The sequence below is a fragment of the Erigeron canadensis genome, chromosome 3 (assembly GCF_010389155.1).
Source record: "Erigeron canadensis isolate Cc75 chromosome 3, C_canadensis_v1, whole genome shotgun sequence".
Classification (NCBI taxonomy): domain Eukaryota; kingdom Viridiplantae; phylum Streptophyta; class Magnoliopsida; order Asterales; family Asteraceae; genus Erigeron; species Erigeron canadensis.
In genome coordinates, this window is record NC_057763.1 from 20,095,950 (window position 1) to 20,168,038 (window position 72,089).

General features: G+C 34.3%; 3 protein-coding genes across 4 annotated transcripts; 2 read left to right on the forward strand and 1 right to left on the reverse strand.

Moving 5' to 3' along the window:
- The first annotated feature begins 13,747 nt into the window (after nt 1–13,747).
- On the forward strand, nt 13,748–22,575 carry LOC122594233 (poly(A)-specific ribonuclease PARN-like). Of its 2 annotated transcripts, none has more exons than XM_043766703.1 (8): nt 13,748–14,165; nt 15,396–15,526; nt 15,594–15,782; nt 16,228–16,340; nt 16,477–16,593; nt 16,774–16,888; nt 16,975–17,190; nt 21,771–22,575. In XM_043766703.1, the coding sequence occupies exons 1-8, from the start codon at nt 13,774–13,776 to the stop codon at nt 22,397–22,399; spliced, it is 1,902 nt and encodes a 633-aa protein (XP_043622638.1). In that variant the 5' UTR covers nt 13,748–13,773; the 3' UTR covers nt 22,400–22,575. The 2 variants fall into 2 exon arrangements, with proteins under 2 accessions (XP_043622638.1, XP_043622637.1); XM_043766702.1 differs by having other exon boundaries at nt 13,759–14,165; nt 16,963–17,190.
- Nucleotides 22,576–24,457: 1,882 nt separating this feature from the next.
- Nucleotides 24,458–30,363, reverse strand: LOC122592466 (putative receptor-like protein kinase At4g00960). Its single transcript, XM_043764703.1, has 7 exons — nt 29,544–30,363; nt 29,099–29,242; nt 26,455–26,579; nt 25,969–26,179; nt 25,644–25,881; nt 25,388–25,541; nt 24,458–24,971 (listed from the first exon to the last, which is right to left on the reverse strand). Exons 1-7 carry the CDS (start codon nt 30,349–30,351, stop codon nt 24,621–24,623), a joined length of 2,031 nt encoding a protein of 676 aa, XP_043620638.1. The 5' UTR covers nt 30,352–30,363; the 3' UTR covers nt 24,458–24,620.
- A 37,578-nt stretch (nt 30,364–67,941) lies between these two features.
- LOC122591642 lies at nt 67,942–69,828 on the forward strand. Its single transcript, XM_043763901.1, has one exon. The coding sequence runs from the start codon at nt 67,942–67,944 to the stop codon at nt 69,826–69,828; it is 1,887 nt and encodes a 628-aa protein (XP_043619836.1).
- Nucleotides 69,829–72,089: the final 2,261 nt, after the last annotated feature.

Below are 72,089 nucleotides of genomic sequence, written 5' to 3' on the forward strand. Positions count from 1 at the left end.
TTGTTGGTGTGGAAGAAAAGCCAATGTACGAACTTCATGGACTGATGCTAACCCGGGACGACGTTTTGACTGTTGCCCACAAAAGGTGTAGTACTTTACTTGATTTTTTCCGTATTTAAATGTTCATTTTTTTTTGGGTTACAGGGTTCAAATTGTAGATTTATAGGTTAGGTTGATCCAGCCATGTGTCCTCGTTCAATTGATATTATACCTGAGTTATTGAGGTCCAACAATGTGGTTGATTCGAAATTGAAAGCAAGTGAGAGTCAAGTCAGAACACTGAAGTTGTATTTGGTGAAAAGTTAGATATTCTTCTTGCTAGTCATCTTCATTGTAACAAGTTGAATGTAAACTGGAGATGCTTGGACTTTTTTGCTAATTAACTTGTAATATTCTATCAGATGGTATGAATATTCATATGATGTAGAAATCTTTTGTATGAATATTCAAGTCTGTACACTAGTTTGACTAATACTGAAAAGTTGGTATATTTGCTTTTCATGAAATTGGTTGTGTAATAGTTTTGTGACATGTATATATAATTTTTTTGCATATCTGTTCATGGAATTCTAGCAGTTTTGTGACATTATATCATCATAGCATTCAACAAAAATAGGTTAAGCATAAAGTCTAGACATACCATTCAAGTTTTGGCCATAGAAAGCCAACACAAAAGACTACATAGTTTTGACCATACCATCCAAAGTTACATCAAAAGACAAGTAATACAGACATTGCTTAATAAAAGTCTTAACATTATTACATAGTCCTAATCAAACACCATTGCATCATTTTCGGTTAGGCCTGGTCCATGAAGAACTTTGGCAAGTCTTTGCCTGAGAATCCTTTGACTTTTGCCTCTAACCTTCTTAACAAGTTTTTTAACTTGACTGTTTCCTGCTAGTTGACTGCTTCCTACTAGTTGACTGCTTCCTGCAACTTGACTGGTTCCACCAACTTGACTGCCTCCACCACCTTCAGTATGGATGTTGCCACCAGCTTGAGTTCGTTCACCTCCCTGTCTGCCTAAACCAGTTTGTGTTTGCTTGGTTTTACCAGTTTGACTCTGCCTATTGACACCACCTTCACTTGGCACACCTTGTTGACTGCCAATACTTTGCTTACTTTAAGTTTGTGTTTGCTTGCTTTTACCAGTTTGTGTTTGCTTTGTTTGAGCAGGCTGACTTTTCCTTATTTTACCAGTTTGACTTTACCTGTTGACACCACCTTGACTTGCCACACCTAATTGACTGCCTAAACCTTGACTGCTTTCACCACCTTGACCTTTACATGTCCTTGAATTGTGCCCCCACATGTCTTGCATTCTCCAAATTTAATTTTCCTAGAAAATTTTCCATCTCTAACCAAGGGTTCATCCTCATATAATCCTCTTGTTCTCTTCTTTTTGAGTCTGCCCACTGGATTATGATGAACTGGAGGTATTAGCTTGATTGGACAAGTGAATCTAGTCCATGTGGATGTCCCATTAACTGGATTAACTTTGTGTGTATAAGCCTCCTTTCAAGTATCCAACCAGTAACTTCTATGTGCCCTCTATTCAAGTATACCCCCCTTCTTTGTCAGTTTGAAGATGCACCAATTGGTTGCCACAACATGTTTGCAGGGAAAGCCAGTTAATTCCCATTTTCTAAAACTGCACACCATATGCTCTACATCTACAACACATTGGTCTCCCCAAGGTACACTCACCTGGTATTTAACACCATCATTCCATAAAACTTGCACTCATTTGCTTCCTGCTTTGTTACATTCATTGTATTGTTGTTGGTGTTAATGGACCCTTTGACTTATCAATAACCTTTTGTACAAGCACAATTCTTTTCATGAGGTAACCCCTAATGAAATCTACACAAGCTATTATGGGCTTCTCTCTAGCACCTACCAGTTCCTTATTTAAACACTCGCACAGATTATTAAGCAACATATCAGACTTACATTTACCAGAAAAGTGTGACCTGGCCCAGTGTTATGGATCAATTTTAGACAACCAGTTGTATGCATCCACGTCCATCAACTTGAACTGTTCCATTGCTGTTGCAAATTGAGGTTTTGTAGTTGCAGTTGCACATCTCCACAAATGGTATTTATATGCCCTTCCTCTACAATGCAATTTCATGTTTTCATGAATATGTTTCAAGCAATACCGTGTTCAGCAGAAGGGAACACATTGTTTATTGCTTGAGTTAAACCCTACAATACAAACAGAATGAAGTCAATTGTTTTTTAATTAAAGCTTTAAATTAAAAAAACTTGAAATAAGATAAGAATTTACCTTTTGTCTGTCTATAATGAAAGTGAAGTTTGAATTACCTTGCAAATCAAGATCATCCCCTAGATAATCCATAAACCATGTCCAGGATTCCCTATTTTCTGCTTCAACAACTGCATATCCCATTGGATAGATGCCATTATTTGAATCCACCACTACAGTTGTCAAAACCTGACCTGGGTAAGGACCCTTCATGAAAGCGCCATCCAACCCAATCAACTCCCCGCCACAAGCTTTGAACCATGCTTTTAGAGATCCCAGACAAATGTATATCCTCTTGAACTGCCTTGTTTTGTCATTTAGGTTATGTGTACGCTCTACTTCTATTTTGCAGTGGTACCAGGATTTTGTAGCTTCAACTCCTCACAATAATCTCTAAGCAATGCATACTGACTATGATAATCACCCTTGTAGTCTATGTTTGCCTGTTGTTTAGCCCTAAAAGCCTTCATCCAAGAGACACTGACTTGTAAATTCTGTTCAAGTTCTTCTTAAAGTGCCCTTGTAGGAATACCTGGATTCCTGTTGATCTATTGTCTGATTTTTCTTGACATGTACTTAGATGTACAATGCTTTATCTCCCTGGATTGCAAAGAAGAGTGTGTACCCTTAAAGGTCTTTATCATCCATGTTTTTTGGTCAGGCAGTTTACTACAATGCAAAACTCAATTAAGGACATATATTATTGGAATCCTTGCAAGTGGATAAGCATTTTGTAATGGATCAGCTGGTTGTTTCCCTTTATTTGTAGGCCCAATTGGTTGTTTGGATGGGCCATTATAATGCCCAACAGCTGTTGGGACCATACCATGACATACTGCCCTCACTCTCCTTTTATACACCATCACATACTGCCCTCACTCTCCTTTTATCATTAAACACTAATTTAATGCATCTCCTATTCTCAACTGAATATACCTTAATAAGTTCCTTCAATTCTAATGAATCACCAAACACTTGAGAAAGATAGAATGGAGCATTATCACTAGCAACTAATTGTTGTTCATTTCTCAACTTTCTCAACAACCTATCATTATTCCTATCAATGTCATTAGCATCAATATCACTTCCACTATCAAAGTATTCATTGTTTATTACTTCAAGTTCATTATCACCATTAGGAGGATGAATCTGGTTATTCAATACATTTTCACCAATACCTTATTGAGACAAATTTAACATGTAACCTGACATGTCCACATTCACATCAGTCAGCACATTATCATCCTCTACAAGCACTTCATCATCACGCTCTTTATCTTGCCCTCCATGATCATCCTCATTCTCATATTCATTCTACTCACCTTCATTCTCCTCACTTTCACTATCCACACCTTCACTATCCACACCTTCAGTATCTTGTTTTTCCCTCTCAGTCTCACTTTCTAGTACTAACCTCCTAGCTAGTTCTTTGTTTGTTAACTCTCTAACAGTTTTTCTAGCAGTTTGTTTGCTTATTCTAGGAGAAGCAGGCGTAGTCTGTTTGGTAAGGCTAGGAGAGGCAACTGCTAGTTGTTTGGTAAGTCTAGGAGAAACAACAAGCAACTTGTCCATGTGATGTTCAACAATCACATTTATGCATTTACACACACCAGAAATATATTGAATCATGCTTTCTAAATCATCATCAGAGTAAATTGGAAGACCTCCCAAGGTAAAGGAACAACAAGGTTTAATGAACTCATAAGACTTAATCATACTTTAAGTATAACCCAGATTTCTCATTATAACATTCAGTTCAACCTAAGAAAAAGTTTTCAAGTCCACATAATCGACATAAGTGGTCATACTATTATATGTGCATATGAAATTTTCCTCTACAACCCTACCTCCATGATGAACGTTTAGTGTACACATGGTAGGTTGTCCATCTACAAATAATTATATAAATACATCTATTAAATACATAATATATAAAAAAAATTTAACAAAAAGGAAGATCGTATCAAAAGTTGCGTTTTTACCATAAATTTCCGCAAGATCGTATTCTAGTGCTTTCCTTGGACGAATTTTCCAACCAGGCATTTTTTTTATTTAGGGTTTATTTTAGGTATGAAATTAGGAAATGAAGATATAATCGGGTATATATTGGGAACAAGCATGGAGGTGGGGGCTGCTTTTGGTGTAATATACAAGTTTACCCCTTCACGTGAGCGGCACGTGACCTGACTTAACGATCCGTCCACGCCCGTTAAACGTAGGTATGTCTATTGTGCAAAATTGCAAACCATGGATATGACTCAGGTAATTTTTTTGCAATTATGTATGAATTGTTAAATAATTATGTTGTAAATTATTTCATTAAAGGTATTATAAGTATATTAGGTAGAGATGTAAATTATTTCATTAAAGCTATTATAGGTATTTTATGAATACTTTTATGAATAGAGTCCGGTTCGAATCATAAGTCCTGGTTAAGTTACTTATGTGTATCCTATTGAAAATGCTAATGATTTTGAAGCTAACTTTAAAATTAAACCTATTTTTTCATTCAAAAGATAAAAATAGAAAGAGGTTTATATTCATTTTCTTTAGGGTAATGCTAATGGAAGCCCTTTAGGCTCTAAATAACAATCCTAATTATGTTAAATTTTATTAAATATAAATCAAGGATATCGTTCATTAATTGCTTATGACTCATCAACAATTAACTCCTATTTTAATTTACTCTCATATTTTATTCCATTATTATTTATTAATTAACAAGTCAAACAATTAAAAATCTTAAAACAATATATTACATTATTATTTCTCTAACATTTCATTTCATTATAAATATATTATGTGTGTATTGCTATATCTGCAACTCAATGTAATATATCCATTATTTTTGTTATACTCAATGTACATATCCATTTGACTTTTGTGTCATAAATAAATGTTACTTTGCATCTCTTATTTATTTTGTGTCATAAAAAATTGTTACATATCCATACCATGTTGCTCTTATTTCGTCTTTTCATTTATTTTGTATTACGGTTTATACTTTGCTTTATACACTTTTTTTTATTTACATGTTAAAACTTTGTTTCATTTTTTTATGCAGTAGTGTACACAAATACCGCTAATCATATCACAGATTATGTTTTTAATCTATTCTAGTTATGATAGTTTATAAATGATATGATTTTGCTAGTTTGTAAAAGAAGTAGTCGACAACATGTACTATATGATTAAAAACTAAAAGTTGGAAGGAAAAAAAAAAAAACCATTCAGGAGGGTTAATTTGAAGTCTACGGCTAAACATGATTCAAAAATGAAAACAAATAATTTATTAGTTATAAGCAATTATTGAATGAAATTCTTGATCAATATTTAACTAAAGTTAACATAAAAAAAATTGTTATCTAGAACCTAAAGGGCTTTCATTAGCATTACCCTTTTCTTTATATATATATTATTTATGGAAAATGCTAAATACAGCCCTTAGGGCTGTATTAAACGTGCATAAAAAAACTTGTACCTTCCATATTAAAAGCTCGTCCCCTGATTTTCATAGTAAATATACAAACAATTTATGCACCTTAAACACAGCCCTAAGGGCTGTATTTAGCAAACCTCATTATTTATTTAGGTTTCATTTATACAACTAGTTCGGAATTGATATTTTCACCCCATTTTTATTATCAGCGACACATATTTTTAAGAAAATTATCAAAACATGACCCTACAAATAATAAATTTAATAAATGTCATCATGAATTTAGTAAAATTCATCTACACGAGGGTTTTAAAACCTGTGCTATGCACGTCGTGTTTTAAATATATTGTTTGCATGTATTTTATTGCCAAATTTTAAATAGCTAATGAAATTCATTTCACGAAATCATGTTATTCATCAACTTATAAATAAAAAAACAACATAACATCAATAAGTAGAAAAGAAATATAAAAGTTTCAAGCAAAATAACTTGGTTGTTTCATAGAGATTCGAAAGTCCTTAAAATTAAGCAAATCAAGTGTTTTAATTATTCTAAATCTATTAGCATTCAAAACAATTCATTAGACAAGATATAAGAGAATGATACGGGGGTAATACATGTATAATTCATGTTATCGCGTCCACTTAGTTACATAGACACATACATACATACATACATACATACATACATACATACATACATACATACATATTAAATTTGTATATGATGCGATAATAAACATAAGAGTGCATAACTCTTTTCAGTCTAGACATTAGATATCTGCCCAAAGCTGCTGCAGCATGTCATTGGCTTGAAGCATCCCAAATTCAACATCTTTTTTCCCATTTCCTTGATTAGCAAAACAAAAGAAAATATATTAGAGTACAATGAGCATACCTCGTAAAAAAAATGTGATATTAACCACATACGTGTAATTGAACATCAATAAAGTTTCACAAAGCTCAAAATTTGAGTTAAAACCACATATTTCTTATACGGTTGATTTCAAGAATATGAGTTTTTATGATAGTGCAGCCTATGACAAATGCGGGTAGATTAGTCATGCCTTTGTAGCACTCATGTGTCAATTCATGTCTCTTTTGTATGCTAGAGTTAAACTAAAAATTAGTCGGATAAAAGAAACGTACCAGGTGGGTCTAGGGGGTCGAAAGTAAGTCAAACTGTTCAGCAAGTAATCAATGACCCAATATTTTCAAAGAATGGAAAACCAGATAAGGCACAAGTAAAGATGTCAAAACTGGATGGTGAATAGTTGCGACTATATCAACGGCCAAAAGCTCAACTTGTGAAAGTTTTCCATGGTCACGAAGTTGTATGTACTGATAGAACAACTATGATGGGTCTAAAACAAATTATGGTAAATAGGGCACATAAATAAGTAATTGTAGCTTTGTTGTAAATAAATAACATACGACCAAGAAATTAAGATTAACTAATATTGACCATACAGAAAATAAGCAGGGAATACATAAGAAAAAACTAAAAATATATTCTATTAGGAGAGAAGTCTATCTGGAAACCAAAGATTGATATCCAAAATACAAACCTGAACTGAAAATATCTTTGCAAATTCAAACAAATTTTCACATTAATGCTACCATTAATGTCTTTATTCCTTTATGTATTTACTTATTCAGTTATTTGAAAGACAACCAAACACCATCACCTATAATACGACTTTGTTTCGGCTGGGACTTGAACCCTCGACTACTTAGTTGAGGAGGACCTTAAATACACCTAATACTGCTTGGCCAAAGGCCAGTTGGTAATTTCATGTTCCAAAATAAATGGTGAATAAACAGTTTATAATGGAATATATGTACCTGAAGGTCCATGACACTTTCAAGCGTTGTAATTTGTGCTTCGCAATCTTCGATTAGAGAGACAGCTACTGTAAGCGGTAATTTATGCACATTTACAGCTAATTCATACCTCGAAAAGTGTCATTAACCCAAAGGAGGAAACTTTATGTACAGATCGTTAGGGTCTTACTTGTATATGCATCACCTTGTGAAATTACCAGCAAGATTTGCAAAACGCATTTGATAGAGTCAAGGCAGATTAAACACTTTTCCCTCCACCTGACATGACTTCTCCCAATAGCAACTTAGAAAAACTTTCTTTCATCTGTTCCAAATCAACAAAACTCAAAATCTATCTTTAATAAGATGATTTCTATATATATTTGAACAACGGTGAACTAAGTTGTAACCTACTGAATCAATTTCATGGAATATCTATCCATACTTGGAGTTCAATTCATCAAGCATATCTTACACAAATCAGTTAACATCTGAAAGCCTCCCATTGCAATTACATTTGGCAAAGATTTATTAGAACCTTTCGACTTCCTTACAAATAAAAGATGAGGAAAGTCAGCAGCAAACTCCCTTTCCAGCATGTATGCCGATCAAACTTTTGTATTCAGAAGCTACAGTGTGAGTATCAAGTTCTAAATCATTTGGTAGTCATCTGAACAATCATCCTGCAAGGACAAAGTTAGTTGTCAAGGAACCCACATGACCTTCACATTAACTGAAGTTGATATAAGAAGGTGATATTAGAGTTAGAAACTTACAGGTCAAATAGATAATATAAGCTAAAAATGAAATGGCAGAAGCAGGTCAATATAACAACATTGTGCTAAACTTACAGTAATAGTGAAAAATCTTACCCATTTGGACCAAGAAATAGGCATATCCAAAAGTTCCCATCACTATGGTAGAGGACACATGAGTTTCTACTTTAGAACTCGAAAGTAATCTTAGCAAGCCCAAAACTAGCAACCTAAGAACTCAATTCAACCAAATAAATGCATCGTGGACACCAAAAAGGGACATATATATATATATATAAACTTTCCTTATATATACACTATTCAATAAACCTCCCCATTCTCAAAAAAACCTCTAGGTTTTCCTATTTCGCCACTCAACTTCATACACTCCATTTAACATTTCCACTTATACCTTAATAACCCTTAATGTAATAATTTACAACATAGATCTCTCATCCCTTTAAATAAATACACTACCCCCTTTTACAACGGTTACTTTTACATTAATTACCACACGACGACTGACGCCCCCACCACCACTCGTCATCACCGCCACATCGTGCAAGCATGAGTCTACATTGCTTCAAAAGTGTAATTTAACTACTAATATTTCGTATCGAAATACTGGAACCATGATACACCTCGTCAATTTTACATGAGTGCTATCATTGAAAAATACCTGAACAGAATATCCTAAGACGTGTTTTGGGTCAAACTGGCCTGCAAGCAACCTACCCCACCCATCCGCTATGCCACCTCTAGTAGTGTAGTTCAAATCATCACACTTATGTGTTATGCCAAAAGAGATGGGCAAAAAGATACCCTTACCATCATTTAACATGTCGTTCCTTGAAGCAAGTCACTATAAGCAAACACCACTGGAGATCAAACTCACCTGTCAATTCATCTCTCATAAACACAAAACAATTCTACACGAAAAAACCTCTTGTTATTTAATTACTTTGAGAAGCTTAAAGTTTAAAAATTTGTACAAACTTATCTCAAACTAAAAAGACTAAGATATATACATGTTTTGTGGTTCTTTCATCATTATTTAACATGCCGTTTCTTGAAGCAAGTCACTATAAGCAAACACCACTGGAGCATCAAGCTTACCTGTCAATTCCTCTCTCATAATTACAAAACATATCTAAACTTTGGTTCCTTTATTACTTAAAGATAAACTTAAAAAAATGTATGCCCAAATCCAATGAACTAAATTATAACGTATAGACATATATGAGGGATCTTGTGAAACTAATAAAGTAAAAAAAAAAAAGCCTACCTGGAACTTGCTTCATTATTCGACCTGACCATTTCATAAATATTTGACTTGCCTGTTTTGCCAAAATCAACAAATAAAAGATGAAAACCGTAGTATAATCAACCTAATGCAACTAACCAAAAATACACTAATGTAATCAAAATTTATAAAGACAATAAAGAAACAACCAAGATCCAAACATTACAACAAATTATTGTAGTAAGTACCCACCATTATCTATACGTGTAATTGGAGGTGGCGGGCTCAAATAAATTTTAAAAAAATTCTTTTTAAAAGAATAATTACCCAAATTTGATTTTGAGAGTTCTAAACAACGAAAATCATAGATTTTAACCCACTCATTATAGGATGAAACACCTCTATGCTCATATGGTTTAACTGTTTTCCACTACTTATTATATAATGAAACACCTCTATGCTAATGAGGTTTACATACAATCTACCATTTTGGTTGTTTGGAAATCTGACCTTTAGATTGAAGCACGAATGAGTAACTAACCAAGTTTAGAGAGCTCCAAACAACAAAAACGGTAGATTTCAACCTACTCATTATATAATGAAGCACCTCTATGCTCATGTGGTTTAAGCGTTTGATTATACACCACTCATCATGTAATGAAGCACCTCTATGCTAATGTAAACTATAATATATCATTTTAGTTATTTGGAAGTTTCAAAATAAAGAAAATACATAAGTTCTAATCCCATTTAGACCCTTTAGCCAACCTGCCAGTTTGCCACAACGACCAGCTTTAAATAATGTGTTATACTTGAAAAACACACGAAGTGTGACTCGAGAACCTAAGGGCTACATAAGAATAAGATAATCATGTTGACTATGTGTTGTTGACCATCATAATTCTTACCATTTCTCAAGACCATTACCCATAAATGCCCAACTCAGTTGATAAATGTGTCTTCAGTAAAATGAGTTTTTGCCTTCTCCAAGTATTCTTTCACCTCAACCTTTCCATTTTCATAGACTTTGATAATGCTAGACACGTCATGCAGCAACATTGTGTTATCTCGTGAAATTTTGTTATGAAAATATTGTGATGCCTCAAAAACCTAATCATAAAAATGAAGTCAAAGTATGTTGTATAGATTAGCTTGCCCATAATATATGAAAGAAAAAATTAAAGAGACCTGTCAATGGATGGATCATGACCCGATCCATGATCCAACATAATGAATCAATACTTTTCTGAAGGTGAGATTCAAACGACCTGAGCACATATTTGTTGCTTCTTGCAACAATGAGAGAGCAGTACAGGATGAATAGAAGAGACACCATGAAATACATGTCTTGACTTCCCACTGAATATCAAGACATATCTAGATTCTAAAATCACTTTATTTGCTTATAGATTTCCCTAGTATCCCCGTATAACTCTCCAGAGTCACCTATAGAGAATGAGACCACAGGTAATCCTTTCTTCATGATTGTTCATTGTTCTCACTTTCATCTTTGTCCTGAAGCAGCAAAGAACCAAGTAATTATATTCCACACAAATACATATAATACTATTTATGTATTCATTCAATTTACTTTAATAATAGAAGTTAGCAGTTAGTCCAAAAACCGCAAACCTATAACTTACAATTTAACGAATGAAATATAATTCCCTTTACAGAGTGCTTAACATTGCTTTAGATAGATAAAAATAAAAAACTAAACACGGTCAAAACGAACTGCACAAGATTGGGTTTGTGTTAATTTATATGTAGAATGACCTGACATAGTCACAGAATCAAATTTGTTGCATCTACTCTAACCGAATGCCTTAAATAATCATAGTCGGTTTCACTATACCCAAACAACAAAGCAATGCCAAATACTCTTTTTATTACTATAAACCCAAATATTGTTAAGATCACATGCGAAATAGATAAACTGAATAATATTCATAAGAAGCTACTTACAAAAAACTTAGATTGGTATACAAATATAACTTGATGAAGACCAGGCTAGCCACTTTTTAAATTAAAGATTGACGATGCAGAGATCTAGTGACATTAAGGGTATGATTTTTCTAGCATAGGCTGTAGGATTACGTTCTTAATATGGGCATTTGAATCTTGTATTGCTTTTATCACCATATCATTAAACATCGAGAGGTTTAGCATTATCAAATGGTCTCGTATCACTCTACAGTTACTCTAAAAATCCCAATTCTTGCCAAGACACATCATCTTCAAATATAATTCATTCCTCTATGGAAATCAGGTTGATAAAAACCTTCATCACCAACACCAAAATCACTCCTAGTTTTTAAGATACTGGTCTGAAAAGAATACAACAAAATACCATTAATCAAAACTGCCTTCTATAAACCATCAAAAGTAATTGTGTAACGCCAATATTTTTTATTTTCAATACAAATATATATAATTCTTTAAGAGTACCAACCCATATCTCAACAAACTATTCTTTTTTGCAGTTCTTTTGGTTTTGCTTTTCTTTGTTAATGACATGTAATGGTTTTTGAAGGTTTACACCAACATGAACCTTCTATGAAAAGTGTCAAATCGTTTTATAGACAAACCATGATCTTAATTAACATCATCCACTGGAGATTTGTCACAGACATGCTTAAGCGTATTAGAAATACAATCATTATTATGGTCTAATGATTTCCGTATCATCTTAAGATCTGTCACACCTAATTATGAGTTGCTCAGTAATATATAATACTTCCATTCTAAACCTGATCATGATAAATTAGGAGAACTCTTAACCATCTGGTCATCCCACGTTTTGGAAGTTTCCTGCCTTAGGATGACTATCTTACCAAAACGATGACAATAGTTCTTTAACAATATCTATAATATGCATCTGCCACACGAAGTTCACAACTTTATGATCAACTACCCAGCCCGGTTTAACCCATTCACCGAACAATCTGATCTACCCTTCAAACACACATGAACAATTGATCAAATAAATAAGGATTTCAAAATATTCACAGAGGCATAAACACAAATACTTGATGTGCATAAGAGACAGTATGGTTAAACTTTTCAAATAATAATTTGAGCCTAAAATCATAAGTTAAACATACCTCAGCCTTGTGAATGATAGTTCAGCGACCAGAGCCCTAGTTGCAACCTGCTAAAAGAATTGAGAAGATAACATAAAGAATACCAGATAAAAATGAAGGAAAAAAAAGTCTAATATGTGAATGTGAACAAAAACCGCATCAGAATCGAAAATGGGGTGGTATACAATGAAATCATTAGGTGGAGAGTTGAATCGATTGATGAACAATTCTTGAGTAATGCATTGAATGGAACTCTTTATTGAACCAAAAACTCAAACACAATTGAATAAAATCAGATATATAATTTACTAATCTGATTTATTTATGAAGATTACAGGCATTTAACACACAATCAATTAAAGAATACATATCACTTTGAAACCTTTGGTTTTTGCATTTAAAAACATCCGTCCATCATTAGTAAATATCAATAACCATCAAATAATAATTGCATCATTATCCTTAAATTAACTGCCGGTTAACCCAAACAGAGACACTCCAAGCAGTAAATTCATAAAAGCCTAGTAAAATCATAAACACCCTAATCAATTCTTAAATCTTTAGCATTGATTTCAATCTTACAATTTTAAATATATTTAAGATAAGATACATATATACAAAATAAATGACTTTTTGTGTTTTATATATTTCACTTTGTGTATATGAATAAATGACTACTAATTAATACGTATATGATGGTAATTTTATGTGTTATAAATGTTTTTTTTTCCCTTAAATTATAGTTACAACTACTATATCACTTATGCTAAAAGTAAAATAAATAAAAGCTACTTCTAGTGGTTAAGGTTAAAGCTGTAGCTAGTTATAAACTATAGTTTTCGCCAAAACATTAAATCGAGAAAAATTAGTGTGCGGTTATCATATACTTAAACAAAATAAAACTATTATTATATAATAAAGAAATAATTAAACTTCACAAATTTATGAATTAAAAAATTATCACGTGAGTTTTTTTAAATGTAAACTAAAATATATAACAACCATATATTCTCATATGAGAAATAATTTATCCTCTTACCTAATTAGCCTTAAAACCAATGGAAGGTTAGAGAATAGAATTAATAGATAATGAAATTAGTCTTTGGTAATTGGTATAAACAAACTGGAAAAACACTCGCAATAACTAACAAAATGCAATGTATAAGCAAAAAAATGTGGTTCTGAACCATTGGCTGCCGCCATTTCCAATGGTGCGAAGAGGGCGCTTCTTGTGCAGTGAAACATCCAAGTTTTTCAACCAAAAACAAACGCCTACCCACCGGCCAATAAAACAAGTTACAAAATCCAATTTCTCCGATTCACTATCCCAACTTAAAACCCAAATATCCGGTTCCGATTTCGTGGCGGTTTCGTTGCAGAAAACGGGTAGTTATTCGTCGCCGTGGCATCGTATTCTGCCCTTTGACACGGCTGAAATCGCATACTTGAAAGCTAAATATGCTGCTGAAAGATTTCAGATTTTGCAGTTTGCTGTTTGCCCTTTTTCAATTAGGGCTGATGCTAATCATTATAAGCTTATTGCTCACCCGTAAGTCATGCATAGTCTATATATATATTATATATTATACACATTACTCATTTGGATAATATACATATTTAGTTATTTTAGAAATAAACTATAACGGTTCCTGCTCGATGGGGCGGTGTAATGGCGGCGGTGACGGGTAGTGGTGGCGTGTGGCGGTAGCGTGTGGATTTGGCGGTGAGTAGTGTAGGTTATTGATGTAATGTGGTTTTGATGAATTGTTGAAACATAATGGTTGAAAGTTTGAAACTTAAAATTCAACAAAAACTCAATTTGCTCTATAATATAGAATAGATATAGAAGTATAGATAGAATTATAGATATAGATATAGAATTTAGTAAAATAACTAATTTCTGAGTCGCCCTGCTGGTTAAACCATATACTTGGCCACCCTTAAATTTGCCATGGGTAGCATTTGAATCCGAGTCGTCCTGTTGAAGAAACAGAACGCCATGCCACCAGACCAACTTGAACTTGGTGATGGTTTATAATTTGATTTAGATAGTGAAAGTACAAATTTTTCGGCGACCTTATTAGAGAACAATAAGCTCGCCTCCCAGTTGGGTTTCTGTATATGTGTTTATATGTGTTACTTAAGGCTGTAAAACAAGCATAAACAAGGGTTGTTCCTGTTCATGTTCGTTCGTTTAGGTTCAAATGAACCAAAACAAACACTTCAAAGAACTGATTTTGTTTTTAAACAGATTGTTTGTGTTACTTCATTTAGGGAGGTAAACAAAAATAACAGCAGTAACGATAAAGGATTTAGATGTATGATGTGTGGATCAGCAGAGTAGGAGAACATAAGTTACATTTTATTTTCTGCTGAATGGCTAGGTTAGTATGCTTATATTGTGAAGTTTAATGTATTAACAGGAGTAACTATAAATGCTAGAAGTGTACACATTAAGTCAGTTTGGGTTTGACTCCTGATAATTTGAAAGATTGATGCATATCAAAAGTAATGATTACTTTGAGTTTAAGTTATGACAAGTGATAGTGTTTAGTCTAGCTAGGATTGCTTGTGATTATTAGCATTGTTAAAAAATGGGTAGATCACTATTGAATAACCAGACTTAAAACAATGTTTGGCTGTTTGATCCTAGACAAATAACGTAAAGGTCATAGTAATCTGTTTGAAGGTTGAATAGACGATAGATTTGGCATTTATCCGTAAGCAATGGATCGTTTTGAATGTTGAAAAAAGATGTATTCTCTTACTTGTTTTGCAGGTTCAACTTCCATTTGTTCCCACGGGATGAGCTAAAACTAGGGATGCCATGTTATAGCTTTTCATGCCAACCATCGTATATAGCTTCAATGGCTAAAGAAGATTTTGATTTCAATGTTTGCATATATGATGGTAAGACAACACACTTGTAGTTGGTAAATATGGTCCAATTTTCTGATTTTACTCTCCCCTTTTTAAGGTATATCATACTTGTCCAGAGCACAAGAAACAGCGGCAAAACATTTGACAGGAAATCCAGTTTCAAGTAATTATGCGGTCCAACCTTCAACCACTCGCTCAGTTGCAGATAATGTGTTTGTTGAAAGGATTAAATCCAGGGTTCGGAACTGGATCAGTGCTTGTAAACGTTCAGACATGAGATCTGAAGGTGAAATGCTATCTTATTTCACTTCTTTTACACCAGAGGCGGCCAGATGAGTGTGTCGTGGGTAATGGGTCAAAATGAGTTGGTATTGAAAAATCTTGTTTATGTTAGTAGAATTGCGCCGGGCCGTGGCCGTGCTGTGTTGACCCAGCAGCATTTTCATCCTTTAACAACTCATAGATAGTCAGTGTGTTACCTGTTATTACGAAAGCATTTCAGAAATAAAATATATATTTAGTAAGACAATTACGGAGATTTTATGCTTAAAAAACAGTCTTTGGGTGACTATCAATCATTTTGCCTGTTAGGTATACCGTTTTATTTGACCCACTCACTAGAAAGTTAACACAAGTCAATCAATATATAAGTAACTGCCTAACTGGTGGCATTTTTTTTTTTTCTAGTTTTAACTTTACTTTACATTTGAATTTTTTCTTCTTGTCCGCAGATGCTTTAGTTAGTTCTCTTAGGAGACTTATATTAGGAGGTGAAGAGTATGGATCAAGACCATCTTTAAATATAGATGTTTGCAGCGAACGTCAAGTACAGCTCGTATTTGAGGTCAACTCTTAGTAACATAACTTACGAAGTTTTTCGAGATATGGGATTACCTGTTTACTCTTTTGAAGTTAACTTATACTGAGCATGTGTACCTTCAACTTAACTTATACTGAGATATGGGATTACCTGTTTACAGATGGTGAAGTCTCATTATTCAAATGTTGTACCTTTGGCAATCACCTCAAAAGGAGGAGGAACTCAATTTGTTCGGGTTGTTTTGACAAGTTCACAAGAAGATAGGGAACTTTTAAAGGTATCATAACATTGGTGATTATTATTGAAGGGTGACAATTCCTACCCATATACTTGTGATTGGGTCAATATTGGTTATGTGTTATTGCAGCTGTGAGACCCCTTTGACCCAGCAATTTTCTACGTCTATATTTTTATGCTCAGTTGTTGATGGAATAAAATTTTGACTTATAAATTGTAGAAAGAGCTTAGAAACATGGAAGAGGAACAAAGCAGACGTCTGTGTGGCTTTCGAGAAGTGATTGATTTTATTTCTGCTTCTCAGAAACCTATAGTTGCCCACAACTTACTCAATGGTATATCATCATATAAAAGTTCTTATGTTTTTTTACCCAGTTATTAAGAATTCTGATCCCTTCATAAGCTTCAGTGTTTCATGCAGATTTTACATTTATACATTCCAAATTTCTATATCCACTCCCACCCACGATGGATGAGTTCACAAGCTCGCTGCATTCAGCCTTCCCTGACATACTTGACGTCAATCATCTAATGAAGGAAATCAGCCCTCTAACTAAATATAGCAGCTTACCTGCAGCTACGTCTTACTTGAAAAGAAATTTCTTTGCACCTATTAAAATGGTGATTCCTCAAAAAGGTTAGTCAATCTTGTGGTCCTGCACTCTCATGTATTCCTGTCATAATCTTTGGCTAGTAACTTCACATACTTGGTCATTGGTTATACAAGTTATGCTTTAAGACACTTTAAATGTCCCCCTTCCTATATTTATCTGTTTAAGCATCATAGATGTCTTATCTAGATTAAAGCATATGCTAAGTTAGTCAAAAGGATGCCGTTTCCATAAAATGAGGTCAGGCGTTCAACCCGCCACTTTATCACCTTGCCGCTTTGCCATCTTGATTTACCTTTTATGTGTTGGGCCTGGGGCCGTCAGGTGTGGGTCGGTCTCCGGAAAATAAATCTTTTTGTCCTTTCCATTACTTTAAAGCATATATGAAGTATCTCCTTTTCCCGTAAAACGTATATGAAGTATCACATTAGATGCAAAAATGTTTTTGTAAGAAATGTTTATGTATGTCTACCATTTTGTTGTTGACATTTCCTCGTATCCAAAGGCCGTGCATTTAACTAGAATTGGCAATATGCATGTAGTATTAGGTATGGTTCAAAACGGGTGGGTTGACTCGAAACACTTTATGTTCAAAACATTTAGTTTTGATAGGCTACAAAGTATTTTTATTCATTAATAATTAATTTACGGGATAATGACCTATGAATGTAATGAATTATGTCAAAATGTTTATGTTATGTATCGATTTAATCGGGTGTCTATGCAATGTAATTAACTTATCATTTTGTCCACTTTATGTAAGTTACCTGGTTACGGCTTACGTGTCACATGTTGATGCCATGTAGGATGTCACGTATCTTACATGCAATAGACATTAAGACATAGTTCATTACATTATATAGACTTCTGGTGGCTTTCAAATTCCGGTCATATTCTCCGACGAACTTCTTCCGACAACTCTAATTTTTTCCCGTGAACATCTTTGATCCCCAAATTTGCCGGCAAAGAAACACATCGAAACCAAATCTATATGGACACAAAAAGAACCAAAGCTCCAAATATCATTATCAAACACATATATAACATGAAGTATAGATCTAAACGCAAATACCAAACCTGAATATATAATATATAATGAACAACACTTTGGCCTCCCCAGTCCCCCCTAAGCTTCAATTTTTCAAGTATTATGGGCTCTCGGAGTAAATATAGAAAGTATGAACATAATCCACATCATTGCCTTCCAAACTTAGAGTTGATATATAATTCTTTACCTTTATGATTAATTTGAATATCAACCTGAAAAATATATAATTCTTTTCCTAATTTAATTCATGATGAGTTCTTTTATTCCTAGATTTCTATTGTCTATTTTTACGAGATTAAAGATGAAATTGCCTACCAAAAGTTCCTAAAGATTGAAATTTTAAACCCAATTGTCCTTCGAAAAATACATATCCAGGAAACTAAAAACAAACTTCCCGTTGCCGCCGTCGTTACCGCCACTTTTGTCGTCTTTGTCAATACACCTTCTGGATAGCATATCACTTAGAAGATTCATCATATTTTCGAATTGCACCAACAGAAAATGAAAACCCAATTAACTTAAACTTTTCACATCCCCGACGTGCTTCCATCGTTCGCCGTCGCCGGAGTTACTAGCCACGCACCACCTGTTTCGGAAAGAAGAAACAAAGTACCACCACCATAGATCCGTTTGTCATGTGGGTGTCACTGTGGGAGTTTTATGTTGTTAAGATCAGTGTCGTAAATAACGGCCTTAAGGGCCGTTATAAAGGTAACGGAGGTCCGGCATTACGTTAAGGGGGTTGGAGGGTAAATTTGAAGGTCTGAGTCAATAAAGGTCAAATAACGGATTTAACGACGTTAATGACCGTTATAACGGAATTTAACGGTCAAATAACAGGATTTCACTGTCATATGACGGATTTAGCGGAGTTTAACAAAGCTTAACGGTCGAATAACGGTCAAAAGACATCTTTTTTGACTAAATTTGTCAGAATATAGTATATATATATTTTTTTTATATAAATTCCTTTATATTTTAGTCTCCGTTATAATGTTGTTATTACTCAGTGAAATGAGATTTAATCTTAAAGGTGGTTGACCGCCGAATGTTATTTACAACCTTGGTTAAGATGGTGCGGCAATTTATAAGAAGATTAAGAAGAACGGAGCTGCAACAAAAACATCTCAGCCATTACAGGAGAAGAATGAGATTTGATTAATAGAAAAAGTCATGTGAATTGATGATGACCAAGAAATATATATGTTAAATTCTTAGTTTATGTAGCCATGTCATCAACCACCTAAGCACAGATAAGTGAGTCACCAGCCACATCAGACTCCAAAGGAGGATGGTAAGCGGTTACCTATTTAGCCGGTCAACTGTTACATAAAGTGGACAAAATAATGAGTTCATTACATTGCATAGATACCCAATTAGATCGGTACACAAGATAAACATTTTGACATAGTTCATTACATCCACAGGTCATTATCTCATTAATTTACCCAAAAAGTATTTAAATGGGCATTATGCATTAAAGGTATGCATAGGGGATTAGGAGTACCTTGTTTAATCTTACCCATTTTGGTCTGATCTAGTCATCTAGACAAAGTGATGCAGTTTCTTATGCAATCAAATGGCTCAAGAACAAATGATTAAATCAAAGACTAACAAAACCTTCATGGTTTATTATTTCATTCAAACTCCAAAAACTAATTAAACTAGAATACTTGAAACCATATATAAATAGGAGCTCCTTACCACAAGTTAAGCATGAAACTTGGATAATAATTCAAAGACTTAAATTAGCAACTGTGATATAAGATAGACACAAACCAAATCATTCCTAAATATAATTAATAGATAAAATAATTTCTATCTTGCCATTCAAGTTGGGTCTTGACTGCATTATTCTCCTCCTCTTAGAAAAAAACTCGTCCTCGAGTTTTGTCTTCGAACCAAAGCCACCACCCGGATCAAATGGAACATCGTGTCGTTTCTCTTTCCATTTTGGTTTCTTTTGAATCGACGCATGTTTCATGTTGGCCACCCTAACAATTAGATTATTCCAAATCGACCCACTTGTATTAATTTCCACATGCCTCTTAAAATTCATATCATCAAGACATCAAATGAACTAACTGTTGTACACTCATTCTCATCCATGCTTAAGTGACTTTTATTAATTGTGATATCTTTTAGATGTGTATGTCCATAAATTTTGGAATCGGCAACAACTTTTGATGGAAGTATATCCGTATGTTGTGTGGCTGACCATTCATATAAAATATCCAAATTTAATAACTTATAATTACCAGAAAGATTATCGTCGTCTTTGCTCTACATGATTATCGACTCAAATATTGTGACGTCCAAAACTGTTTCACCACATCCAACAAACTCATCGCCTCCAAATAATTTCTCATCCCGAACTGAAACCAAATCACCGTCCATGGCTATTGTATGGCCATCCTTCAAACTTTTAACACACATGCCTCAAGGAACTGATGAAAATTCAAGCTCGTTTCTGGCCTTCTTTTCTTTATCTTCTGGATTGGTACCACCATTAATAGCCTGTTGCACCCACAAATAATCATCTTCATCATGGTTCATCTCATCTTTATCAAACTTGGGTCCATCTTTCGATACACTCTCTGGATAGGTAGGTTCATAGAACCAGGGTGGGTGACGGCTGAACGGATGCTCCTCTTCGTCATCACCTTCGTCCTAGACGATAGCTATTGACTTGGTTTCCGCTTGGTGCATCACACTTTTCAACTCGAGATCCCGGACTTGCTGGTGGAGCCATTTGATCTCTTGTTGTATTTCAAGATCTCGGACTCTTTCTCGGAGTCGTTTGATCTCAAGGATATCTCGTGGGTCACGGTCCACCATTTCGTTGCCTCTGTCGGCGGATCTACGGTTACCGTAGAAGCAATCTCCACAAGCACGTGTGTCGTGACCATCTTTTTCGTTGCCTCGTTCGGCGACTCTACGAATACGATAATCAGATGATCAATCACAATAAACGTTCACGGTTTTCTTGACAAAAGTCAATTTTCTTATAAATTCAAAATATTCAGCTGACTTTACAATAACCAAAGATCCCTATTTATACTAATCCTAACACCATTAAACTAGGAAACAAATCAATCTATAATTATCTACAAATAAAAAGATAACCTATAAAAATAAAAGATAACCAATAAAAAGATAACGTATTAAAATAAAAGATAACTTATACTAAACCCGTTAAGGGGTCGGGTTGGGTTATGGGTCTCCTGCATCACAAAGCATAACCCAAATTGACATATTTTAAAAGAACTTTGAAGTTGGCAGTTTATTTCAAGATATATATGGAGGACAATTCACTTATTTTCTGCAGGCTAAATTATTAATGAAAGTACACACCTAAAACATCTAGAATTTGATTTTGATTCTAAAAATTATATGGTGGATTAGCTCTAACCAAAAGAACTCAATAATGGGGTTTAAGACTGAAAACTAAAAAGAACATTCTTAAAATATCATAGGCTAGTTAGAGTAGTATGACTCTGATGTAGTTTCTTAGGCTGCTATATGTCTTATTATCAAACTACTGGTATGTCTGAACAGGTAGCATGGAGGAAAGCAAGAATCATGGTCATGGTGTGGTGAGAATAAGCGAGTTATTTGCTAAACTCTGCTTCATCCTAAGGATCCTGCCACAAGCCGAATACCACAACCCTGACGGGCCTTCTCTTAAACGCTACACAAATGTTTTCAGTCCGGATTCCAACAATTTCCAAGACTCTGATGAGGCCGATGACATCAGCATATGGACTAATAATCCAATGAAAATCAGCATCAACAATCTGGTTTTCCTTTGGGGTTTCAGAAGTGGCACATCTGCTGGTAAATTGAAGAATTTGCTCTCTAAGTCTCACAATCTGTTGTCTGAAGATCATGCTTTTGATGTTCGGCTAGTGGACAATAGTTGTGCTGTTATTGTGTTCTGGAAAGATGGACTGTCAGAATGGTTTCTTGATGCTATTGATTCTGGAGATGGGCTTAGGGAACTGGCGGCAGAAGGGATGATGGCTGCAGGCTATGACACATATAAGCGAATTTGTGAATCCGAGATATTAGGTGTAGATTTGGCTGATTCGTTAGCGGAGTTTGATAGGATATCGGAGGCTCATACAAAGGAGCCTCAAGAAGTATACTGGAATAGTGACCTGATGATTAACTTTGATGATCTCTGATGTTAAACAATGTAACTTAGTCTAGGTAGATGTTAGATCTGGATCCACAGTTGTTTTTTTTTTTTTTTTTAATGGTATTTGTTGTTCTCACTTGTTATAAAGCTCATACAATATACTATATCCTTTTTCGGATTAACATTTAAACAAATTCAACAAAGCAGCCTTATTAGATGCAAGGATGACTATTACCATATATTTTTACTGTGAACACCATGAAAGGGGATGGTAAACAATGACAATGATCCCAAAACAAGAAGAGGAAACATACAACGGATGAATTTCATTCTATATCGGTGTCAGTTGTCTAGGTTAGACTTCACTGAAGGACTTCAACTAGGAAATCCTAGTGATTTTATAATCACTAAACCCGGCATCGAGCAGAAGTTTTTCTCAATCGTTTTTGCTCCTCTCTTCCCTTAGTCTTTGGGTAATGGGATTTTTTTAATATCCCGGTGAGTCAAATTCATCATAAGCATATTGAGTAAAAGCTTGAGTCTCAATTGATATTGGGTCACCCTCTTCTTCATTCTGCTACACCATGTCTATGATTTAACTTTCCCTCCATGTTCTTTGCTCAGAATTGCATGCTTCTTTAAATCTTTTTAATAGCTCTTCGCAATCTCATTATTCCAATCATGCATCATCCACTCTTTAAAATTTCAGACATCAAAATTGGTATGCAAAGTGCGCATACACTATATATATCTAACTAGTGCTCAGGTCCGTCCATTGGACGGGTAGTCTAAAGATATATAAATCTAACAATAATAGTAAGGAATAAAGGCATGAGAGTGTAACCAATTATGACTAAAAGGCTATCTAATATACCCATCTACTCGACTTGCTATTTAATGTAACTAACTTTGTTTTTTGGGTTATGCAATGTAAGCAACCTGCTACAATAGGTTTCCATCCGGTTATACACACATGTGGTCATAGTTGTTTCGCCTGAAAAAATGGTGATTCGCCGGAAAAATTAAAATCGCGATAACTTTGTTGTTTCTTCGAATTAAGACTTGAAACTACCACCAATCGACTCAAAAATTGATCCCGCACAAACCCTGACCAAAAGTTTTCAAATCCAACACTCGCCGGAAAGAATGGTGATTCGCTGGAAAAAAATGTTGTTTTGTTCTATGACATTTTGCTTGGTTATGAGGCCAGAATATCCTTGATCTTTTCGCATTTGCTTCCTGTAGCGAGAATCTGATCAAGGTTATCAAATCCCAGGTTGCAAGGATGTGAGGATGGATCTAATTCCAATTGATAAAGCCGGCAAAAGTCAGTTGTTGATTTGATAAATTCTGGTTTCGAACACCAGAAGCTCCAAACAAGTTTTAAAACAAGAAAATTGCTAAGGGTGGCATTTTTTTTAATTAAAAAGAAATAAAAATTAAACTGGTAACCGGTAAGTTGATAACTAACCGGTTGCTTGCATTGCATAACCCAAAAAACATAGTTGGTTACACTAGATAATAAGTCGAGTAGATGGGTACATTACATAGCCTTTTGGTCACGATTGGTTAGACTCTCATGCCTTTATCCTTAATAATAATTGTGAAACAAAAAGTGTATGACTAATATCACAACTTAATGAATACGAAAGCTAAAGAAAAAACATATGAAAATTAACTCCATATAAATATTGATTCCAGTTTACCCTTTTTTTTCAACTTTAGTTAAATATAATGAGAAACAAAAAGTGTATGACCAATATCACAACTTAATCAATACGAAAGCTAAAGAAAGAAACATATGAAAATTAACTTCATATAAATATTGATTCCAGTTTACTTTTTTTTTTCAAATTTAGTTAAATAAAAAGAGTAACAAAAAGTTTATGACCAATATTACAACTTAATCAATATAAAAGCTAAAGAAAAAACATATGAAAATTGACTCCATATAAATATTGATTCCAGTTTACGTTTTTTTCCCCAACTTTAGTTAAATAAAAAGAGAAACAAAAAGTGTATGATCAATATCACAACTTAATCAATACGAAAGCTAAAGAAAAAATATATGAAAATTAACTTCATATAATAATAATAATAATAATAATAATAATAATATAGGTTAGTCATTTTTTTATTAAATAAATATTTAAAAAATAGAGGATGAATAAAAAGAGAGTATAAGGCTAAAGGAGAGGGATTATAGGTGAAGTGTACCCCAATCCTCTTTTTAGTTATATTATTATAGAAGATTACATCTTTGACAACTACCGAGGATTCATCTCTGAGATAGTAGCCTCATTTACTGAAAACTGGGATGATCCAGATCTTCTATTACCCTTCTCTACTGAAGCATCGTATTCATTAATGGGTGTTGCTATGTTCTCAACATTATCGTGAATAAAAAACGCCGGCTCTGATGGTACTTGGAGAGTGAGGGAGACACTACTGAGCATAAGAACAACCAAAGACATGGTTGGTCTGTCTGCAACATTTTTCTGAATGCATAATAATGCAATGTGAATGCTTCTAAGGATGTCTGTAAATGAGTTCGGTCCTTTCAGCAATATGGGATCTATTATATCCGATGCAGTTCCATCTCGCCAACATCTCCACGCCTAAAAGAGTGCAAGTAATTTTTCATATTATTAATGTTAGGGATAAGTATCTTGTAATGTAACAAACTTTGAACGAATGTCTATAGTAGGAAATAACTAAAGTTGTGTGTATTGTATGTAAACAACTCGAAAATAATGTTTATTGTATGTAAGAAAATGTATCCAACCAATTAAAATCAGACAAGTGACACCTCTATATGGTTTCCAAGTATGTTTTCTTACATACAATAAACATTTTTTAAAGTTGTTTACATACAATACACAAAACTTTAGTTATTTCCTACTATAGACATTCGTTCAAAGTTTGTTAAATTCCAGGATACTTATAAAATAGCAAACGTGTGTTGGTTTAGATATCAAAATGAATAGCTACATATATAGGGAAAAAGTTCAAAATGAATCTCAGGTATACTCACATAGCTAAGAAGGTAGTTACTATTACCATCCTTGTCTTTGAAACTTTGGATTCGTTGACCTGTTATTATCTCTAATATCAACACTCCAAAGCTGAAAACGTCCGACTTCACTGAGTATTCACCGTACAACACATATTCCGGAGACATATAACCACTAAAAAATTCCATTGATGAACAAATAACATAAAGTTATGACTGGATGGTAAACTTGTACTAAGTGAATGAAACTAAGTAGGCTAAAAGATCGAATACATACTAGGTTCCGACTATCCTGCTTGTCTTGAATTGAGTTACATCCGGGTCGAACAATCTTGCCATACCAAAATCTGTGATTTTGGCATTCATTTCACCATCCAACAAAATGTTACTAGCTTTCAGATCACGATGGATGATTCTTAGACGCGAGTCTTCGTGAAGGTAAAGTAGTCCTCTAGCAATGCCTTCTATAACTTTGTAGCTATTATCCCATTCAAGAAATGTTCGCTTGTTTGGATCTACATGAAGTTTCTGATGTTAAAAAAATGCACATACTATGTAATCAAGGAGATTAACTAGTGCCTTTAGAAGAATGTTTTCATTACCGAATATATATTTATCTAGACTTTCATTCGGAAAATACTCGTAAATGAGGACTCTTTCCGTGTCTTCTATGCTGAAACCAAGCAATCCAACTAAGTTGCGATGGTGAAGCTTAGCGACTAACAACACCTCATTCTTGAATTCTTGTTCACCTTGTCCAGATTCCCTTGACAGCCTCTTCACAGCTATTAATTTTCCATCATCAAGCTTTCCCTTTATAAAATCATATCAGATATATATGTATTAATATAAAACAAATAAGATAAGATCTTGACAATTGAATCGTAATAAAATTGATGCTCGAAGATTCATAAACACAAGTATATACACTGCTTTCACACAAAATTTCATGATGCACAACGATATTCCGCTAAAAGAAAAAATTTAATTTATTTGTTCCATTTTAATACTTTAATTCAATTTCTCAATATGTGTTGAAATATATTGAAGCCATATTTCCGTGTCACTTAAAATATGTATATATGTACCTTGTAAACCAATCCAAATCCACCTTGTCCGATCTTATTGTCTTCGGAAAAATCATTTGTTGCTGCCCTCACCGTACAAAAATCATATTCAAAAGGTTTGATGATGCTCATATCTGCATTTAGATCTAAAGAAGAAAAAAAAAGCAACAATGTCAAGGTCATATGGATAATACAGGGGATGGTTTTTTATTCGGTTGCATTCCTTGCTATAGACTTAGAAGTTAGAACGGGTGTAACTCAACGAGTCGAGTCAACACATTCCTAAGCTCAAGCTCGAATTGATTACCAAAGTTGAAGCTCCTCAACTCGAGCTTGATCGTGTCTTTGTTTTTTAGCTCGACCCTACTGGCTCGGCTCGACTCAACTCAACTAAGATATCAAGTTAATTAAATACTGTATTAATCAAAAGCAGTAGATAAATACATGTTCGACTCGTGTGAAATATACAGTTTGGTTGATTTTGTATCAAGTTGTAACTTAAGGGACCAATATTGTAAATATTTATATATTCTGTTAGAAAAACGGTTATAAATATATGTATATAGAAATATAGGAATTGTAATTTTCAATAAATAAAGAACAACAACTTAATTCTCTATTTTCTCTCGGATTTTCTTCCTTAAATTCCGCAATAATCATGGATTTCATAACTCGCTACTATAGAGCTCAACTCGACTAGGTATTACATTAATTATATATATACTCTGTATAAAATTAAAGTGTAGAATGATAATATGATACCCGTGCTTTTTTATTTGAACATATATTATTTTTAACTGAATTTAATTGTTTGTCGCTTAATCGTCACTTCCATTTGTTGGTTTCATTATTTGATTCATTGATTGGTGGTGTTGTCAAAGATCCATGGTGAGAGCACAAATGTTATCAATTTTAGCCCATTAATTGATTGTTTGTTTGGATATTTTATCTTCAATTGTTTGTTTGGCATATTATATCACACATAATTTAGCAAAAAGGATGTCACAAATAGTTTCTACATACTATTAAGGCCTGTGCCAATAGAGCCGCTAACGGCTCAAACTTTCACGTTCTCAGCTATCTTATTGCCACCATCCGTTCCCGGCCGTTCTGGACCCGTGTTCTCAAAACGCTATTGTTACCGCCATGTTATCAGTAGCATTCTCGCTTTACGGCTTGAAGAAGACATGAGAATAGTGAGTGAGATTGTGGATCTCATTTGCATACAACGGCTATATATCCGTTTTAACATTTTTTTAAAAAAACTTTTGTTTTCTTTTCCATCCTTTTCCATTCTTCTATAGATACATACATAAATTTCAAACACTACACACTACAAAGTCTTTACCCTCAAAACACATGATATATTTATAGGATTAATACTTCAAAATGTAAACAACTTTACACGAATGTGTATCGAACTTTAATCTTATGCATTTTATGTAATGAACTTTCAAATCCTGTGCATTGTATGTATTAGACCAATCAAAAACTTACAAGTGACAATGTGTGTGATTGCCACATATAATCGGATACATACGATGCGCATGATTTAAAAGTTTGTTACATACAATGCACACAATCGAAGTTCGATATATACTACGACAATTCATGTAAAGTTGTTTACATTTCGAAATGCTAATCCCTATATTTATTACAATGTTTGTTTCCGATTACCAAAAGTTAGTCGATATGTATAATAGAGTCCAATCATTTTTCAATCGGAATATCATTACCACGTACGTTTGTTGATGTTATAGAAGACAAAGAACAAGCCATTGGAAGTTCATCCGTATGCCACCAGTCATTTGTGGAACGATTACTTCAGTCCGACACCAGATTTCCCAACAATTACTCTCAATGTCGATTTCGGATAAGAAAACAAATGCTCTTCCGTATATGTCAAGGTATTATTTGTTTCACGAGTAACTTAGTGGTAATACTCCCAAGTGTACGTTGCAAAAATTTACAAAGGGGTATTATTTGGCTAACGGTATTTATCCGGAGTAGTGGTGGACACTTGTTAAGTCGTTTAAGTGTACGTACCAAAGAACATGAACTTTCCAAAATACCCGGAAACTGTAAGAAAAGACGTGGAACAAGTAGTCGGGGTACTTCAAGGCCGTTAGGGAATCATTAATTAGACAACATGTTTGACCATACAACGTCAACAAAATTAAACGAATCATGTACACTTGTGTCATTTACACAACATGGTTATCAAAAACAACGGTCACGCAAGCAGTGAAACTGAAGAAGAAGAAGAGTACTTGGTGAGTCCTGAAGACCTCCCTAATGGGATGAAATTTCACAGAAGGATCCACGCACAATGAATAAAAACACGATCTAATTGGACACATTCGAAACCTTCCCGAAAACCACTGAAATGTTTAATGTTTAATGTTTAATATTTATATATTTGTGTAATGTTTAATTTTAATTTATGTAATGGAATCTTAATTAATGTAATTATTTTGTATTTTAATTAAATGAAAATGATGCGATGAGAATGTGATAATGGTAAGTTAGAAAATTTGAGAATCAGAGTTTTTTATTGTTTAATAATTTTAATTTATGTAATGTTTAATTTTAATTTATGTAATGGTATTTATTGCTGGAAAATTATGTCGCATAAACATGTTGAAACGTAATTAGGAAAACTTACTTATATAAGTTTCTTCTATAATTTCTTCTAGTCTTTTTTTCTTCTTCCACATGGCAAAGGTGCAAACAGAGGCGATTATTACCACCAAAGCAGCCGTGGCAATGACGATAGATGTTACTATCCGAGTTGAGTGTGCCTTTTTTCCTACAAGACCAGTGTCATAGAAGACCAATAATGGTTACACATAAATTGGTAGCTAGGTGGATTTAGTGCATAAATATGACAAGATGATATATTACGTACAAACACCGGTGATGATTCAATGAATATTTTGGTTGGAAGAAACTAACAATAATAATACTCAATCCCGTCAGATTTAATAAGTAAATAATTAGATGATATATTTGTGTACACATGAAAAACATCTTAGTGTAAACACCGCTGATCGATGGAACGACAATAGATCTGCAAAAATAACGTGTGCAATATTTAGTTTTTATCATACCGGTTGGAGATGGTTGCCACGGTGGTGGTGGAGACGGAGGTGAAGGAATATTGGGCGCGTCATTATAAAACCGATAATTTTCATACCTTAAATAGCACATAGGGAAATATACCCTCACCCCAATTTTCCCAAAACAGCAAGGGCCAGCTATTACACTAGCAGCATCTTTCAAGCAATTACTACATTGTTGGCTGGTTAGATCCGGGGTACACTGCACAAGCCCGTAAATCTTGGTTTTATCAGACCGTGTCATTGTGTCTGCAGCGTATTTCAACAACGGACCACCCCTAGCCGCAACAACAGTCAAGTTGTCCATCAATTTTAACATATCCTCATGGAATCCGGCAGGATCCGTAGCATTATCCTTGCTCGGATCCCATATAGGAAAATCTACTTCGGTAGTTCTCAAAATATTATTACCGGAGTACCTAAGCAAGCAATTTTCATAATATACACGTGCTGTTTTCTGATTGGGGCAAGCCGTAGTCAAGTTCGCAATAGAGTAATTTACACAATTAGTACATGAAATAGAGTCAGTGTCGCCCCGACAAAGGGCTATGGCATGGGCTGTATTGGGATTTTGGCCCGACGAGCTATTAAAAAACCCATAACCCGAGTTGGTGGTGGGAAGAACGGCAAGGGCACGATCAAGATTCGTTTTGAAACTACTGTTTGTTGTGAAATGGTTGACATCGTCACAGATTGGTTCGACAACCATAGCTGGTTGAGCTAGGATGAGAATTTTCACCGAGTAAATAAGATAAAATGGGACCACCAAAAAAAATTGTTTGCTAAAGAATTTTGACATGATTTCGCTACTATAAAATGTGGTGTGTGGAGGCATTTGTTATATAAGGTGTATGCTTATAAGGAGCGTGTTTTTGAAACTTTTTCAGTGCCACATCAGCATCATATAATCCAGGACTCTACTTAGGATACTTATTGTTTATAAGGACAACTTCTTCGGAACTTCTTCGTCACATCATCAATTCCTTTATCATTTATTTATTTAACAAAAAACCATTCAAATATAATAAAAAATCACATTTTATTAATAACACACAAATTACATTACTTAAAAATAAAATACAACACAAAAAATAAAAAAAACATAGTACTTGATTAAAAAAGATCTTCGGATTCAGAAACTTGTATCCAACACTTGCATAACAAAAGATCTTCGGATTCAGTCCACACTTGTTTCGCCATCTTGAAATTGAATGGTTTGAGGAGGATAAAAAAGAGTTGAAAGAAATTATTTAGTGATTTGAATTTGTTGTGAAGTTGTGAAAATGTTAGAGTTTAAATAAGGAAAATTAAATTTGAACGTTGAGAAAGAAAAAAATATATCAAACGGCACAAAATGGACCCACACGTAGCGTCCGCGAACTTCTTGGCCAAGAACATGTGAGAGGACGCAGACTTCCAGACGATCAAGGCCTATAGTCGTCCGCGTCTTGGGCTTGCGAGGACGCTCGGTAGAAGGTGCACCGGCCTAATACAATGAATCTTAAAATGTGACAAGACTCCACCAAAAATGGATGACAATTAAGTCTCCACGAGACGTAGTGGATGATGTTACACCTTTCTTACATTTACGTACGGTAACCCGACTATTGATGGTGGATACGATGTCTAACTGGTGTTGATAATTGATGTAAAAGTAATTGATCTAATGAGTTAATAGAGATATTTTAAAAATTAAAAGAAATAATGTATGTAAAAATATTTTAAGGTTAATATATATTACATAATATAAATAATGGATGACATTTCAAATATTTTTCTCACACCACAAACTCAAACTTTTACCATCATGTATTAATGACCGATATACATTGCAATCACGCATTGTGGTATAATAATTATTAGAAAATGTGGTATCTTTATCGACTCCATATATATATATATATATATATATGAAAGATAATTTGAGACCAACTAAAAAAAGTCAAAAAATGACCATTGATTTTCGTAACTTATATATTACTATCATCATCTACTACGATATACAAGATTTTTTTGTAAAAACACTAAGACTTTCCAGCAACGGACTCATAGAAAAATCATGTGTAAGTTAACTTACACATGATTTTCTGGTGGGCCCGTCGCCGGAAAGTCTTAGTGTTTTTTTACAAAAAAGTCTTGTATATCGTAGTAGATGATGATGGTGTACAAAAATCAATGGTCCTAGTTGGTCCTAAAATAAGAGGTGGTCTCAAAATATCTCACCCCTATATATATATATATACTAGGTATTTTACCCCGCGCGATGCGCGTATTATTATAAGTTATTGTTCAATTAGTGTTGATTTAAATGTTTTGATGTAGACATACACAATAACAAATATTTTGTTTAATTAGTTCAATGTGATTGTTCTTATTAATTTCATAAGCATGTGAATATAAATAAAACAATGTTAAATATGAGTATAATATATCACTATCAAAATGCTATTAAAGATAAATATGAAAACAATTGATGTTTACACTTGAATATTTTCAAAATGTTCATTGGGCATTATGGAGGTTTTTACCAACTAAGTTGTTGAACATTTCCTTCAACCTTAATCATAATAATAAGAACATATATAAAAATTAAAGAGAAAAGTCCTCCATGTTTATAAAAAAAATTAAAAAAAAAAACTTATATTAAATAAAAAAAGAAAATTGTTTTTACATGATCCCCAAGAAAAAAATAATAAAAAAGAAAACTAAATTAATATATCAAATGATAAATGTGATATAGTTAGAGTTTATAATACGTAGGATTGAATATAACTATTTTGAAAACTAAATATTTTTCCAGTTTTAAAAGTATATTTTAAGTTTATATAGATTATGATTTTTTTTTTCTTTGCTTTTGAATTTTGTAAAAGACATATATAAAATAGAGATAAATATTGTCAAAAATTATAGAAATGCCACGTAGGATAAAAATCTATGTGTCAAATTTTAAAAATAGCTTTAAATTTGAAGAGGCCTTTAAAAGGCTAAGTTAACTATTGTTTTAATAATTATATATATATATATATATAATTCAAAGACCCCATACATTAGTTATACCTACATTAGTAATAAACGTTAAAACGTACATAGACATTTTCTTTGCTGGTGATTAAGGGATAGACTGATAGTAGGCATGATTTTTTATTTCATATCTATAATTCTATACTACTATATAAAAATGATAACCCTTATGTTGAAAATTTACGTAAATGGGACACGTGAATTGACCAAAATACTCTTAATTAATTAAATCACCATCAACCCTTAATATTAAATTACACAATTAGTCCATTATATTTGAAAATATCTCTACTAACCCCTTTAAGTCAAATACTTTTACCTACACCAATAGTTGTCACCACCATCGTAATCACCGACTCGCCGCCGCATTGCGCGGGTACCATGCTCATAATATAATGAAAAAAAGATTACAATACAAAGGACAAGAGTTATACATATTTCTATTATCATATACTTTCTTGCTTAGCTTTGATTTGTATTTACATTGGATCATGTTGTGAGGTAATTTGTCCATACTATCTTCCTTTCGTTGTCAAGATTTCTTTGGTACCTAACTACTGTTTATAGTGAAAGTTGCGTTATCATTATGTCATCGCAAGGTGGGGATATACGTAATTGGGAAGTGATATTTCTACAACAGAATTTTGCTATTACAATGAATGTATAGATTTTTATGCACAGAATACAACTGCATAATACAAGTATTGTGTTGTAGATGACAAAAATGTATTATAATAATAACATGGTTGATGTAAAATGGAATTTTCAGGAATTTCAAAAATTTCTTCGAGATGATACGCATACGAGCTTTATGACTAGCTTTTCATTAAATCTTTAATTAAATTGATATATCAATTTTGGAAATATTTTTTAATTAATCGTGTACTTGACGGTCAATATATAACTATATATTTTTATTTTCACACTAATCAATATTGGTGGCTTGAAGTTGACTGCAAAATATTGAATATTCTTAAGAATAATATACTAACACTAATTATTATATAAAATCTCAAGCTAAAAACTAAACAAAAACTCCATATAACATTATGTAAACAAAATATCGAACACACAAATACACAATTTTATTAAAAGCATAACTATTATTGATTTTTTAGAAAAACAATATGCTGTAAAGTTTCTATAAATTAATAATGTTGAGATCAAAATATTTTATTAAGTTAATTAGTCATTACTTATTAATTTATTGATTATTAATTTACAATAATTCTCTTAAATTTAGACTTGACAAATTAATAATTTGATTACAATAATTGTCTTAAATTTAGACTTGACAAATTAATAATTTTATCAAAGTATAATTTATCTAGTATTAATTTATAGAGTTCTACTCTATTTAACACAAATTGCACTTTGGCCTAGTGATGTCACACATTTAGCAAGACTAGTCCAACTTATTGTAACACCCGTCGTTTGGGCTGATCAACTTTACAGGTTTAATATAATGAAACGTGAGTCAAGCTTGGGCTAAATGAATATATAGTCATGTAAATAGTCATTGAAATGGTAATTTAAGAATATGTGATGGTGTGTCAATGAAATATTTGAAAGAGACTCGAGTTAAAAGTCTTAACTAACGAATAATTTTTCAGGAGAAGCCAGAAGTGGGCGCGCGAGTGGTGAAAGGAAACAAACACATCCCACCCTCCTTTTCCCACTCATTTTTCACACACTCCTTTTCTCACTTATCTCTTTTTCTATCTTTTCTTTCTAGCAAAAACCAAAACATTTTCTCTATCATCTTCTTGAGATTTTCAAATTTGGGGCTTGGTGGTATAATCAAAATTGTTAGTAAATCGTTCCATAATAATAATCATCTTTAAAAGTTCAAAATTTTTAGGTTATTCTAGTGTTCTTCATCTCTTAATCTTCAAATCCAAATTTGGTTGTTCAAGTAACTTTGGCAAGTGTTTTTCATCTTCAAGTTACTTGTTTATGTTGTTATAAGTCTTGGATTACTACCTATTTACAAGGTTTTGGTCAAAATTGGTGTTCTTGAACAAAAAGGTCAAAATCTAGGTTTTCAAATAGGGGTTTGTGATTTTGGAGGCGAGTTTGTGAAAAGAATGAATGTTTATGCTTGATTATATTTGTATTTGGTTATGTTAAAGTTTGGTAGCTGGATTTGGCTTCTAAGTTGATCAATTTTGAAGTCAAAACCCGTTTGTTGTTCTTCAAATTCTACGGATGATGTTTAGAATTTGACGGATGATGTTTAGAAATGAAAACCATTGAAACACAAGTTTAACTTCACTCCAAGTCCCTATAATATACTCTTTAAAAAACTCCAAACAAAAGTCTAATCATAATCAATGGTGTTCCGATCGAGGTGTCTCACTATAACAAAGTATAATAGACATATATTAGTTGTAAAGGGGTTCATTACAATTTAATTCGATCTCTACATACTTTTAATAAAATATTTTACTAATTTAAAAATGTAATAGTAAATATAGAGATCGGAATAAGATGAAACAATCCACATGTAAACAAAAAGAAACTTCAACATATATTGTAAATGTAACTTTTTATTAAAAATGAATTAATACAAAAAATTATAGGGTTGTAAAAGAACAAAAATAAACTAAAAATATAATAAATTCCAAACAATGAGTTTCCATTCAAAAAAATTAGCCAAATAATTTAATTAGTTTTTTTATGAAAACAATCTAAAAAACTGCAAATTAAATCAAATCGCCCTCTACTTCACATTATTTAAGGCTAAGCGGAGTGGACCAAAAAAGAGGGCGATGACTACTTTTGCGAAGGCGATTGGTTTTTAGTTTTTTAATTTTGAATATTGTATGAAATAATTATAATTTTTGTGTGTTGGATTTTACTTTGTATTTTTATTTATTTTAATTTTATGTTTAATATTTTAATTTTTATGTTTAGTATTTGAACTTTTATGTTTTGTATATTCATTTTTCAATTTATAGAAAGTTACTCTTTTTTAAAATAACATGGAGGTTAAAAAAAAATCAACCATTGGAAGTGCCACATGGCGCAAGTCGCCCTCCTTCCAAAACCTCCCCTAGGCTTTTAATTATAAACCTCTTATAAAGTTATTTGGATATACATTTGAGATCAAAAGCCCCAACCCAAAATGCTTTTAATAGTCGAAAGGTTTTTGAAATAAAAGCTTGTTTGGCAAGGGGCTTTTGGAGGTTTTGTAGGAGCTTAAAAGCCTCAAGCTTTTATTCAAACTATAGCCCTGTTTGGATATTCATTTAAAATCACAATCTCCAGCCTCAAAAAGTTTCTAAAAGCCCCGAAAGGTCTTTAAAATAAAAACTTGTGTAAAAAGAGTTAAAATAGAAGCCCCAGCTCCTAGCACCATTTTCAAGCTCTAGCTCTGTAACACCCCACCAGTGGTGGAAACGTGAGATGCAACTGAAACAAGCTTGCAAATGGATATTATACAGAGAAACTACATGATGTTCACATAAGGCTACAAATTGACAAACTCAAGTCAAGATACATCAATAAGAATCCCATACAAGGTAAAACAAACCGAGGCATTGTGCCCGATTCTAAAGGTCTATAATGCAACCAGATATCCAATAAGCCAACTATAGGCCTCAACTCCTAGCTTGCAAGCGATTTCTTGTATACCTGAAAAGATACTCAAACATGTCAACACTAGGTTGGTGAGTTCGTAGGATCACATAGTTTCAAGTTGAGTCATAGATTCGATACTAGTGTATATACAGCTATATACATAATTACATCCATAGATAAATGAGTATCGAATAGCTGAGCAACAGAAGTCCCGCAACGGGAGGTACTCCACCACATTGGAATATCACAAGTTTCTCATCCAAAAGCTACAACAAAATCACAAGAGTCACACAACATATAATACATCAAATGTGTAACATCCCAAAGTTTTTAAGGTAAAAAAATTAATTTTTTTTATAGTTTTGACATTAAAATAATTTCCTAGTATTTTATTTTTTTGATATGAGATTAATTTAGTTAGAACTTTAATGGATAGCGGGTATTTTTCTCACCAAAATTAGATAAGGGGCATGGCATCTCATTAGGATGCCAACCATGTCTTCCCTCCTTAGTCACCATTCCATTATCACCTAAGATTTCTTCTCCAAGCTTCTTATCATTCTAATCCAATACAAACCTTAATCTTCCATGCAATTCAAGTCATATATTCAAGTTTAATAATAACAATAATCTCATAACATTTAAGAAATTGAAAAATTGAGATTTGTGTGGTGGTGGTGGTGGCCAAATTTAGGAGGAAGAAAATGGGAAGATTTGTGATTGGAAACCCTAATCTTTTCTCTTTCATTCTTGAGGTATTGATTCCTTAACCTAGTTTCAATCTTTTTTTTTTTTTTTTTATGAATTAGGGTTCTTGAGACATCAATTTGGGGATTTTGCTAGAAGTTGGAGTTTTGTATAGTTTTTCCTCAAATACTTATCCATTTTAGTTGTTATTGAGTTGCTTAATGTATTTAACTATAAATATACGTTGACATGAAATTATTGATTTTTGAGAAAGTGATGATTATCACTAGTCAAATTATTTGGTGATGGGGGAAGAATGATGTTGATGATGAATGGAACTTAATAAACAAATTTTTGAATAAAAATTAACTCAATGACAAAGTAAGATGATTTTGGGTTAAGAATGCTAGTGAAAGGTTAGAATGACTAGGTTGAGTTAGCCAAGATTGTGAATGTTAGCTTATATGCATATTATGATATAATGATAGGTTGAAAGCTTGTATTTGTGCATTGCGATTTATAGAGTTGTTGTTCGAGTCGCGAAGGAGGTGAGTATATTTTCCTACATTTATGTATACGTTGGGTTGATTTTCCATATAATGATTGATTTCATGTATGGAAATCGATTTGGCGTTAAAGCCTATGTGGGGAAATGTGATAAATGAGGCCTAAAAACCTCTTATTATGTGATTAATGGGGCCTAAGAATCCGTTGTGTATGAGGCCTAAGAACCTTTTGTGTATGGGGCCTAAGGATCCCAAGTATGTGATATTGATTGTGTTGATTTGCTTATATGGATCCATGTATAGCGTTAAAGTGCAAAGGTGAACATGTAGGTATGGCACGACGGTGCCATAGGCTACAATTTAGTCCTTTGTACGTTGCCTCCTTTGTGTATATAAATGTATGCAAGTATATTCACTAAGCATTCGCTTACGTTTTAGATGTTTACCTTTTTATAGGCGGTTCCGGAAGAAGGAACTAAGACTTTTGGAATTGAAGTTTGAAGTTTTAGAAGTGCTTTTTAAAGATTGAAGGTATTGCCATTCTTGAAGGAATGGTATTTTATAGACACCTAGTTATCCCACCTCATTATGGCTCTTGACACTCTTGATGTTTTGGTAATTTTGGTTATGGCAAATTTCTGAAATTATGGGTAAGGTTTGGTCTCTTGACATCAAAAACAAGTATGGTGTTTTGTATAAACGTTAACTTGGAATGTGTTAATGAGTGTATGGTAAGATGGATCTTTGAACTATTTTGGTATGGTGTTAAAAACTTATTTGAATCCATAAATGTTGTGGTTTGAGGTTATGTTTGAGTTTGGGAATTTTGTAAGTCAAGAAAAGTGTCAAAATGATGATTTTCCTGTCAGGTAAAAAGTTGCCCCGCAACTATTTATAGGTTCAACGCAACTTTGGTCTTGTCATTTTTCTGACCTCTTAGGTTCGCCGCAACTTTGATGGGTTCACTGCAACTTTTTCCAGTTCAGCACAAAACCCGATTTTTCAAGCGACTATAACTTTTAAAACGTAACTCCGTTTTTAACATTGAAGTTATCCACAGAAACGTGTTAGAGTCTACTTTCCAATGGTAATGTCTTTCAAAGATGAAATAACAGTTTAAAGGCCTAAAGTGTTTGTTAGTGTTTTCAGGATATTAACAGGTGTTATGGCATATTACCGAAGAAAACGCCATATAAAGGCCTAAAGTGTGCTTACGGATGGGCTGAGTTGATCCTTGGAAGCAGAAATGAAGACTATAGTGAATGTTTGCTGATGGTGCGCCGCACCTCATTAACAGGTGCGTCGCACTCAAGGAAGCCGAAAGGAAGTGCTATGTTTGAGTGCGCCACACTCAAAGTTAAAGGAGCAGGAAGATCTGGTGGTGTGCTGCACCTACTGCACGAGAAATAATTGATTTTTGCTTAGAGTATAAATAACTCAAACCAAAACCCTAACTTTCGACTTTCCAGACATTTTGAGGGTTCTCGAAGGCTATTTTCATCAGATCAAACACCTCTAAAGATCATAGAAACATTTGGATTCATTGCATCTATTCATTAACGATTCAAGCACTCTTTTGGATTTATTTCTACATTCGGTACAACATGTTTTCATATCCTATTGATTGTTTTTATCTTTTCATCATGAGAGGCTAAATCTCTTTGCACCTAATTGGGTACAGAACATGTCATAGGATTGTTTGATGTTATTTGCAATTGTTGAACAAGATTTCTATGTTTAATCGGAGATCCGCATTTGTTTGAGTTTATAAATTGTATTTATCTTTTATATAGATTGATTAATAATTGTTATTAGAGGTTCGAGAAAATCTATGTGATTGTCATTTGGTTTATGAAATGACTAATTGGTCTTAAATTAATCAAAAGTCGCTGGAGTTCAAGAGAAACTAGATATAGAGATTTAAAAAATTAAATTCATGTTGAGTGTGTAAACGTCTATGATAGAGAGATCTGATTAGGCGAATAAAGCAGTTTGAGAGAAAGCCTTTCAAGATTAAATCATAAAATCAACTTAAGTTCTTAATGCTAAATTGTTTTGAGTAGAAATTATTCACGAGACTGATAGCTATACTTTTGCAATTAAATATTTGAGTGTAACGAGAGTTCGTCTTGATTACCTTGTAAGTTCTTCAACATTGCAAGTGATATTTAGACTTTCGGATTGATATGTAAGCTGATCCAAGTAGGTGCGCCTTTTTATATTCTTGTTTACAACAAAACTCTTTTCGATTAATCCTGAGGGATTATTAATTGATTTTACTAACTTTTGCAACGTGACAATTCGGTCACAAAACCCCCCCTCATTTCATTTGAACTATTTTATTTTAACAATTGCTTTACTTAGTCCTTGTGATCGACCTTGGATTTACCAAGCTAACTATACTGCATACGAACGGGTTCACTGCCTGTGAGTGTGTTGTAGTTAGTCGCTAGGTGATTCATGTTTATAAATATTAAGACTCCATTTCACACATCAATGTCAAAAGAATAACCACATGGAATCCTTTTACACATTTCTAGTAAATTGAACCCTTGAGGGCACATAACCAGCACTTATAATATCTCAATGAGAAATACAAGCCAATAACCAAGCATCACTATGGGAACTTACGCCTAAGAATCACAATAATCACCATGGGAACTACGCCCAAGAATCACAATAATCACCATGGGAACTACGCCCAAGAGTTACAATAATCACCATGGTAACTACACCCAAGAATCACAACAATCATTTGTCAAGTACATACACTTCATACGATTCTACTTTTGAGGGGTCATAGATGCTTATGTATAGGGTCACCCGCAACCTTCCCACAACATCTATAACCCTTCAATTATCGTCTTCCATGTATGCACGTCCATCCCAACTCACAATATAATATATTCCATATATGAAGTTACAATCAAATGATCAAGTATCACATGCCACATCGAAAGATCATCCTAGCATAGGCTACAACAATCTTATATGTTCAACTATTCACATTGTTACCATGAAGTTACATGTCTACCTATAAACATGTAAAAACACAAAAACATATGCATGTAGATACTACAAGCGTAATCTACGACATAGCACATTAGCACATAGCACATTAACACATAGCGAGTATCTTTCCACCCCAAAAGCATGTAAATAGTAAGGGCTACGAACTCACCTGTGACGAGCAACCATAATATCCAAGGATTGATGAGCACAATACCAACCTTAACTACGATCACAACCTATTACATAACTTCAATTCATCACACGCTATCCCAAACGGTAAGGTCTAACCTTCTTTACTACGCCACATTCCCAAAGATACTTTAGAAGCGATTTCGAAATGTTTGGATACCAAAGGAAGAGTTTTGGTTAAACATGTTTCAATGACTTAACACCAAAATTTGACATGAAAATCAAAGTAAATGTGTGTGTTAACAACTTATTTGACTTTCCCTTGTTGATAAAAGACATCCCCGAAAGTTACAAGTCGCTTGAAGTTTGAACGAAGTGGGAACCTAAAAGTAGTAGACAAGGTCAGGAGAGCATGACTCTTGTACAGGGCAAAGGCCATGCTAAGCCTCTTAGAGGCCATGCTCCAACTATCAGGCTTAAACCATTTTTGCTTAAAATCAACCGAGCTAGACACAAAATTGAAGCTTTCCACTCCACCACAACTCAATACAAGTATAACCACAACAAGAATCATATCAATTCACAAACCCACTTCCGATTTCTCTACCTTTAGTTTCAAACACGTTTTAAAGCTAAAACACCCATTTTACACACGAATCGACCCCAAAACGTTTAGATCCAATACAAGGAAGTTATCTACTAGTTAAAAGGAACATTTTGAGCTAAAGATCACTTACCAGTTCGTCCCGAAGCTCGAAATCTGGTTTTGGAGCTCTTGAGGATGAAGAACACTTTCACAAACCAAAAATCTTGAAGTTTCTAAGATGATAATTGTTATACAATGATTTACTAACACTTTTGGTATTTCAAAACCCTTAAATCCAAATTCTTGAAGTAAAGTGATGAAGAGGGTGTTTGTTCTTGCAATATAGAGAGTAAGAAAGAAAAAAATAAAGGTAGAGATAATATATATATATAGAGGGTGATGTGACCAATTTATACCTATCGCCTACATCGTTATTGGCCATTTTATTAAGTGTTTTAAGTTGATTATATGTGCATTTGGCGCATTTATGGTGTTTGTTAGTGTTTTCAGGCGCTAAACAGGTTACTTGATCATTTGACACATTTTTGGATGATTTTTGAGGCCAAGAAGTTGATTTGTGAGTTCGAGAGTTGTTTAAGGTTGAGAAGATAGAAAGTTGGAGCAAGTTCATAAGTAAAAATGTTATTTTTGATCAGCAGGTCTAGACTACACCGTAGTGTGGGAAGCATGAGCCCACTGTGCCGCAGTCATATGATGGACAAACGAGACCGTGGATTTGGACTGCGCCGCAGTCACCTAAAGGAGAAATCAGGCTGAGGATCCTTACTGCGCCGCAGTGGGTGCACGGGAGCTGAAGCCTTGGACGATTTTGCATCAGATTTTTGAAGAGGTATAAATAGAAAACAAAGCCCTAATTCCCAACTTATCAAAACTCTCTCTAGGAGTTGTTCTATAAGGGATTTTTCAAGGATCAAGAGCAAGATATTCTTCCATCGATTCATTGAAGATTCATGAGCACCCATCTAGATCGTATCTACTTTTATTGTCTTGCAATTTCAAATTTTCAAACGATTGGTACATCATGTTTTTCTTTTATTTTAATTATTATTTCGAATTGATCATGAGTGGTTAAATGTTTAATCATCCACCTTGATGAAACTAGACGAATGATGTGATGCTATATTTTTAATTCAAAGAGTTGATTTTAATTATCATTGTGTCGAGATCTTGATGATTTAATTCCTTTATATATATATATATATATATATTATTTTGATATTGGTGGCATGTGTGCTCTTCGTTAGTGGTACTAGTTGAATGCATGTGTGATTTTCAAATGGTTGTTCGTCTATAAGCAATTATCACTAGTTCATGGTATGATAGTGAATATCATTTTAATGAAAGGAATATGTTGTCAACGTGTTTTATAACGGTTGGTGGTACCACGTTATCCTCACATAGATACAATTGTTATTTCGATAATCAAACAAACTAAATGTCGGTAAGGTTGTATAGGCATTCGTGGTACCGACTTGAGTAATTTAACTAGCAATTTAGGTGATCGGGTAATTTGTTCACGGTTGGTGGTACCACGTGAGCACCTTAATTCTTTCACGATTATCTTTTCAACTTAAATGAATTTGTCCTAATTGAATGCAATCATGTTTGAAGTCTAGTGAATTCAAGGTGGATGATATTTATTATTATTGTCTGAAGTTTTTCCTTACTTTTATGCAAATAGTCTTTTAAATTTGTTTTAATTTATTTGTCAAGAGAGAATTGAAGCAACACCCCTTTTTCCAAATCATTTTACCAAACAACTAGTCTAAATCAATCCCCGAGAACGAACACGGTCTTACCTCTTAACTGTATTACAAACGGTCGGGTCCACTGCCCGATAGTGTGTAGTAGTGAGTATTTAGGTGATTCTAATTTATAATTTTTGAACTCGATTTAGCACATCAGGGGGGGAGAGAGAGAGAGAGAGGAAATGGGAGAAATGAGAGGAGGGGAAGGGGTTAGGCTCCATCACATACACACACAAGACTCTTAAACTCCATACTACTAGCTAATTACCAAACGGTACCGCAACTAAACATATAAATGTTAAATATCACGAAATTACACCAAGTCTCGTAAAAATTAATTCGACTTTTATTAATCACGTAAGTTCTCAAGTATCGATATTCCCCATAAATTCACAATTAATCACATAGTAAATGATGCAGTTTTACTAGCAAACAAATGAATCAAATAATAAGGATGTATTAAAGACATATAATGAACCAAAGGTTCTAAGAACACTAGTCCTTTCTTAATTAAATCTAAAAAAAAGTGCCTTACAATAATAAACTTATGGTATATAAAGGAAAAATAATCCTTGGTAAACTAGGAAACATAAATCAGAAATAAAGTCTTGAAATAGATAAACATAAAAAGATCTTCCAACAACTTGTTAGACAAGAAAAATCAAGAAACATATTCTCATCCTTAATTGGGCTATTCTGATCTCGGGCTGGGTTAGATGGGTTGAGCCTTCTATTGCATCAGTAAACAAAAGTCAACCCTAGTCAGATAAGTCAAATCTTACTGGTGTTACAAGCTCCAAGTCTCTAAGACGATGAGGAGTAGCATGTTCCCTCTTTTTTATTTATTACTCAGAACGCCGCTCGCATCGGCTCAGGGGGCGTTCCATTCTCTTAAAAAAGTGTTCCCAGTCCCATTTCTATGGCGTCCGACCGTTTGTTTTCTTTTAGAGTTTATTTTCTTTTTTTTTTAACCCTACAATATATATAAAAGGAATGCCTTCTAAGGGAATGCCCTACTATAAGGTAATTGGGAGAATACGCCTCATGATGTGGCATGTTTTTATATGAGGGGGGCATTGACATGAGGAGCTACTCCTCTTAGTCTAACCACAACCCCAACTCGAAAGCCAAAAATGTGAAACATACCAACTAAGTATTGCCAGAGAGTCGGGGACAATTCCTAATTAAAAAAGCTAATTGCACAAGTTATCCCCGTGGTTTATATATTTTCGTGATTTTCATCTCTCTAAGTTATTTTTAGCGGATACCGTCCTACATCTTTAGATTTATAGTGGATTACATCTTTTTGAGGGTTGTAAGGTGCGAAAAAAGTCTACATACTTTTTGTGTTTTCATCCCTCAAAAGGATGTAGTCCACTAAAAATGTAACACCCCACACTTCTAAATCCAAAATATGGAGTGTCATTTCAAACTTAAACAATAATACAAGTGTGCTAAACAGAATTTCTCTTAATATTTTTACAATTGTTGTAGCCTAAATGATCCTTGACCATAATCTTTAACAAATCCTTTATACGCGGAAGCTAGCTAAAAGTCCATTGCTCTACTCTTTCTTAATACCTGCCGAAAGAAAAACTGCAGCTGAGCCAATTGCTCAGTGCGCGGATATAGAAATACATATAGCAATTTTCAAAATAGACAAAATATATTTTCTAACAGATAAAATCATTTAACGCATACAAAGATTTAAGAATAGAAATTTTAAGGAACCAATGTATTAAAGACATATTTTAAATAAATAATATTAATTCGAAACAAATATAGTCATAATATAAAATTAACATTTTTCACCTTACCAAAAGAACATATCAATATCTAATGTTGTTATTAAAAGCCTACCATGTTTCATAATTTCAAATCCAATATTATCAAAATACTTACATTGCAAAGTTCCATAATTTCAAAGCAAACCGAGCTTCTACAACAAAATCGCATACATTTGCATATCGAATCCAATGGACCAACACAACAAATGCCAGACAAATGTAAAATGGACATGCAGATCCAAATATACCATACAAATGTGAAATGGTGTATCGGGCACAACAAAACCATCCACCATACCAGAACAGAATCTACAAACTAGAGTCGACTCATACCCCCCAAAACAAAAGGCAATGTTTTGATAGCACACCTACAAACGGAAACGCCGTAACCAATCACACTGCCACAGAAGTGTCACACCATTGGTGCCCCCAATGATGTACCTGTAGTACCCCTACAGGTGGTTAGCTCGGGGTTTTCATATTAAATTTCCATATATCAAAACAACTTTATAAATAGATTTTCAAAAATAATCTTATCGTATAATGTTTCAAAAGCTTTTTTATTTCGAATTAAGTAATGCACATACGTAAAGAGTTTAATAAATAACTCCTTCGTACATATATATATCTAAAATCAGATTTTATATAAAGCAACACACTATACTAACATATAATATAACAGGAAAAAAAATACAATATAGTTTTGAGGCCATAAAAGACATATCAAAATCACTTTGACAGCCGAATAACGCGGAAAGAACAAACGTCATAATTTGGATATATATATACATATACTTACACGTACAAGTTTAAAATAATAATCCATACTATTATATAACGAACATACTTTAAAATAGGAATCCGTACTACTATATAACGAACATAGCTTAAAATAATAATCCGTACCTTATATCTATACTCCTATATACATAAACTGACAATTTTTTTTCTCAACATGTCTACCTTTGAAATATCAAATTTAACCTTCACATTGATACTACCATAGCCCTGAATTACCGTAATTACCCTTTTGAAATATTTATAAAATCACACATCTCTTCTGTCGCTCTACATCAACGCCTCTTCCTCTATCCCGCACGGCCTATCCCATGAATCCATCATCGCTCTGTGAACAACCGCCTTCTGTCACCAGTGCCATCCAGCTCCGTCGCTCATACATTACCTCCATCCATCACCGCTATCTTTATTGCAGATTTGAATCACCACCGTCATAAATATCAAATTGGTTTTCTATTTTTTAAATCAGGTTAGATTCATAATGGATTGATTATTAGTGTACCATTTTATATTCTCTAATCATTATTCATTCATTGTACCTTTATCAACAATATTTTTTTTCTTTATATTATACATCAGTGAGAATTACAATGTTTTTTACATTTTTTTCAAAATTTTGAATTGAATTGGTTGCACAAAACATATATGTTTCAATTTATTTTACATATATCATATTACGATCTTTATATTGGTTGCTCACCATATATTTCGATTGAATTGGTTGCTTACAATACATATTATTTCAATTTCAGTTATTATTATTTTAGATCTAATGTATTTCAATTTATTTTATGTTTGTATCAATTTATATTTGTATAATCATGATTTATTTAAAAATGTCTTCGGAGTGTTGAAATTGGGTGCTCACAAATTTACAATGATGATGAGGAACCGAATTTTTTATTTTATTTTTTTAAGAATTGAGGTTTAAAACATGTTTCATTCAAGTTGGTTTTTTGGATGCAGGTTTCCATCATACATCTGAAATTGGTTTTCTTTTTGGCCAATTTAGGTTCGAATTATAATTCTTTGATTATTATTATTATTATTGTACCTTTTATAGTTTGCATAATTGTCATTTAATTTTTAATTCCACCCAGTCATATATTACAACTATAGATATAGATATTGTTAGACAAAAAGGCTAGAATTTATGTATTTTTGTGATTGATCTTGATGATTATTTTTTTTTGGTAAATTGCTAAGTTTCTGTTTGACATAAGTTATTTTTGGTAAACATATTTATATCAATATTTTTGGTAAATTGCTTTAATTAGGTTTGACATAACTTATACAATATTTACCTTTATTTGAATACCTATGTAAGTAAAAGTCACCCTTATATAATTTATCCATATTCTCTAAACACATCAACCTACCCTATATGGCCCGATAATTCTTTCTCTTAAATCTAACTTTTGTTTAATTAGGTTGTTCCTCCAACCATGTTCGAAACAGGTGATGACACCCCTTCTACCAACAATTCGATTGGAGTTGCTGAATCACATGTAGCACATGTGGCCCCTAATTCTCCTGCCTCCCGAGCAATACAGGTCATAGATGAGACCTTTTGATACACAATCTCCAACTTCTCTTTCCTTTTTGCTCCATCCCCCAATATGGTTGTCCATTCGGCCAATGCAGATGCTACAAACCAGTCTTTCGGTGTTACTGCTATTAATTTAACCCCCATTCTCCTCAACCTCCTACCAGTTTTTATGTTTATAAGTAGCAAATGTTTTTGCGCTTTCTAGAATATTGCAATGTTTGTGGCCATTTTCGAGTTTAGATTGTCTACCCATTTCGATCCGTTACTGCACGTAAACTATAGTCCAAAATTCATTGACTATACGTAAATGCTTAAAGTTGCAGCCTTTAGTCATTGTGATCAAATTTGTATTTTAGACTTGCATCCAGATTTCTTGCTTGCAACACCAAAAGTAAATGTTTGGTATTTTTACTTGCATCATCTGATTCTTAATTCCTGAATTTGCAATCAACAGGTACACTTAGTTCTATTCTATTATTGTCCAGACGGCCTACCCAATGTGTCATGTACAACAGCAGAACGACTAACACATGAGCAGTAATGTAGAAGATAACACGAGCAGCCATGAAACTCCTAAAGTGTGAAGTCAGTCTATGTTTTCTCTATTTATATACCTCCGTTGGAGTTTTTTACATTGCATTCTAACGTGTTAAAATGATACATTGTTCTTTTTTGATACATTCCAGTCCAACACTTAGTATTTAGTTCTTGGAAGTTGCATTTATTTCTCATTTCTTGAAGTGTTTGAGTGTGATCTAGGTTGTTTTCAATGTTGTTATTGCCGTTTGCTTTGTATTTCCATATGTAATAAAGTTCATTTGTACTAGGCGTTCAATATGTGAGAATGTGAAAATGGCAACCTACTAAATATTAGTTGATACTCAATATTAGTTGGCTTAATGTGGTGATACCAAAAATAAAAAAAGTTGGCTTAATGTGGTGATACCAAAATTGGTTACTATATGTTACTGTAAAACACCTGACTTCAAACGTACAATCATGGTACCGTTACTTAACCACCGTCTTTTTGAAGATACTGCAGCAACGCGCGAGTGCTTTTTTGAAAACTTTACGTTGAATAATGCGATTCGCTGGTGATCAAATATATTTCGTTAAATGTAATGGGTTTTTGGGGAAAGTTGGTTTTTGAAGTTGGGTTTTGCATAATGAATGAATGGCGGGCTTTATATATAGACATATAATTGTCAAACATGGAAACAAATCTATACATTTTATATAAACAAACTACCCCTCCAAATTCAACACTTTAGCTTTAAATTCTCTATTTTACCTTTTTAATTTACACTACTACCAAACACTCTAATCCTGAAATATCAAAACCTGAAATATGTCAAAAAACCTTATGCCCAATTTGTCTCCCTTCCCTTCCCCTAAAGCTGCTCACATATTATACAAAAAAAAACACTCATACATCCCCCGAGAACAAAACACATACATACATCTCCTCAAAACCGCCTCCCTCTAAAACACACATAGTCACTGCCCCACAAAATTGTCGCCATCTCCACCATCTCATGTTAGAATATGAGTACATAAACATACATAATCACGAGTAAGCGCAACGGAAGAAAACGAAACAAATATGCAATCAAATTAATTAACAAAGAATAGAATTGAGTTGTGTACCTTATGCAAAGCTCCAATAAAGATAATAATAATAAGATTATTATTAATGCTTAGGGTTTAAAGCAAAACTCCTCTACGATCGCACACTAGACACCCCGAACAATGTATGCTAATACTTCGATCACTAACCAAACAACCTTTTGTTACAAACCCTTAACTTGAAGTCCAAATCCCCTTAAGGAAAAGAGAGTTCGGTCACTTCAAAGAAAAAGGGAGAAGAGGAGAAAAAACTTATTTGAAAATAATGTGTGAAAAATCTTAAACTTAACCCTCTATTTATAGGACATAATTAGGTTAAAATTTAGTTGGAAAATAAGCTAGACAAAGGCTTACAAGGCCTTTATCATGGCCGGCCCCCCCTTAGCATTTAGGGTCCAAATCCATTTTTCAATTTCACATTTTAATCCTCTTCTTTAATCAATTAAATATAATTAACCCTTTAATTATGTTTAATTAATCATTCCGTGATCAAACTAATCAATATATTACTTTAATATATCAATTAATATTATCGAGTTACCGTGTCATTTCGTGTGACCATTTAGGCTTAAACTATTCCCGCACATGCGATTTATAATATGTAACACCCCACCGTTGGCGGAAACATGAGGTGTCATGAAAAGTACAGCACGACATGGAATTACATAGATACTGCTAAATGAAATAGAATATATTAAATATATTCCCAAAAAAAAACATGAGTTCAAAGTCATAACAGTGCTAAAATAGCTTATTACAATCAAGTCCATAAAGCAATAAACCAAGGCATGTAGCCTTAAAGTCTGACAATTATTAAGGTGTTATGAATGTGGTACCTGCCTTACAATAAGCACGTCCCCACATTCATAACACCCTCCACGAACTCCGATTGGTCTCCTCTGATTCAACGGTGCAACATTCAAGGGTGCCACTTGAGTCCTTGGTTCCCGACAGTAATTTGCCAAATGCCCAGTCTTATTGCAGTTGTAGCATGTTAAGCAATTCTGATTTGCTGCATGGTGCAGATTGCACTTGGTACACTTAGGATGAGGACCCACATAATCCTTTTTGCCAACATCAGTCACTGCAAATACCCTGCCTCTGTTTTGTCTCTTCCCATCAGATCGCCAAACTTTCTTATTATTACTCGTCCCACTGATTTCCTTCCTTTTTGTCCCAACAGCAGTAATAGTTCCACACTGAACCAACTCCTCTGTCATAGCCTCAGACCTCAATATAGCCTCCTCTAGGGTAAGTGGGTGAACACAGCCATAGTCGACCTAACTTGAGGAATTAACCCACGAAGATACTTCTCTATACCTTTGTTCTCAGGTTCAACCAAATGTGGAACGAGCCTTGAGAGTTCATTAAAACGGGTAGTGTATCCAGCATGATCAGCACCGACCATCTTATGTTCTAAAAACTCTCGTTCTAGTTTCACCAGTTCGGTTGCTGTGCAGAACTTTTTGATCATCAACTCTCTGAAGTTATACCAAGACATCGCCTCTGCCGCTAATCTGCCTCTGATTCTGCACTGAGTGTTCCACCAAGACAAAGCATCTTTAGTGAAAGAGCTTGCCACATACTTAACCCTCTGTTTGGGAGTACATTCACTAATACCAATCACAGCTTCCATCTTCTCTAACCATTGAATAAACTTGACTGCTCCACCTCTACCATCATACTCTTGCACACCACAATCCTTAAAGTTTTTGTAAGTGCAAGTCCTGACACCACTTCTAAGTCCCCTTGGCACATTCCCAAGTCGAAATCCTTGATCAACGTCTTCATAATATTCACCATCCTGATCATCCTCAGCGTCTTCATACTGAGCATCATCATCATACTGAGCATCATCATTCTCTGCATTTTGTGCATTCTGAGCATTTTGTGCATTCTGAGCATTTTGTGCGAGTATAGTATTAACCACTTGGGTGATCATGGCAACCATGGCTGGATCTGGTTGCATTCCAGTTTGCTCATTAGTAGTTTCATTTTCAGCTTCTCCACGACCGCGTACACGACCACTACCTCGGCCGCCACCGCGGCCCGCACCACGTCCAACTCCACGACCAGTACCTCGCCCTTCAGCTTGTTCATTTCCACGACCTGCACCGCGGCCAACACCTTGAACTACTTCAGGCCCAGTGCCACGACCAATACCACGGCCTCGTCCAGTTCCTCGGCCAACGCCATGACCTTGGCCGGAGCCTTCATTTTCTCCACGGCCTCTTCCACGACCGCCGCTAGTTCCAGCACTAGATCTTGTTCTTGCCATTATCCTATAACCATCTGTCATTAGTCGGGGAGGATATGCTCGACGATGTTAACATCACAAAACACTCTCAGTAGGCTCTCTTATCTTATGGTCTAAGGAATGCTATCTAGAACCTAACTATTCATGCAGTTTATGTTAATGCAATACATATATATATATATAACCCTAAATCGCAGTTAAAACGTGGTCCGAATCTAACACCTACATCCGTTGCACTAGTGGTGTATTTATACAGGGTGTACCAGCGGCTAACCCTCCACACCCCTAGTACATCTAATGCAAGGTCGGATCACGGTACTGGTATGCTCTCTAGGTATTAGCTCGGTATGTATACAGGGTGTACCAGCGGCTAACCCTCCACCTAACCAACACCCATTAAACATCCCAGGGTAGCTACCACACTCTCACTACAAGTGCAATCACTGATGTCAATAACTGTCGCAAGGCATGGCGGTAATCATAGAACAGTTGATCAGGCTTTTCTATGATTATCGTTATGCGATACTAATTAGCGCCATCACTTCATCTTGCTCTAATACACATAAGTAATCACAATAACACCGGAAGTACACAGTCACCGGATAATAGTCATAGTCAAAATAACACAGGGATAATAAGTCTAAACAGAATATGAACTCAAAATATAAGCGACGTTAGCACGTCTAGAATGCATCTATGATTCCTATCGTAAATGCTATACGGGGTTCTTAGGTTATAGTCTAGGCTTTACCACCAAATTCTCTACAACCACGGCTCTGATACCATTCTGTAACACCCCACCGTTGGCGAAAACATGAGGTGTCATGAAAAGTACAGCACGACATGGAATTACATAGATACTGCTAAATGAAATAGAATATATTAAATATATTCCCAAAAAAAAACATGAGTTCAAAGTCATAACAGTGCTAAAATAGCTTATTACAATCAAGTCCATAAAGCAATAAACCAAGGCATGTAGCCTTAAAGTCTGACAATTATTAAGGAGTACTAATCTCTGAAGTCCAGCCTAGCATAGCAGTCCTTATCCCTGATTAGCCTGAGTACCTGAAAAGTATACTAAAACGTGTCAACACAAAGGTTGGTGAGTTCGTAGGTTTTAGTCAAAAGTCTAGTCAAAGAATAAGTCTTTTGTCGATTATTTAAAGTCTAAACCAGTAATAGTTCAATATATAACGAGCAGAGTTACGCCATAATAAGTCCAAAGTCTCAATGTCTCAAAGTCCGGCCTTACGGTAAGCCTTCCTAGGTCAATATATAACGAGCAGAGTTACGCCATAATTAGAGGTCGAGCTTAGACCAGCCTAGGTCGAGCTAAGCCTTCCTAGGTCGAGCTTAGACCAGCCTAGGTCGAGCTAAGCCTGGCCGGAGTCAGATTCAACGCGATTTGTGCAAAAACGAACGATTTTGATGCGATTTTGTTAAAATAACGAGATCTAAGGCTAGCCAATCCATATCCATGAGTCTTGATTGCTCAAAAGTGTCACAAATCAGTACAAAAAGGGTGAAGTTCGACCGATTTCATACATCATGTGTCTGACAATTGCACAACCTTCATCTTGGATGTGAAATCGACTAGTTTTAGCGTCTTTTAGCCAAGTGAAGGATATCTTCAATTTTTGCAGTTGCACAAGATCCAAATTACAAAAGTGCATAATGTATCAAATCAAAGCCTTAATCAAGGTTCAATTCGTTTCTTACACACAATTGTAACCGAAATTGCACAATCAAAAATCAAAGACATGATTCGCTTAACTTTTGATAAGAACCGAAAAGAAAACATATACATATACATATAAACCGACTTGAATAGATTAAGAACAGATCTTACACAAGTTTTGATGTAGAAAATGATAATATTTACTTGTTTCTTGATCGGGGATTGAAGCCTTGATTGATTTGCAAGCGTTTAGAACCGAAATCAAACGATTTTTGCAAGATAGAATTTGAAAGAAAGCCTTGAGTGTGTGTGTGGCTAGGTGAACGACCAAAACAAGGAAAATTAGAGAAAAAGGCTTGTCTTGTATTTATAGGCATGGCCAAGGAAGGGGGGGTTCGTCAGACTAACGGAACGCCTGACAGTTTTAGTCCTTTTCGCTTACCGGACGAACACCGAAAGTCATAGAAATAATTTAACCATATTTTATGATATAATTTTGAATTACGAACAATACGACTAGTCACATGACCATATTTGACCCACGAAAGTATTTTAAATCTTTATTTAGGCATTTCTATTAGACAACTTGTCTTCCTCAAACATTCGCACCAGGTCTTGAAAAGTCTAGAACACTAGTATACAATAAATATTACATGTCTTAATCATAATGCAATCCATAGAATCTCACGTCTTTAGACTTAGGTTTGACGGAAACTGACCTTATTCGAACGGAAAAGTATAGTCAGACGGACGCTCGGGTGACGGTTGTTACATAATAAGATGATCACACTCCAACAGCTCCCACTTGAGCATGTTATTATAAAGGCAACAACATTGGTTGGCGTTTAGCAACACTCCAATGCTCCCGAAAATATTTAAGAATAGATTCTTTAATTGCCAAGTTGAAATAATTTAGTCTTTAATATCCCTTTGTTCAGATACCCTTGTTAATTATGAATATGGATCAATGTCATTTCACAATTTAACGATTATGTTTCTCATTTCTATAATTAATTAAGATTACCAAATTAGTCAAGACAACTTTTTGAGTTCATTTGGGTGTGGCCACGCAAACATCTTCAATTAAATAATGAGGGCGCCAAATGATATCATTTTTCTGTTGCAAATTGAAGGAACAAATCCTATATTGACTACAAGTGTCTGGCCATGTCGTTTCTCAACATTTCTGAAAATAGCCCTTTATTACTGCCTTGTTCAGGACAGATGGGAACTATATCAAGAAATGCAATCTACACATGTATAACTCACTTGTATCTCAAGTCAAAGGATAAATAAAGTAACCATTTCACGAATTTCATTTAATGACGCCGATCCATAAAATGATAATTCGTTATGTGGGGTAAGTGTTGGGTTATATAACTATTATCAAACAAATCACAAAGCACGCAACAGAAGACAAGATCTATGCAGTTTAATTAATTAACCAAAGTATAGAATATGTACCTTATAATGGAGAGATTAAAACAAGAACAAGGTTTAAATTAACCTCTCTACGATTTTACTCTCAACGTTGAAACGTATGTATGCTAGTACTTGATCACGAACGAACAACCCTTTGTTACTTAACCCTTTCGATCGAAACTCCATGAACTAAGAACATATGTGGTCAACAAAACAAAGGACCATAATTAATGTGTACATTAATTAATGATTGTATATGTAGTTCCATGATTTCAAACGGCACAAACCAAAATCCTTTTTGGTTTTTGATTCAGTTCGACCGAAAAGAAAAAGGAGGAAGGAGGAGAGATTTTCTTTTATGTGACTTAATATTTAAACTCTTTGAATTAAGCCCTCTATATATAGGGAATAATTAGGGTTTTTAATCTTGGTGACCAAGTAATCTTAAGGCTAAAAAACCTTGTAATTTTCGGCCCCCATGTTTAGTGAATTAGAGTCCAACACTAATTTCTTAATTTCACATTTAATCCTTCTTCCAATTAATTTAAATACAATTAATCCTTTAACTTATTTAAATTAATTATTTCGTGATCAAATTAATTAATAAATTACATTTAATATATAAATTAATTTATAGTTACATTCATGTTGAGGTGTGACCCCGTAGGCTTAAATACTTTTCGGACATACGTTCATTTTACGTAATCATATTCTAACAGTAAGTCCAATATTCACCTTTTGAATATCATGTGAGTTTGATACGATCAACTATCTTCAACATATTCCCTTAAATATTTTCACGAATCTCTCACAATTGTCTTATTTTAATTATATTCTCATATAATTAATCGACAATGGACGTTTAGAATATTCAACTAATATTCATGGATTAAACATGCAAATATAGGACACAATTATTATAGAAATGAAACCACTTATACCGCGTATAAAAATTCATTTATTGAAAATAACAATTGTTTAACATCTCATTATCCAAATATCAATCACAGATTTACATGATATAACTTAGCAATATCTAAAACCTAAGCCTTCTACATGCTTGTTGAGCTTTCTCTTTGACAATGCCTTTGTAAAAGGATCCGCCAAGTTATAATCTGTGTGAACTTTGAGTAAATTGATTTCACGTGATTCGATTTGCTCTCGAACATAGTGATATCTCCTTTGGTAATGTCTAGCACCTTTTTGAACCTTAGGTTCATTAGCAATGACAATTGCTCCAGAATTGTCATAGTACAAATCCATAGGTGTGTTATTTGATGGCATCACATCAAGCCCAGAAATAAACTTTCTGATCCAGACAGCTTCCATGGCTGCCTCCAAAGCAGCTATATACCCAGACTCTGTAGCAGACATAGCAACGGTAGATTGCTTCTTGCTTTTCCAATCTACAACACCTCCATTTAAAATGAAGACATACCCTGACTGAGATTTGGTATCATCCTTATCGGTCTAAAATCTAGCATCACAGTATCCAGTGACTTTAAACTCAGCTTCGGGATTTCCTCCATACATCAAAAACATTTCTTTAGTAGCACGCATGTACTTAAGAATGTTCTTTACATCAGTCCAATGATCCTCTCTGGGATTTTGCTGATATCGGCTTACTATATTTTGCGCGAATGCAACATCAGGTTTAGTGCATCTAACCGCATACATGATAGATCCCACCGCCGAAGCATAAGGGACTCTTTTCATACGCTTCACCTCTTTAGGTGAAGAAGCACCATTCTTGTTGGATAAATTAAGTCCTTCTTGCATAGGCAAGTTCCGCGCTTAGAATTTTCCATCTTGAATCTCTTCAAGATCTTATCTATATACGCACTTTGACTTAATCCGATCAACCGTGTACTTCTATCTCTATAGATTTTGATTCCAAGTATGAATGCTGCTTCACCCAAGTATTTCATAGCGAAACACTTTCCAAGATAAGATTTAACGTCTTTCAACATTGGAATGTGATTTCCTATTATCAATATGTCATCTACATACAAGACAAGGAAAGGAACATTACTCCCACTAGCTTTGCGATATACACATGGCTCATCGAGATTCTGAACAAAATCAAACTTTTTGATTTCTTCATCAAACCTTTTATTCCAACTCCTTGATGCTTGCTTTAGTCCATAAATGGACCTTTGAAGTTTGCATACTTTGTTGGGATATTTAGGATTGACAAAACCTTCTGGTTGTACCATATAGACTTCCTCGTCTAGAAAACCATTCAACAAAGCGGTTTTGACATCCATTTGCCATATCTCAAAGTCATAGTAGGCTGCTATGGCTAAGATAATCCTAATAGCTCTAATGTCCGCAACCCGGAGAAAAAGTTTCCTCATAATCAACTCCAAAGAGTTGAGTATAACCTTTCGCCACAAGACGAGCTTTATAGGTGTGTACGTTTCCATCCACGTCGGTCTTCTTCTTGAAGATCCACTTACACCCAACGGTTCTACCATTTGGTGGAAGATCAACCAAGCTCCAGACTTGATTGTCTTTCATGGATTTCATTTCCACATTCGCAACTTCAAGCTATTTGTCAGATTCCGGATCTGATAATGCAGCATGCATTGAAATTAGGAGGTTCATTCAAATCTCCTACCACGTGTTCTTCAGACTCAATCATAAGATTTAATCTATCACGAGCATGTATTGTCCTTGAGGACCTACGAAGTGGAATCGCTTCATCTTCAACTTGAAGTTCATCTTGAGATTCACCTCTTTGAACATCCCCCCCCCCCTCCAAGTTGAACATTGCTAGTATCTTTAGAAGTTGACACATCTTCTTGATGCTCATCAAGTTCAACAATCCTCCCACCGTCTTCTTGAGATATGAGTTTCTCTTCAAAGAACTCAGCATATCGATGGACCTTGACAGTGTTTTCCATAAGAAAGTAGAAGTAGTAACCCATTGTTTCCTTTGGGTATCCTACAAAGATGCACTTGATAGATCTAGGTGCAAATCTTGTTAGGCGTATCTCATTTCACGGGTGCCTCACATCCCCAGACCTTTAAGTAAGACAAATGAGGAACACTTCCATGCCACAATTCATGCAGTGTCTTGTCAACTTTCTTAGTTGGAACCATATTGAGAATTGTAACACCCCACCATTGGCGAAAACATGAGGTGTCATGAAAAGTACAGCACGACATGGAATTACATAGATACTGTTAAATGATATAGAATATAATAAATATACTCCCAAAAACATGAGTTCAAAGTCATAACAGTGCTAAAATAGCTTATTACAATCAAGTCCATAAAGAAATAATTCAAGGCATGTAGCCTTAAAGTCTGACAATAAACAAGGAGCACTAATCTCCGAAGTCCAGTCTAGCATAGGAATCCTTATCCCTGATTAACCTGAGCACCTGAAAAGTATACTAAAACGTGTCAACACAAAAGTTGGTGAGTTCGTAGGTTTTAGTCAAAAGTCTAGTCAAAGAAATAAGTCATTTGTCGATTATTTTAAGTCTAAACCAGTAATAGTTCAATATATAACGAGCAGAGTTACGCCATAATAAGTCCAAAAGTCTCAATGTCTCAAAGTCTGGTCTTACGGTACCTGCCTTAGTCCAAAGTCTCAAGTCTCAACACACACAATAAGTACGTCCAAAGCACAACAAACAAACACATAATCACACACATACAACAAGATCAAAGCACGTCAAATGGCACAAGTAACTCTATACGCACAGGCTCAATATTGAACATAAAACAGAAATCGACAAAACTGTTTGAAAATAAGTATACTTTCCACCCCAAAACTTATAAAAAGAGGGGCTACGAAACTCACCTGAAAGCAGCACAAGCACAAATACCCTAGATGAACGAACAAGACCACGAACAGTCAAATACACTTGAAATTAGCTCACTATCTGTCCAAAAGTCCTACACTGTCCACAAGTCACCCAGTAAGTACTTACTTAACTGCACAAGTCCATGTCCTACACTAGTGTCTTATGAAATGCCATTATGTCTTATCCAATGTCTTAATATATATATATATATATATGTATATAATAGCCGTTTGTCTTCATAAGTTGTCCAAGGAAATAGTTCATTTAAACATGTCACGTTATCCGTTAAGTCTTCGTGTCAACGTCATTATAAAATATATTAAGTCCGGAAAGTCATATAATTGGTACATCGTCTTTACAAAGTCTTTTTATTCTCTGCCTTTATATATAGTCGTTATAAAGTATACGAAGTCCGATAAGTCATTAACTGGCGTTATACGAATGTATAATTTATAAATGGTCCTTTTAACGTCTTTTTAACATATATGCTAGATTTGATCCTTGTATATAATATATATGTCCATATCAATTTTAATTCTTGTGTATATATATACATATATATCCATATTGATTTGTAATTATGAAGATTGGAATTTAATTATAAAATTTTGAGATTTACTTTTTATTATAGATCAAATAATTGAAATAAAATTTTTATTTATTTAAAACTTTAATTTTTGACTAAAACACCAAAATAATACCCAAAACCCTAATCCTTAACAATAAGCCGTCATTGACCAAGTTTGACCGAACCAAAAACTTGACGTAACCCTAAAATACAAATCAAATCAAATTTTTGAACCAAGACTCTTTTCTGGCCGAGTTTGACCGGCGTTGACCGGCAGAACACGATTCCCAAAATTAGATCTAAACACATTTTTAGGACCAAAATCACTAATGCTATTCGGACCTATGCTATATCCATCCGTAATCGACCAAAATTATATATATATCCACGGTTTAATCATTTTCCGATTTACACACATGTTCTAAAGAATTGAAAATACAAAACACACATTAAATCTAAACAAGAATATAGATTTCGGATTCCAAAGATTTCGGACAATAGTTTCCGTATTTGGAAGATTTCGGATATAAACTTTTCGGATTTTATGGATTTCGGTTCATAGTTTCAAGATTCAAAGGACTTGGGAGCCAAACATTCCGGATCTAGGGTTTTCGGATATATATATATATAAGGCACGTAACCGGAAATATATATATATATAAACGTATAAAGATTTCGGTTTTTAAGGTGATAAAGAAGAAGAAACCCGAATTATGTATATATATATTTGTAAAAATATCGGATTTATATACATATATACATATACAAACCGAGCTATACATTCAAAGAAGACATTTTTCGGATCAAAAGGAGGAAGAAAAGATTAGCCGAAATATATATATATTTATACATAAAATTTTCGTATATATATATATACATATACATAAATGTGTAAAAACGGGTTTTGATGAAGAACACACATGAATCTACCCAAAACTTACCAAGATCTTGAAGATGAAGGAAGTAGAAAGTGAAGATTGATGGTGGTTTGAGGTGGTGGTTCGGTGGTCGTCCGTTTTTAGTGAGGGAGAGGGGAGGTGCGGCTGAGAATAGAGAGAGAGAAGAGAGGGAGACTACTAAAACTCGTTTGACCCGACCATTCTAGGAGACTCGTGACCCGTTAATCTATTTTGTCGTCATATTTAAACGTAACTTTTTAATAGCTTTTTAACGGATACAAACATGTCTATTTTTATTTAATAAATCTTTAATTGATATAATTTTAAGTATTTTATTAAATTTGGCATTTCTACAAGACAACTAGTATTCTTCCTGTTCTCGAGTCCACGTACAATTTTTCTAAAGTCTAAACGTTCATAAAGCCCACATCAAATAGAAATTCATTTATTCCGTGATAAAGTCTTATAAGACTAATTACGTACATAAACTAACGAACTTAAAATGACCGGAAAGTGTTTCGGAAAGTGCGCTCAGATGACGGTTGTCACAAGAATGCAAACAACAGTCTCAAGGGCATAATCCAAAACAAAAAAGGAAGAGTCGTATGATTCATCATTGATCGAACCATTTCCAACAAGGTTCGATTCCTCCTCTCCGAAACACCATTATGTTGAGGAGTATATGGAGGAGTAAGTTGTTGAACTATTCCACAAGCTTTAAGATAATCTTTAAACTTTTGACTTAGGTATTCACCACCTTGATCCGAATGAAGGATCTTGATGGTTTTACCGAGTTGATTCTCCACTTCACTTTTAAATTCCTTGAATGTTTCAAAGACTTCATGTTTATGCTTAATCAAGTAAACATAACCATAACGACTGAAATCATCCATAAAAGTGACGAAATAGCTAGCACCTCTCCTTGACACATGTCTAAATAGGCCACATACATCTGAATGTATTAGTCCAAGTAGCTCTTTAGCCCTTTCCAGTTTATTTTGAAAAGGTTTCCTTGTCATTTTGCCGGAAACACAAGATACGCATTTTTCAAATGATTCATCATTTGTTTGCAAGACACCGTCCCTTTGAAGTCTTTCAATGCGTTTCTTGCCAACATGAGCAAGTCGACAATGCCAAAGATAAGTCGAGTCTGAATTGGGCTTGACTCGGTTGCTAACATTATACATTGAATTATCCTTTGAATCACAACCACGCATATCAATTTCATAAATACCATCACAAGCAATAGCATCAAAAGAATGAACATTATTTCAAGAAACTGAAATGCCAATATCATTAAAAACATTAATGAAACCGTCGTTTTTCAACAAAGAAACTGAAATAACACCTCTAGTAATAGAAGGTGCATAATGACAATCGTTCAAAACAATTATTAAACCACTAGGTAAAACCAAATGATAATCTCCAATTTCTTCTACAGCTGCTGGTAGGCCATTTCCCACGAACAGTTGTAAAGATCCTGGTTTCAGTTTCTTCCCCTTCTAAGCCCCTGTAAAGAATTACAGATATGAGTACCACACCCAGTGTCGTAAACCCATGAATTCCGCTTAGAAAATGAATATAATTCAATAGTGAAGAATATACCTGAAGTCCCGGATGAACCGGACTGCTTCTTCTTCAACTCAGCAAGATACTTGGGACAATTCCGCTTCCAATGACCCACTTCATTACAATGGTAACTGTTTGGGGTAGAATTTCCACTACTAGGATCCTGAGTATATTTTACAGTTTAAGTCCTTTTATAATAACTTCGTAATGCTATATAAAATTAAAGGATCCTTGATCCTGTATTGGTAAATGTAGTCCTTAAATCAATGTTATCCAGATATATAAAGATCTTGATATCTTCAAGACCTGTGATCAAACTAACGATTATATGTCTAGTATATTAGATTTTATTTGCAGGAATTAGGTCAAAGACGCGTCTTATATTAAAAACGTGCCACAACGGCTAGTCTACCACTTCGTCCACAAGAATCAGGATTGAAAACAGAATTACTTGAAGAAGAATAAGTTCTCAACAGTCATGCAAGTCAAGTCAGCGAAGAAGAGTAATTCAAGGAAGATCCCGGATATTTCGGAAATACTGTTCAACGTCTAGCTCTATAAATATAAGAAAGATTGATCTGCACAAGGGACGAACATTCTCATCTGCACTCACACCTTTACAACACTTATTCAGCAATCATCAACAACAACACTTTAGTTTATTAGCATTTCATAGTTCATTCAATTATTCATTTCATTGTAATCGATCATTTGTAAACAAATATCGTAATAAAAGAATAACTGGAGGGTCGATTGCATCGTCCCGGGGTTTTTTTACCTAAGATTACATAACTGGATCAAGGGTTTTTCCTCATCAACAAAATTCTGTTGTCTTTACTTTTATTTGCAATTTCATTAAGCTTTTACGTTATTTTATTCTATTTTACATTATCTTCAACTGTTTTCTTATTTACTCAAAGTATTTCGATCTCAAAGATCTTCTCAAACTCGTTTTTAGTACAAACTCTTAGTTTAATTTATTTTTGATAAGAAAACTTTCCTTTTTATTTGAAGATCCTTGAACACCAAACCCCACTTACAAATCTTCGGTTGATTATTAATCTAAAATCCTTTCTAAAATTATCTTAGGTAATTTTTGACCGACACAATTTGGCGCCCACTGTGAGGCAAAAAGGTGTTTTCGCCAGAAAAATAATTCAGCATCATTAATTATTTAATTTTTTACATCATCCTTAAAAAGCATTTTTTCTACATTTTCGTCAAAAATCGTTGTCCAAAAATATGTCTAACTTATCTCAAAGTTCTTTTTTTTTTATTCGATGTACGATTATCCTTATGTAAAAGAAAGCTTAAGAAATCCTCCTGAGAATGTAAGATACCTAGCTGAACAAACTTTGAAGGGAAATACTGAAGGGATACCATCTGTAGATCCTTATTTAGCCATGATATGGAAGAGGTATTTTGATCGAATTGATGAAGAGATTTCTAGAATGAAAATCAAAAAGCAGATCCAGGAATCACATGAACCAGTAGCAAATTACGTAGCAAAACCAACACCCAAGAAGGAATCATTGTTGAAGGTCAAGAAGACTATCTTGAAGATTAAGCCACTTAACAAAATCCAGAGAGATTCAGGTATGAATAACGAAGGTAAGAACTTTAAAAAGTATTTACAATTTTCTGATTATCATTTTACCACTGATTTCTCTGGCCTTATAACCATAATGAAAGGTCTGGGGGACAAGGTTAACTGGCCAAAAGCAATACCTAGAAAATTTCATACTGAAAGACATAAATGGTGTGTTTTTCATGGAGTTTTTGGTCATGAAACTGAAAAGTGTGCGGCATTTAATTATGAAATATGGAGATTAACACAAAAAGGCTTATTAGACGAGATACTTCCTAACAAAATTGGAAACTTAACAAAGAATGATTTCTAAGTAGGTACACCACAATACTAACTTGGGGTAATGAGTCATGACTAGCCATTAAGGCTGGCATGAATCATTAGCATGTGCTTTTGTTTGGATAATTACTTGCAGGATCCTGGCTAATGAAGATCATGAGTTGCTACCCAAGGTACAAGTCAAGACAACTCCTTACGAAGTTAGAATTCCATAGTTAGGTTACAGTGGGTTGAACATTTCAATCCTTGGTTGAAGGGTACACCTTCCCAAACGCTGAGGTTTAACAGTACACCTCGTTTCGCCCGGGTCGCACGTTAAAAAGCTTTTAATTGTGGGAAGAACCTCACAATTAGGACTTGAACATAGGGTTGTTGACTTTTTAGTCAGCGCAAACGGGTTCTTGATCTCTACGATCATTCAAACGAGAATAAGGATAATATCTCTATTAGAGGAGTCAATGGTTAATAAAGGACAAATGGTTAAATTGCAGCATTGTTATTTGTTGTGATTAATTTTTTTTCACAGGAAATATAGAAGAAGTCAACCGTAAACAAGATCCTAGTAAGCATAATTATCAAGGAAGGTATGATTTTTATTAATAGATGAGTGATTATAATGGGGATTAAGGGATAGGCTTCCTATTACAATGATTACGGGAAGGGGGTTTAACATACTTCCTAATCTATTTTCTTCGAGCGCTTCATTCTCACCAAAAATATGAGGGTATTTGATTTTTAACCACCCCAAAAAGTTTTCAAATTTCTAACCTCTTCCTTAGTATCCTTAAGCTTTTCTTTCAAATTTGCCATCTCTCTTAGAGTTTTATTTCTGGTATCCATAACTGAGTTGAGAAGTCGATTTACATTATTAAATGTTTCGTCTTTGTAAGAGATCTTTGCTTCATAGGAGTTAGATAATTTTTCGATAATCTGCAAAAGTAAAATGAAAATTTTTAGAAAAATGAGAGAAGATCAAAATATATGATTAAGAAAAAGTACTTACTGAAATAGATTGATTCCTAAGTCTTTTTTGAGTTTTACGTCTTGAAGATGATTCATTTTCCATGGAATAGTTGTAGATTTAATAGAAAAAGAAAAGATGATTTTAATATGTTCTCTAGGCATAAAGTTGTGTGTGTCAAACTTGGTAATCTTAGATATATATAAATCCAACCGGAAAGATCAATCGATGCATTAAATGCTAAACATCAAATCGAAGCATCAGTAAAAACATTAATACATCGGGAAAAAGATACCATCGATTAGATATTTATTGGAAGGTATATCATAAATGCAGGTTCATAAAAGCAAAGATATGAAAATTCAAAGTATCTTGACTTATGGAAGACTGACAACATTTTCGGCAAGGAATAAAACAAAGGTACATTATTTAAAATAGTTGCAAAGATTTTTTATGTTGGTCTAATTTACTAGCAAACGCCTCTTTAGCAAACGATTCTTCTAACTTAGATAATGTGCTACTCCACTTGTTAACATCCCAATTAGGATTTCCAAAGCCCATAGTATTCGCCTCTGCTGCCATTAATAACTTAGCTTCTAGGACTTGAATGACTGTATTCGTGTGAAATGCCCTTAGTAATGCTTCGTGTTCTGCATAATGCCATGCTATATTTTCATGTAGTTTAGATCTAGCCTTAGATGTCTCAACAATCGCCTTGTCTAAAGCTTCTTTCCGTAGGATAGAAACTTTACTTAGACGAGCAATGGTTAGGTTCTTTTCTTTCATTCGATGTTCATAGCAATCAATCAATTGTTTTAACTTCTAAAATGATTTATTAGAATATAAAGAAAAATTCATAAATAGAAATAAAATGAGATATGCTTACCTGATCAAACTCTTCTTTAACTTCATTAAATTGTTTATGAAAATTTTCATCGTTTTTGGGATTTGAAGATTTAGATTCGATAATAGGAATGTCAATAGGTTTAGAATGATTCATGACTAATAATAAATGAATAATAGCAAAAGAATGAGGGATATAAGTAGGCTGAGATCCCGGAATTATCTCAACCATATTTCAAAATAATTCCTAAACTACTGGGGACAGTTAGTAGAAATAAGATAGATAATATGTCATAAGTCTAAAATGGCCTACATAAACCATTTTTTACACCACCACGAGTAACCATTCCAGATTAGTCACCCCCATCATAATTGTTTTAAAGTACATACCACTCGCCTATGAAATAAACAAATTGTTCATGACATTTAAACATAAAAACATAGGATTAAGCTCCGTCCATATGCTCTTCAACCTGCTCTACATTCTGCTCCTTCACAACTTGCTCTTCCTTTTTCTCCTCATCCTCAGAAACTTCCATTGGCTTGTTTGAATCATCTCTTTTGGTTGAGACTATAGCATTGTCAGAGTCCTCACCTTTAGACTTAGATGAATCAGAATTCTTCTCCAGCCATTCCACCTTATCTTTCCACTCTGTCACTGCCCATTTTTAGCTTTGGAAACCTTCTTGCTCTGCTTCAGCAGCCATTGCAATCTTAGCTTGAAGAACGACACGAGTGACAACATCCTTATATGCCAAACTCTGACGATCTAGGGCTTCTTTCACTTTTTCTTTGACGTTCTTTTCAGCTGTTTTTGCCCTTTCCCTATAATACTCACGACTCTTGACTGCATCAGCATAGCATTGTTTGGCTTTTGACAAATCAATTTTCAAACTTTTGATTTTCTCAACCATCAACTTCTTTTCTTCAGATATAGTAGCTACCTTATGATTCTCCTTAATAACTTTCTCCTGAATAGTTTTTAATAACTGAAAAAGGAAAATAATTAAAATGTGTTTTCAAACAAATAGATAAAAAGTCGTTGGATAAAAGTTTTACCATCGCAGCTTGCTCTAAAGCAGTGTTGATAGTTATATTAGCAGGAATCTGAGCAATAGGAGTAAGATGGGTAGACTGGGCCAAATTGCTAGCCTCAGGGTTTGGTGTTGAACGAGTAACTCTAGCCCGTTTAGATAACTTGGTAGTGTTATTTGCAGAAGTGGTCTTACCCTTGTTGATAGGTTCAGGATTTATTGCTCCATTATTACCAATAATGTCTTGATACTTAAGAAGCTTATTTTCTGTATGGGTAAGGAATAAGTTAGAACCATTATTAGATTTATAGGAAAATCTTTTAAGACAAAGTACTTACCAGCCATAGGAACAATTTGGTTAGAACTAGAGTTGCTAGGAGAATCTGGTAGAGCTCGAAAGGTCCTAAGTCCTGTTGGAAGATTCAATATTGCTACCACCCTATCTTTCCCAGAGGCTTCACTGATTGGGAATTCTTCGAGATTACCTGTAATATGACCAGTTAGAAGAAATAATTATTAAACTACAATAAGAAAATAAGGAAGAAAAATGTATCCCTACCCTTTTCAGTCCAAGCAGTAGGCAGATAGAATTCTTTAGGAAGAAACTTTTTTGAAACAAAGAAAAATCTACTTTTCCATGATGGGTCATTCTGAGTAACCCCCAAAGCCAAACTCTCATCTTTGCTAGGAGCCTTAAGTATATAGTAACCCGGACCAAAACTTTGCAAATTGTATGCTAGGGGAAGGTCTGAAATCTTAAAATTGATTTTCTTTTCCTTAACTAAATGGTCCAAAACATAAAGGGTTCTCCATAACATGGGCATCGCTTGTGGGTATGCTAACTTAGAAAACCTAAAAAACTGTTCATATAATTTGGGGAAAGGGAATGATAATTTTAGGTTTTCAAAAGGAAATCCAAGGAAACAGACCCATAGATCTGACTGCATGTCTAAAGTAAGAGTAGGATCGAAGGCCCTAAACTTAGTATCTTTAGGGAAATAACCTTTAATCTTTTCGATATCACTATCAGTGTTATGGGTGAAATTTCAGGTTTCATTATCTTGAGACCTTCAGGATCTTGACACGCCTTGACGAATTACTAACGATAAACTTCAAGTATTGTTTCTATGAGAATATTATGCAGGTAACTTGATATTTATCACAAGGGAAATATCTCTAACGGTACAAAAGAGATTCAACATATGTCTTATTTGATCAACACGCAAAGAAGACTTAGTCCAGCATGAGGAGAATATTTTCAAACGACTACAATATCAGTCAAGATATGCTCCAACGTTCACCAGATGAAGACCAGGAAGATCCCTGTAATTTCGGAAAATTAGTTACTAGGCTGCTCTATATAAACGAGGACCTGATCGATCATAGGATATACAACGTTATACACACTCACATATTCACTTGCTTATTTTCTCTGCTCATACTTGTAAACAACCAACACACTTTTCTTTACTTAGAAAGATCGATCAAGTTGCTCTATCATTGTAACCAATTTACACCATTAATAAAAGAACAAGGCAGGGACGATTGCTTCCTCCCGGGGTTTTTATGCCGGCAATCCATAAAGGATTAAGGGCTTTTCCTCGATAATAGATCTCGGTGTTCTTTGTTTCTTTCTCTTTATTTTTAGCATTTATTTACGTTTATCTTTCTTTATCTTGCTTAATCTATCTTATATTTGATTATATAGTTATTTGCGAAATCTTTTGACTACCTTCTTTTGTTTTAGTCGACATAATCTTGATTTATCATACTTATTTTAAACGCATCTTTGAATCTAAACCAATTTTACAAGCCCTTAACCTCACGAATGCAAGTTTGGTTACATAATTGATCTAAGTCTTCAAGGTTGATTATCTTGGATATTTTTTGACCAAAACAATTTGGCGCCCACCGTGGGGCAAAAGGTGCTTTCGATCTGATAAAAAATCTTTTTGATTTTCATAACTCTTGATTTTTCAAAATCTAATACCGAAGATGTCCACTCAACCAACTAATTCTTCGCAAATTACTCCTGTTCTTTCTTCTCCTTTGCCTCCTCCACCTCCATGACGTGCTTCTTATCGAAGAAACAGGAACAATGCTGCTCGAACTTCTGCCCAGGAAAAAGGAAAGGAGCCAATGAATTCATTCCAGATTGCAGACTTATCTGGAGAAATTCCGATAGGCAACTCATCTCAGGAGAATGCAAGATCAAGCCAGACTCAAAGAAGGAGTTTTTACGACGATTATGGCAATCCGGATCCCTACAATACCGGATCTAGGAATGTTAACTCTGAAGAACTTCTTGACTTGTTTACTATTTTGCAGAATCTTGATAAGACAATTAAGACTAATCAAGAATATATCCAGGCACAATTCAAATTCTCGAGTCAAGGATTTTTGAAAATAGACCACCGATGACTCCTAGGAATTTGTTTTCAACGACTCCAACTGCTCCTGAGTCTGCTCCTATTAATATGTCGATGCCAACTGCAACTCCTAATTTTGGGAGTAATATTCCGCAAAACACTCATGTTGCTGGAACATCGGCCACCATGAGTGCAGGTTTGAACAATTCTAATAATTTTGCTGGATCTTTTGCTTTTACTAATCCATCGCAGGGACAAGGAGCAAATGATTACATCGCTAGAGAATTTCAGAAGATTAAAGACATGATTTCGAGCATTCCTGGATTTTGCAATCCAATTTCTGAAGTCAACCCTGCGTCCTATCTAATCAACAGATATGGCGACAGGATTGCGAACGTAGAAATCCCGAAGAAATTCCAAGTTCCAAATATGAAACCATATGATGGAACCACTGACCCACAGGAGCATATCGCGCTGTATCTGGAGAAAATGGAAACAGTGCCAATTCCATCAAAATTGAAAGAAGCTTGCTTATGCAGAAGCTTTGGATCGACACTATCTAGATCAGCCTTAAAATGGTTGCAGAGTTTGCCTCCTCTATCTATTAATTCTTTCGCTGATTTAACAAATTTATTTTATAGTCAATTTTCATGTAGTAGGACTTTTGAGAAATTGACTGATGATCTATATAAAATAATTCAAAAACCGCATGAATCACTTAGAGATTTTATGACTAGATTTACAAAAGAATCTCTTAATATTCCTAAATTAGATATGTTGACCGCTATTAAAGCTTTGCAGAGAGGTCTCCATAAAGGATCTAAATTCCAGGAAGATCTCATAATGACGCCATGCAGAAATTTAGATGAAGCAAAAGCAAGGGCATCAAGATTTATAAGGCTCGAAGAAAATGAACTTACAACTTCGAAATTAGATGCCTTATCATATGATTGTCCAAATCGGAAGGCAGAAACCCCGGTGTTTAAATCGAGACATAAACCTTACTCAAGACATGTAGAGGATCAAGTCAATGTCGTTGAAGAAGATGACGGGGTCGAATATCCAACTTTGACATCATACTGTTTCTCTGTAGGAACTCCTGGCATTATAATGGCGCTTAGAGATCTTGGAGACAAGGTGAGATGGCCTCAGAAGAAAAATGACAGATACTTCAAGAAGAAAATATCCACTTTATTAGCAAAAAGATATTTGACAGAACTCCTTGGAAGAAAGAAGGCCAAAGATGTTGAAGGCTTGGACTTTTCCAAACCAAAATTAACACAAAAAGCAGATTCCCCACCAGCGAATGCAAAAGTAATTAATACCATCTCTGGGGGATCGGAAGTGTGCGGGACAACATATTCAGCAGCAAAAAGACTTGCAAAGCAAAGCAAAGCAGATAAAGGAGAAAGAAGTGTGAAGAAAGCATCAATTTCGGACTCAGACATTATCTCCTTTGAAGAAGATTTTGATGATATCATGGAACCTCATCATGAAGGGGTGGTGATTACTCTTTTTATCGCTAACCATTATGTTCGCAGGATTTTGATAGATAATGGGAGCTCAGTGAATATCATCAAGCTGGAGACTTTACGAAGAATGGATATCTCGGAAGAAGATATCAAAGGAAAGGCTTCTCCATTGATTGGATTCATTGGGGAAACTAAATATACAGTGGGTGAAATAAAATTACCACTTTATGTTGGAGGGATGAATTCGATGCAGAAATTCTATGTCGTAGATTCTCTCCCAGGATGCAACATAATCTTGGGAAGACCCTGGATACACGAAATAAGTGCAGTACCTTCAACATATCACCAATGTGTTAAACTTCCAACACCTTGGGGAGTAGTTACTGTCAAGGGAGATCAGCAAGAAGCAAGAGAATGCTACACATCCAGCATGAAGTCAGCTGCAAAGCCAATTTCACAATAGCAATTACAGAAAAGGGTCTTCGATGTAGACGAACCAGAAGAGCAAGATGTAAAGGAAGTTATCTTGGTTCCTAAAGATCCTAACATTAAAGTTTTAATAGGGAAAAAGATATCAAAAGATATGGAAGTCAAATTTACTGATTTCCTCAAAGCTAGAATGAAGACTTTCGCTTGGAAACAAGAAGATATGACTGGAATATCAAGAGATGTCATCACACACAAGCTGGGAATCGACAAAAGCTTCAAGCATATTCTGCAAAAAAGAAGAAAATTTGCTCCTGAAAGAAATGCTATAATCTAGGAAGATGTTGAAAGATTATTAAAGTCTAAAATGATCGGAGAAGTTAAATTCCCAAAATGGCTGGCAAACGTGGTGGTCGTACAAAAGAAAAATGGAAAATGGAGAGTTTGTGTAGATTTTACTGATGTAAACAAAGCTTGTCCAAAAGATCCATTTCCACTACCACATATTGATGCAATGGTCGATGCAACTTCAGGACATGAGATGCTAACATTCATGGATGCCTCCTCAGGATTTCAACAGATACAAATGGAACCTGAAGATCAGGAAGCCACAGCCTTCATGACACTGACAGGTATTTATTGTTATATTGCAATGCCTTTTGGTCTTAAAAATGCAAAAGATCAACTGGGGGACACCATGGAAGTCTATATAGACGATATGGTGGTAAAGTCCAAGAGAGCTGAAGATCACTTAAAGGATCTTGAAGTAGCCTTCAACATCCTGGACAAGTACAATATGAAGTTAAATCCCGCCAACTGTAATTTTAGAGTCGGAGCTGGAAAATTCTTAGGATATATGGTCACCAAAAGAGGAATTGAAGCTAGCCCGGAGCAAATTAAAGCAATATTAAATTTGAAGTCTCCGTCGATTAAACTGTCGCACACCAGAAAATTTACACGAAAAATTCACATTGTCACATAATTATCTAATAATTAACCCTAATTATTGGATCATCATGCTTTGCAAAATATATCTCTATATATCCAGAAAAATCACAATTAATTTTGCATGAATTTCTTGTGATTTTACTATTATTTAACAACTTTAAATAATAAAGATACACATAATCATGCAATTCATCACATAAATCATGTCAATTCTCAATTCAAAACTTTTTTGAGGGTTTCAATCTTCATTGAATTAGGTTAAAATTTAATTAAACAAAAAACCCTTATTTTTATTGAGTTAAAAACCAAAATTTTAATTAATTAAAATAAGAAAACAACCTTTAATTATTTAACAATTAATTAAAATCAACCAACCCTTAAACCCCCTTTCAAGTTTTGATCACATATGTGGCTCGTGATACCACTGTTAGAATATGAGTACATAATCACGAGTAAGCGCAACCGAAGAAAACGAAACAAATATGTGTAACACCCCGACAGCGGCAGAAAACTCGGGATGTAAGATAAAGCACACGCGCACATGGATGTTACATAGGAACAACTAAATGAGTGCATAGGATAAGCATAAATAGTCGATTACATAATCAAATAAGCATAAGAGTAGTCATCACACATAGGTCCAACCAAGCATTCAAATAAATGTATGTTAAGTTCCCACGCAGGGGAATCGGTTAGGCATATTGCCAACAAATATAAACGAAAGCATGCAAAATCCAAAACCTAGCCTGCAGTCTGCTTAGTTGTATTTAACTTTATGAACTTTTATATAATAATTGTAAGGTTGAGGGGGAGTTTTTGTAAGTTTCCTTAGGATATATAAACCCCTCAATCCTTCATTCCTAATAACCTTTTGTAAGCTAACAACTCATTCCTGTATTATATGAAATCATATCATTTTCACACACACACCTTTCTATCTCAAGAACACACACTAACACTTGCTTCTAAGACGATCTCCCAGGATCGTCCTAGTGGTTTTTCTGGCATTAGTTGTTAAGACGATCTTCTCAAGATCGTCCTAGCATCTTTTGGTTCTGTGTGAACTGTGTGTGGTGATTTGAACATTTGAAGTTGTTGTGATTGTAAATCACACACTTCCTGGGTAACTAATCTCATTGATATTGGTTTTGCTCAACTTTCCTGAAATCATAACCATATTCTGTCCAAATTTCCAAGATTTTCTGTACTTAGAAAATTTAACCCAAATTCTTCTAAGACGATCTTCCCTCAAGACCGTCTTATTTTTCCTTAACAAATTTTCTAAGACGATCTTCTCCAAGACCATCTTACCTTCCTGTCTTCCATACTTAGTATTTTTCAAGTCCTTTT

Excerpts from the sequence above, each read along its gene's own strand:
- LOC122594233 (XM_043766702.1), top strand. The coding sequence starts at position 13,774 with ATGTATAAGCAAAAAAATGTGGTTCTGAACCATTGGCTGCCGCCATTT. Across the intron at positions 16,341-16,476 it reads AAGTACAGCTCGTATTTGAG|ATGGTGAAGTCTCATTATTC; the intron begins GTCAACTCTTAG and ends ACCTGTTTACAG. Across the intron at positions 16,594-16,773 it reads AAGATAGGGAACTTTTAAAG|AAAGAGCTTAGAAACATGGA; the intron begins GTATCATAACAT and ends TATAAATTGTAG.
- LOC122592466 (XM_043764703.1), bottom strand. The coding sequence starts at position 30,351 with ATGTCAAAATTCTTTAGCAAACAATTTTTTTTGGTGGTCCCATTTTAT. Across the intron at positions 29,243-29,543 it reads GTGGCAACCATCTCCAACCG|GAAAAAAGGCACACTCAACT; the intron begins GTATGATAAAAA and ends CTGGTCTTGTAG. Across the intron at positions 24,972-25,387 it reads GTAACTACCTTCTTAGCTAT|GCGTGGAGATGTTGGCGAGA; the intron begins GTGAGTATACCT and ends GCACTCTTTTAG.
- LOC122591642 (XM_043763901.1), top strand. The coding sequence starts at position 67,942 with ATGACTCCTAGGAATTTGTTTTCAACGACTCCAACTGCTCCTGAGTCT.